Source organism: Panthera leo, chromosome D2 (assembly GCF_018350215.1).
Source record: "Panthera leo isolate Ple1 chromosome D2, P.leo_Ple1_pat1.1, whole genome shotgun sequence".
NCBI classification, from domain to species: Eukaryota; Metazoa; Chordata; class Mammalia; order Carnivora; family Felidae; genus Panthera; species Panthera leo.
The window spans coordinates 65,832,448-65,904,536 of NC_056689.1; positions in this window are offsets into that span (position 1 = coordinate 65,832,448).

A 72,089-nucleotide genomic window follows, 5' to 3' on the forward strand; every position below is an offset into this window, starting at 1 on the left:
AATATATAATATGCAGAAGGAAATAATCCAAATATACCACTAAAGAAAGAAAAATAAAGGATTAGATAAAATCTTCAGCAACAACCACAAAACAGGTAATAAAATGGCAATAAATACATATCTATCAAAAATTACTTTGAAGGTAAATGGACCACATGCTATCAGAAAAGGACACTGGGTGACAGAATAAAAAAAACAAGACCTATCTATATACTGCCTACAAGAGATTTATTTTATTTTATTTTATTTTTAATATTTCAAGTACATTTGCATATACTCCATTTTCCTTTTTTTTTTACATTTTTTTTAACATTTATTTATTTTTTGAGACAGAGAGAGACAGAGTATGAACGGAGGAGGGTCCGAGAGAGAGGGAGACACAGAATCTGAAACAGGCTCCAGGCTCTGAGCTGTCAGCACAGAGCCCGATGAGGGGCTCGAACTCACGGACAGCAAGGTCATGACCTGAGCTGAAGTCGGACACTTAACTGGGCCACCCAGGCGCCCCAAGAGATTTATTTTAGAACTAAACATACCTGAAGATTCGAAGTGAGGAATGGAAAAATATTTATCACACAAATGGATATCAAAAGAAAACCAGAGTACCAATACTTTATGAGGCAAAATAGACTTTAAAACAAAAACTGTAATTAGAAGGAAAAAAGAGGATACTATTTAATCATTAAGGGTACAATCCAAAAAGAAGACATAACAATTGTAACTATTTATTCACCCAACATGGAGCAACCAGATACACAAAATAATTACTAACAAACATAAAGGATCTAATTGATAGTAATACAATAAGAGTAGAGGAGTTTAACACCCCACTTATATCAATAGACGTGTCATCTAAACAGAAACTCAACAAAGGAACAATGTCTTTGAATGTCACACTGGACCAAATAGATTTAATAAATTCAGAATATTCCATTGTAAAACAGCAGAATACACATTTTTTTTGAAGTGCACACACAACATTATCCAAAAGGGATCACATAATAGGTAACAAAATAAGCCTCAACAACATTTAAAAATCTAAGTTATACCACGCATCCTTTCTGACCACAACAGTATGAAACTAGAAGTCAATCACAAGGAAAAATCTTGGAAAGAGCATAAATACATAGAGGTTAAATAACATGCTACTAAACAATGAGTCAACCAGGAAATAGAAGAAATAAAAATACATGAAAACAAGTGAAAATGAAAACACAACAGTTCAAAACCTTTGGGATGCAGCAAAAACAGTTCTAAGAAGGAAGTTTAGAGCAATACAGAACGACCTCAGGAATCAAGAAAAATGTCAAATAAACAACCTAACATTACACATAAGGAAGTTAGAAAAAGAACAACAAGCAAACCCTAATACCAGCAGAAGGAAGGAGATAATAAATATTAGAGCAGAAATAAATGATACAGAAATTGGGGTACCCGGGTGGCTCAGTCAGTTGAGCATCCGACTTCGACTCAGGTCATGATCTCACAGTTCATGAGTTCAAGCCCCCTGTGGGGCTCTGTGATGACAGTGCGGAGCCTAGAGCCTGCTTCCGATTCTGTGTCTCCCTCTCTCTGCCCCTCCCTGCTTATGCTCTGTGTCTCTCTCTGTAAAAATGAATACACGTTTAAAAAAAATGAAAAAAATTTAAAAAAAATCACAAATGAGAGAGGAGAAATAACAACCAATACCACAGAAATACAATTATAAGGGAATATTATGAAAAACTCAACACCAACAATTTGGACTACCTAGAAGAAATGGATAAATTCATAAAACATATAACCTACCAAAACTGAAACAGGAAGAAATAAAAAAAAATTTTGATCAGACGGATAACCAGCAATGGAATTGGATCAGCAATCAAAAACTCTCAAGAAACAAAAGTCCAGGACCATATGGCTTCACAAGGAAATTCTACCAAACATTTAAAGAAGAGTTGGAAGCAAACTTCCAAATTCAGCTTACGAGGCAAGCATTACCCTGATACCAAATCACATAAAAATATCACAAAAAAGAAAACTACCCGCCATATCCCTGATGGTCATTGATTCAAAAATTCTCAATAAAATACTGGCAAACCAAATCCAAAAATACATTTAAACAATCATTCACCACAGTAAGTGAGATTTATTTCTGGGTTGCAAATGTGGTTCAATATTTTCAAATCAGTGAACATGACACATCACATCAATAACAGAAAGGATAGGAACCATAGGATCATTTCAATAGACACAGAAAAACCATTTGACAGAGTACAACATCTATTTATGATAAAAACCCTCAATAAAGTAAGTTTAGAGAGAACATACCTCAACATAACAAAGGCATACATGAAAAACCAAGAGCTAATGTCATCTTTAATGGGGAAAACCAAAGCTTTTCCCCCAATGCCAGTAATAAGACAAGGATGTTCACTCTCACCACTTTTATTCAACATAGTACTGAAAGTCCTCACCACAGCAATCAGAGAACAAAATGAAATAAAAATTATCCAAATTGTTAAATAAAAAGTAAAACTTTCATTATTTTCAGATGACATATGACTCTATTTAGAGAACCCAAAAGACCCCACTAAAAAACTGCTAAGAACTGAAAAATAAATTCAGTAAAGCCACAGGATTAAAAATTCAGCATACAGCAATCTGTTCCATTTCAATACACGAATAATGAAACATTAGAAAGGGAAATTAAGAAAATCCTATTACACTTGCACCAAAAACAATGAGATTCATGACAAAATAGAAAATCTGAATAGACCAATTGGTAATGAAATTGAAATTGAATCAGTAATTAGGAAACAAAACAAAACAAAACTCAAATAAAAGTCCAGATGGCTTCATAGATAAAATCTACAAAACATTTTAAAAAGGGTTAATATGTATCCTCCTCAAATTATTCCAAAATAATAAAGAAGGACATTTCCCAAACTAGATGACACTGGGAAGAGAGAGAGAGAGAGAGAGAGAATGGCCAACATCCCTGATAAACTTATATGCAAAAATCCTCAAAAAATAATAGCAAACCAAATTCAACAATAAATCAGAATGACCAAGTGGGGTATATTCCAGGGATATAAGGATGGTTTAACACTCACAAATCAATCATGATACACCACATTAATAAAATAAAGGGTCGAAATCATATTATCTCAATAGATGCAGAAAAAAAGCATTTGACAAAATGTAACATCCATTCATGATAAAAACTTTCAACAAAGCGGGTTTAGAGGGACTATACCTCCACATAATAAAAGCCATACATGAAAAACCCACAACTAATATAATACTCAACAGTATACAGCTGAAAGCTTTTCCTCTGATAGCAGGTACAAGAGAAAGATGGCTACTCTCATCACTTATATTCAACATAGTATTGGAAGTCCTGGCCATAGCAATTAGATAAGAAATAAAAGGCATCCAAAATTGGAAACAAAGAACAAAACTGTCACTATTTACAGATGACATAAATTCTATCTATAGAAAACTTTAAAGACTATACAAAAAAAAAAAAAAAAGAACTAATTGAATTTAGTACAGTTGCAGGATACAAAACTAATGTAGATATGTGTTACATTTCTATACACTAATAAACTATCAGAAAGATCTTTAAAAAATCCCAGTTATATTGCATCACAAAGAATAAGGTATTTCTTATCTGTTCACTCATTTTTGGGTCTTAATTATGTGCATGCCATATCCCTGATCAAAGGTTACCAGTATATGAAATTTAACTGTATTTGCCTTACATTTTCTCTGCCTGCTCCTTTCCTTTGGTGTGAAAAATTTTACCAAGTGATAATGTGGTCAGTAGAGACTCAGCAAGAAAAAAAAAATTAAAAAGGAAGAAGATAAAGACCAAATATACTTAATCCTCAGGCAGGATACTTAAGTCCAGGATAACAGAATTAGCTCAGCACATGGTTCTAGAGGGTAACTGAATTGTGGTTTGTTGCAAAGCACTTTGGAGCTCTGCAGACCTAACTTTAAATCCTAGCTCAGCTACCTAATGACTCTGCAAACTTGGGCAAGTAAATTTTCTCTCTCTGGATCCCAAATTCTTTATTTGAAAATTATTTGTATAGGAATACCTGAGAGCTTTATAGGAAAATTTACTTGAGCAAGAGCTAAGAACTTTCAGTGGATTAATAAAAGCAACACAAATTGCAGCTCCATTTTCTTTCTTTTATTCTTGTTCTTCAAAGTCATGAGGAAAAGTCATATTGACTGTTTAGTCTCTAGCTCAGATATACCCAGTAAGGTACATGTGATGGCTGGTCTGGTACAGGGGCATAGGCACTATATGTTCATGAAACAGGTTTTTATCTATGAGAAAGTACCTACCTGGGAATTTTTACTCTATAAATCCCAGACTCATTATCCACAATGCTGAGCTAAACTGACCAATCAACATTAAGTGTCATCTTGGCTTTAGGAGTGGAGAAGTGCTTTGCTTCCATCGTCTATCCAGAGTATACTTGGTCATGTGCCAGATGCTCTCTTTAAAGTTCCCCAAACCCCAATGATCCTGAACATGAGTGCATGTATTGAGCTGCCATAATCACTAATGACCAAAGGCAAATAAGAGGAAAATGAGAGCATTAAAGAAACCTGACCCAATTTTGGATCCTGGCCAGATGTTCAAGGAGTGCCAACTGCTTTCAACACAGGTCACACCTGCTTAATTAACAGTAATAAGAGCTTTTGGAAGATCACAGGGAAATTAGTTACAGATAAATGATCTAGCAATTCTGTCTCAACCAGAAAAGGGACAGGATGCTATTTAATAACATGATCACAAGTGGAATTGCAGGTTAATGACCTTGCATTTTATAGTTTAATGGGGCACACACAGTACCAGGCTAAAAGCAAATGGGTTGTCAAATACAAATGTGTAGAGTGGCATTTTATAAATAAATTATTATAGTACTAATTGCAATTAAATTGCTGTATTTTAATATGGTCTAGTAATTAAGTCATGAGTGGCTTGCTGCCTGGTCCTTGCCTGAACTGGCACCAAAGAAAATCATTTGATTCAGCAAAGGTAGTTCTGAATAACTTTCAAACTTCTGTATAGGAGTAGAGGCATTTGGGATCCTAACTACCTAACTTAAAAAATGAGGATTGTTTCTTCCCCCCCACACCTTGGTTTTTTGATGGATATTTACAAAGGAAAATGCCACAATGAATTTGGTAAACTCAAACCCTGGAACCCTTCTTGCATCTCAAGAAATACCATAAATTGTTATTCTTCTTCTAAAATGAATTTTGCCCACTAAAGATTAGAGCCCTTCTCAGATCTAATTTCACCATCCAGAATTAGTGCTAGATGGATCCAGTACTAAAGAATTAGTACTAGAGTACTAATAAGGAATTAGTAATGGATGGATAACACCTTTGTTAGAAACCTCACAGCAGTTGTGAGCTCTGACTGTGTGTCATGGGATTCCTTTGGATCACTTGCCCCAGTCTGAACTCCCATTGCTCCTGTGTCAGCCATGTTATAGCACTGTTTTCCACATTTCAACTGTCCATTCCTTGTTCTTTCTTTTTAATATGAAATGTATTGTCAAACTGGTTTCCATACAACACCCAGTGCTCATCCCAACAGGTGCCCTCCTCAATACCCATCACCCTCCCACCCCCCATCAACCCTCAGTTTGTTCTCAGTTTTTAAGAATCTCTTACGGTTTGGTTCCCTCCTTCTCTTTTTTTTCCTTCCCCTCCCCCATGGTCTTCTGTTAAGTTTCTCAGGATCCACATAAGTGTGAAAACATATGGTATCTGTGTTTCTCTGTATGACTTATTTCACTTAGCATAACACTCTCCAGTTCCATCCACGTTGCTACAAAAGGCCATATTTCATTCTTTCTCACTGCCACATAGTATTCAATTGTGTATATAAATCACAATTTCTTTAACAGTGTGGAGGTTCCTCAAAAAATTAAAAATAGATCTACCCTATGACGCAGCAATAGCACTGCTAGGAATTCATCCATTCCTTGTTCTATTTGTGTGGTTTCCTGAGAGCAGGACCATGACCAGCATTTTCCTAAATCCTGAAATATACTAAGTCCTCAAAAATATTGGTTGGTTAAATGAGGGAAAGAAGAAAGAAAAGCTAACTCACAGCTCAATACAATCACTAAAAGCCAATCTGTAATGATTATGTAAATCAATTCTTATTTTAGTGTCTTCCAACTGCAAGGGTTTCTGTAGGTACAGAGATACATAAGTTAAAACCCTGCCTTCAAATTAAGTACAGTACATTTGCTAAAAAGTATATGCACATAAACATAAAATCATTTTTTGTAGGCACAGCATTGAGAAAAACATGAGCTCTCCAATCTTCACCATGATGACATGAGTTAAGTACTATTGTCCCCACTTCATATATGAGGAAACTGAGGCACAAAGAGATTATGAAACACCCAAGTTCTCTCTCCCATAAAATGATACATCAAGAGGCACTGGGATTCTCTCTCTCCTCCACTTGCTCTCCCTCTCTCATTCTCAAAATAAATAAAGAAGGAAGGAAAGAAAGGAGGAAATGCAGGAAGGAAGGCAGAAAAGAGAGAAAGAAGGAAACAAAGAAAGAAAATGGCACCGCTTTCTTCCCAAAGCCAAGTGGCTCCAGAGCCAGAACACTTAATTACCACAATATTTAACTTCAAAAATACTGTAGGCTTCAAGGAGCAAAGGTTATTGGTCTTTATGCATTGGGGAAACTGAAGACACTGTCAGAGCAGAAGTCAACACTATCTTGAAGGGTGACAGGAATCAGATGGAGAAAGAAAAGTTGACGTGTGAAGAGTGAAGAAAGTCAGGACTGGGGCAAAAGTGAACAGGGTGTGGCTGGAGCAAAGGACCATGGTGGAACACATGAAAAGCAAGACTACAGAGTTAAATTGTGGAGGACCTCACTATTCATAGTGAAGACACTTTCAGATATTCTTGACATCTGGTATTTGCAGCCGGAAACCTCTGGCCACCCAGCATATCTATGAGTGAGATTTCCTTACCAAACACCCATTGAAGCAGTAACATTTTGTTTCTCTCAAAGCCTGCCATGTGGTCTTTCAAGTAAGGTCCAAACAGCAACAGTAAATAGATAAATTCTCCCCTTTCTTTTTATACCCAGCCACACACGGTAATTTCCAGAGGGAAGACTGGCAGACACTGGAATCTGCTGGCTTTCGTCTTCATAAGGTTTCACTGGAAGTACTTCTTGATTTGCTAGTCCTTGGTATGTCAATGCCAAACTCCTATGACTGAGGCCCCAGGCCTTGGATAAGCAAGAAAGGGAAATTCTTGGGCATTCACCTCATTTATCAGTGTTATTTCCTATCTATTGTGGCCCACAAAGTTGGAAATAAAAGTCGTTTCATGAATCACTATTTTAATTACCAAGATGTTTTACTAAATTCAGGTAGTGAGTGACAGGGATGTTTTGAGACCTACCAGTTATGAGTGAGTTCCTGCTTGAAGAAAACAAGATGGGCCCTGTCTTGATGGTTGTCAGTGAAGTTGCTGTCTCTGGAAGGACTGGATTTCTGTATTAGTCTATGATCAGATTCTGCCTTGATGATACAGGCTTTAATCTGATGCAATCCCAATCCTTTGTGCTCAGCCTGACTCACTGAGGAGAACAACTCACTACAGAGCAGGCCCTGAACTTTAGGAAGCTACTGGACATATTTCACTTAGGGTCAACTTCTTCAGAAAAAATAAGGCAGGACAAGTGTTCTGTAGAGATGCTTGAAAGATGGGGTTATTTGGGAATCGTGGCTACAGGAATATTTTCGACTACTTCAAATTAATGTTACCACCAATTATACTAATTATAATAGCAAAGCTATTGTAACTATAATTATCACCATTATTTTTAGTATAATAATCTCTAGAAGAGAACTATGGCCATTGAGACTTCTGTCATGCTTTAGAACTATTAGTGTTCTTTGCTAAGCTGATTATCAGAGGACAATAAGTTTGACTTCAAAGTGATTGGAAAGTATTTGAGACGAACTTTAGGTACCTGCTACCTACGTACCTAGTGGGGTTTCCCCCTACCTATACCTCATACAGAGTTATTATTTTAACATGTAACCCCTCTTGGCTCACTACATCACCTTAATTAAATGAGGGAAAGATACCTGAGTTAGAGTGGACTGTCCACAAAATGACTATCTCTTGGCTTGGAAAGATATACAGAGATAACTGGAGTCACGGGTTGGGAATGTGAACCAACCAGAAAACACAGAAGAGAATTGCAGATGGTGGAGTTTTAAAGTCTTGTGATTTTGAGGTTGAGGCTGCTATTACCAGCCAATATAGACACAGAATTATGAAGGAGTAAAATCTAGGAAAAAAGCAGATGAGGAAGAATAGAGCAAAAAAGAACCTACGTGCAGAGGGTCTACTGAGGCAAGACAGAAAGAGGTGAGATTAAGAGAGCATCACATAGCAAAACTGCCCTTCTGGAGATTTATTTCTTCATCATCCTGAAGTCTTGTGTTTGGCTATTGTCAGATTGCCCTGAGAGCTCTTTGTAGCCATATAATGGCCCCTCATTCTACTACCTTTATTTGAGCTTGCTGGTCTTCCTTGTCACAAAAGTAGACCTAACTTGAAGAGAAACCCTAGGTTCACTCAGTAAGCAAACTGGAGTGGAGCCAGTTTGGAGAAGTCAACTAAACACACAATTGATTTTCCTAAATTTTTACTTTATACTGGTCACTGTTATGAGAATGATCCAGAAAAGCTATAAGGAAAAGTATCCGTAACACCTGGGAGATTCAGGAAGAAGCCATTTTGAATCTAGCTGCACTCAGGAAAAGACACAGTGCATCTTCCCCTCCACTTACTTACTATGTTATCCTGGGCTAGCTAGGCAACTTTTCTGAGCCTCAGTTTCTGTATCTGTGAAATGGAGATAGGAACATTCAATTTGGACAGGTTTGAGACAGACTAAATATAAATATATTTATATTTAAATATATTTATATTTATATAGATTCCAATATAATTCTTGTCATGAACTGGAAAAATTTAGCCCTTTATCTTGCTGGACAATTTGTGGAGTATAGACTAGTTTCACTTTCCATATTTTCCCTTAGCTCTGTGCTCTTGCATACAATACAACTATATAGGAGTCTTGAATATGTGATATTTAGTAAATGGTAATTATCATCATGTTGTGAGTGATGGTTATCAGGAAAACAACATATATTCATTTAAAGAAGCTGAAAATAACATTTTCCCTAGAGAAAGTCATATAAATGGCAATGTAGTTGAAGTGAAAATTAAAAAATATATCTAAAGGGTTTCAGCTAGCTAGGAAAATCAATCCAGTTCAGTGAGTTGTCAAAAGAACCAATTACAGCTCATTGGTTATAACAGAAAGTGGTTTACACTTACCTATTTCAGATTAATTTTTTTTTTAACTTGATAACTGATCAAATTTCACCCTAAGTACCAAATCAGAAGTAGGTTGACTTGGAATATCCCAGCTTTTCAAAGATATGCTACCATTCAAAAAACAGTTGATCTCTGTATGATGTGGAGTACATAATTCAAAATGACATGAAATGGGGGGAAAAGCCTTTTCTAATTTTATGAACCTAAAGGATAAATTTTGCTGACAGATTAATGGGTTATAACCTGCTGAAGTCCTTCTGTTGGAATGTTCAAATGTTGCCTTTGAAGACAAGACAATCATTTAATCTTAAGGCCCTTCAGATGATTTTTCCTTAGGATTTGATGAACTGTAAATCTGTCTGAAAGGAACCTATTCAATTTGACTCAAAGCTACAGGTGGTAATGGTCTGAGGACCTGAGTTGTAGCAGCTCTAAGAGCGACATAGACCTTCCCGAGTTGTGTTTTACATAGAGGACAGAAATCCTGCTGTAATGAAATAGTCCAAATTAGAAATAGGATGGAGGCATTATCTGCAATTTCTGATCCCCTTAGAGGGGTCCACCTTATAAAATTGTTAAGCAACTCAAGCCTCAGAACACAGTGACAACTGCTTAGTCACCCTGTGTTCTTTGTACAATAGTCAGAAGATGTGGAAATAAAAGAACTCAGAAGCATAATTCTCATTCTCAAAGCAAGGGAATATGACAGGTAAAAACAGTGCCTTAAGAAAACACTGAAAATTGGTTAAAAGGTATCATCCAAAAGACAAGTCAGAGGAAATGCTTTTATATCCAGGGTTGGCAGATCTCAAATCTGTATTTAAAAGTTTCAGAGTTAGCAAGTTCAGTAAAAAACTTCAATTTAGTTATTGACAGTAATGGGGTGGGAAAAATATAATTTTTCAAGTTCCACTAAATAGTTCCCTTAGTTTTTATTCTCTTTCCCTCTCTCTACTTCCTCTGCTTCCAACTTCTAAAAAAAATGTTTAGGCCCAATAAAGAAAAACAGGAATAAGATTCCTGTGACAAAAGTCCATAAAGGTTTAGCAAATCGCTTGACACTAAATTCTCAACAAAATGTTCCTCCCTTCTTGCTCACATAGCAAGAAGGTCTTTTTGAGAGGTTCCTATTGAGTGAGGTAGAAGATAAATGACTAACTCTGTCCACCGACCTGCGCCTGAGGAGTCTCTGATAGAAACCTATCCCCTCCATATGAAAGGACATTATTGTCTGGGTAGTAAGGAGAAATCCCAGCTAGCTCTATCTCAGGACCAGCCTTGTGTACACAGACAAAGAGTGATGCCTCCAGCTGGTTATTGTACATGTTCTGTACCAGGCAAAAGGTAGTGATTATCTAGAACTAAGCAGAACTAATTTTGAACTTCATAGGGCAAAGTACTTTTTCTGAACTATATATAAATATATACACACACACACACACACGCATACATATACATGTATATGTATATATATACATATATATTATAATATATATCTAATATAATATAAATATATAAAATATATAACTAAAATGGAGTGAAAATATCTAGAAGATTATGGGAAGATATTAGTGTAATGCCTGGTACTTAATACATACTTATTTAGAGGGAAAATATTAAGTTAGTAACATCTCTGTGTGCAGCAATAGTCCAGGACTCTTTCCTGTATAAGAGGAGTTTTTTCGGGAAAGTGGAGAGTCCACTGATGAAGAAGCAGAAGACTGGATACATGAAAAAGAGGCAGGGATTCCCAAGTACAAACTTTGCTAAATTTTGTAGATTTCCACAAGTCACCAAAAATGTGGTATCATTTAAGAATAATAACTAAAGAAAAGTTGGCCATTTGCCATATGTTCTATTCTCTCAAATGTGTGCTGAAATGAAAATACTGCAAAATCCCCTGTAATGCTCAGAATATGGGATTCCAAGAGCTACATGATGGATAAAAGAACTCAAAATTCCAAACTGGATAGAATAAAAATAAAAGATCCAGCCATAATTCTTGATAGCAAGAAACTAAGAAAAGGAAACAGGAAGAGGAAAAAACAAAACAAAACAAAACAAAACAAAACAAAAACACAAAGAAAACAAAACCATCTAATCCTAAGGGCGGTTTTCTGTCTTTTAGCTCAGTGCATCAAGGTAATCTGAATGTACTGAGAGCTATGAACAGCCTACGTATGTTTTTGTTTCCCAACACCTGCCTACAGTTCTCCAGACTATGAGACTCCAGAGATTCTACAAACACAAAAGTGAGTTAGTAGCTAGACTTCCTGACCTTGGAGTCAGACAGCCTGAGTTTGAACACCACACTGAACCCTTAGCAGCACTGTGACCTGGGGAGACATTCAACTTCTTTAAGCCCCAGCTTCTTTGTCTTAGAGAAGAACAATACTTGCTCACCTTGTAGGACATGAAGATTTTAATGGGATGGTGCAAATTAAATCCTAAGCCAAGGGCTAGATATAGGAAAAGTATAAAATTAGAGTTCTTTTTCAACTTTAATACTTATATAATTTATTATTATTATAATTGTTTCATCAACCTTACCTGCCTCATCAGGCAGCATGTAGAGATATAGTAAATAAGCATGTATTGGAGAATACTAAAAGAATGCCTTTAGCATAAACCAGACTCTACCCTTATTCACCCAGCTACACCTTCGGGTTTAGTTAGGTTAATGGAACCCTGGTGCCACAAAACAAAAAAACAACATCAATAACAACAAAATCTAATTCTGATAAAAAGACAGAGATTTGGAAAATAAGATTGAAATACTTATTTGTATCCAGAAAGATATTCCCTATCCTTTTGCCACACACACCCCCAACCCCTTGAAGGAACATCTGTAAATAAAATCCCCCTAGCAGTGGATCCAAAAAATAAACAGAAATCCTTTTCACTATCAGGAAAAAAAAAGAAAAGATTCCAGAGTATCTAAAATTGAACATCCGGGGGTGTCTGGGTGGCTCAGTCGGTTACGCGTCAGACTTGAGCTCAGGTCACGGTCTCACAGTTTGTGGGTTCGAGCCCTGCATCAGGCTGAATGCTTGACAGCTCAGACCCTGAAGCCTGTTTCAGATTCTCTCTCCCTCTCTCTCTGCCCCTCCCCCACTCATGCTGTATCAAAAATAAACATTAAAAAAATAAAATTAAACATCCCTTTCCTAGACATGAAATAATCCATTTCTCTAAGAATCTGTTGTTGTTTGTTTTTCAGGGAGGAGTGTTATTTCAAGGTCAAAATATGGTTGATTAGAATGCATATTGCTACTGAGTTCTTCATTTCTTTATTTTTATTGGACAGGTCTAGGAGATACCCATACATATATACATTCATACACAGTAATATAAAGTTATATTCAAAATTTTTAAATTCTAAACTACAAATTAGTAGGTACCTTAGTCCAATCCATATTTTCTCTTTTCTTATAATAACTTTGTACAAGCTTTGATCTAAATACTTTCTTTTGCTTGTTTTTATGTAGGATTAGTTTTGTTTTGTTTTTTTCTCCAGAGTTTTAACAAGCCTGGTTTAGGAAAGCTCTTCCAATTCCAGAGTTCCTTTTACTATTATTCTTGTTTGGTGTTTTAAAAAAGTGTGTGTGGGAGGGTGTTTTCCACAAGGTCCTGAAACAGAATCTGTTCACCTGTCTCACTGCATTCTGGACCTTTGCTTTCCTTTGTTTCTATTGTCCCTAACCTGCCCAATTTTGGATCTAAGAGTTTCCACTCTATGGGGAGCCCAGTCCTACGAGTCCTGTTGTGTTGATTTTGAGGAGGCTACAGGCCCTTTAGAACTTTCTATGGCATGCTTCTTACCCTCAATCAGTATTAGAGAGAGTGACACCCTTCCCACTTTTAGATGCTGTTGCTAAATAGACCTTCTGTTCCTTCCAGTCAATACCTGTTGAATATTTTAGGGTGCTTCTAGTCTCATATTAGTATTAATGGCAGTTCTGATGTTTCTTCTTCACACAGACACCAGTAGATGTTTATGATTACTAGTCATATATTACGTTCATCATTAGCTCTTGTATTTTGCAGTTTATGGCATAACTTTACCACCTACTTTGGCTATAAATGTTACCTATGAGTTTTGGTTTTGCTACTTAGCTTTTCTCTCTAATTTTACATGAGGATCCAGTGATATTGAAAAATGTCATTGCCAGATTTCCAGAATTCTTACCATTAGTCTTAAAGTCCCCACACAATCTCCTTTTTAACTAATTATTTTAATAAACTTTTTAAGTTTAGAATAGTTTACAATTTACAGAGGTTTGTAAAAATAGTTCAGAAAGTTCCCATATAAGCCTTTAAAAAACTTAATCATGACTTTGATGAGTTTGGATAATTGCAGACCATTGATACAGCTGTATACCATCCAAATCATGTGGTTTTCATCTTGCTAGCACTGTCTCTCTGGCACATTCTTCCTTCCCCTCTCACTTGCTCACTCTGATGAAACATGTTGCCATATTATAAAGTGTTCTATGGAGAGGTCCATAAGGCCACTGACCAACAGGTCCTGAGAAACTGAATCCTGCCAAGTAGGATGTAGATCATTCTCAGTTAAGCCTTGAACTGACTGGAAAATAAACAAGGAAACAAACAAACACCAGAGCTAAAGGACCAAGCTAAGCCACACCTAGATTTTTGACCCATAGAAAATATAAGATGACAAATATTTTTGTTTTAAGCCTCTACGTCTTGGAGGAAATTTGTTATGCAGTAATAGATAACAAACACATGGAGGGAACTCTGCTAACAACTGGAGATACTATAGTAATTGCCATGGCTGCACTTTCATGGCACTTGTGCTCAGAGCTGCTGATGATTCTATAGTAATTCATGGCCCAGGGATCCCCAGTTTTCTTCTATGGATGAATCCCTGCAATTCCCCACATCACAAAAAAAAAAAAAAAAAAAAAAAAAGAAAAGAAAAGCTAAATAAAAGGAAAGAGCATCTTCTCACCAGAAGCTTGCATTTTTCAAATAGGCTTGAGGAAAAGTTTAGACATACACTCACCGCATGTTTGACAACCTCCTCCTGGTTAATATTCATAGAAACTTGCAGGAATCCCTGTTAATACCTAGATTGGAAATCTCAGAGCCAGTACAGTAGCCATGGGGCCTGATTTGCATCCATGAATATGCAGCAGCACAAGCCCCTTGCTTTGGATTTCTGCCCTATGTCGGGTGTCAGTATTGTATGTATAGCTGTTGACTTTCCCTTCCTGAACTGAATGCCCAACTCAGGAAATAAAGTCAAAGCTGGAGAACAGCAGATAGCAGCACTTTTTCCATTTTTCTATTGCAAAAGGTCATATTGGCCTCACTAGTCCCTGAACTGTTTACTCTTGTAAATTCTGGAAAAGTTGCTATAACTTTGCAGCTTCATCTAGACTTAAAGTTTGAGAGATAATGAGTAAACTATTTAACCATAGTCATAGCTTTTCTAATTTGCTCAGAATCAAAAATAAAATACACAAATAAACAAAAATAAACAAACGGTGAAATATGTGATTATTTTTAAAAGATAAATCATTCCCTTCCAGAGATTCAAGAGAGAGATCAAGATTACTTGATCATTTCAAGTAATATTATTTTCATTTAATAGTTCATTTCAAAAGATTCTTATCTACATGATATTAAGAAGATTGTCTAGGGCCCATTTGCTTTTTTGTAAGACAGACTCATTTCTTAGAAGAGAGTATCAGTCAAAATGTATATATTGGAATCACCACTATCTTTTTCATTACCACTGTCTTCTTCCTCTTGGATTCCTTTGATGGGAATGCAGGATCTTTAAAATGTAATGGGTGCCTCCTTGGGGACAGAAGTAGGACTTAGGGCCTCAGGCTGGATTTGGTGCTGGCTAAGCTTCATCACCAGGAAATAAGGTATAATTTCCTCCCAGGTCCTTGCTTTCAGAGTGTCACTACCTTGGCTACTTTGCCAGTAGTCTGAAAGGTCAATTGGGCACTGTCTCAGTTCTTTGAGATGCTCAGAACTAAATTTACAGTCAATGGGACATTGCTTTAAAAATGTCAAAGGACCTTAAAAAAGACAGTGTGTCATTTGGTAAACAGGAGCATCGTTGCTGTCAGATTCAAGGAAAGAAGTAAAGATTCAATCTAAAAATGATCTGAAAAAGGCAACCTACTATCTTAGAGCACTCACTGTTCACAAATATTATCTCAAATTCAGTTATCTGCCCCAGGAGTTATTTGTTATTGTGCTTATTTCACAATCAAAGACACTGAGGCTCAGAAGGGTTAAGTGACTCGCTGGGGTCATGAAGGCAGTAAGTTGAAGATTCAAAATGCAAAGCCATGTGTGTTTGACTTTCATTTATGGGCTCTTTCCATCCCACTGTGGTGGTGGAAGAGATGTGCATCTTGTCGTTCGCTCCATCTCTAACTGACCGTCAGCATGACCTTGAGCTGTACATTCTGTTTGGCTGGGCTCTTCTGTTATGTGAGTAAATGAGTTGTTTAAAGTACAAAACTCCTGGGGTCTCTTCAAGTAATGAGATCCTCTCCCTGTGTCCCAAAAGGGTAATGTGGCCCAACAGAAGGGTGGAAACTGCAGCTGCAGTAGGGGCAGATGGAATAACCACAGAGGGAATAATTCTAGTTTTCTTTAAAAGAGCTTTTCACTCTAGAAAGAACAATGCGGAGGCTCACAAAAGTCTACTCCAAACTTGGCTGGCTTAGATTTGTCTTCAGGCATGAGAAATATGCTCTGTTTTAAGTGTGTATGAGATGGGAAGGGGTGGTCTCTTTAGGCATCATGTGATTGACAGGCCCATTCCCGTAGGAGTCTATGAGACTCTAGTTCTAATCTTAGAGCTCTGATTAGCAGCATCACTTGCTTAGACAAGCAGTTCCAACATCGCTGATGCTCAATTACTTCAACTTCACATGGCAACCATGGGCATCTGTTTCCCTATGTCCTCATTTGGATCTCATGAAGTTAAATGGTAAAAATCTGATGAAAAACTGTCTTTAAAGGATAATAGGACCTGAAATATGATTACAACTAGAAAATACTTACAATATAAGAACTTAAGAAGATGTCAGTGTCATCTATTTTAATAATTTACATGTTTTCATATCAATATTCTGTGTAATTTTTAAAATGCAAACATACCCCACAGAACACATACTATAATAAATGCACCTACATTAAAAAAATTTTTAATGTTTATTTATTAGAGAGAGAAAGAGCATGAGTTAGAGAGGGGAAGAGAGAGAGGATCTGAAGCAGGCTCTGAGCTGTCTTTGCAAAGCCAACATGTGGCTCAAACCCACAAATCATGAGATCATGACCTGAGCCAAAGTCAGATGCTCAACTGACTAAGCCATCCAGGCACCCCCTATATGCACCTACATTTAATAGTGTTTCTCAAATTTTGGCATGAAATACATGGGTAAGAATACATGGGTATTTTAAAATCAGAACCCTGGGCCCCACTTCAGATTTTCTTAATTAGAATCAGAATTTCATGGTACAGAGTTCATAAAAAAACTTTTTCAACCCATTCTCCAATTGGTTATTTGGTCTCCAATCCACATTTTAATAAATGCTACACTATCTCCTACTCTACATATTGAAATTGTCAGCTATAATCAGGTATTTTTGGTATTTCCAGTTAATCTGGGCCCTTAGAGAAGCTCTGATATGTCATGTTGGAAGATCCTGCCCTTGTGTTGGAATACAGGTTTGTCAGAAGCAGATTACAGAGATGGTGGTAGTAACTGATATTCATTTAGTTTCTAGACTACCAGATAGGTAAATGTGGTAAAGAATGGTAAGCTAATCCACAGTGTTTAGGAGTTCTCTCTCTCCTCTGATTTTCAGTAAGTGCAAAGTTATTTCTGCATCTGAAAATAAAGCTCAAAATAAATCTTAAAAAAATAAGCAAATAAAAATTTTAAAATAAAGTCTCAAGTAAGATCAATTCTCCTCCCTATCCCTACATTGATTCCTAACAATCATCACGGAGGCAAAGAATAACCTGAATGTATCTGCTCAGTTTCTAATACTTTCCCCAATGTGCTTTCATGGGCTTAACTCAGGGTAGGCACAGGAAGGGTAATGGTTCCATGTATAACAGGAGCAGCAGTCAAGCTAAATTACTCAGGGAACCCCAATACATGGCCTGGTAAAAGCTTCTTCTTGCAGAAGTCAACCAGGATTGGCCCCATAGGTAAGAACTGAACATTTGGCTTATAATAACTATTACTGTAGTCTCCAGAATATCAGATCTCCTCTAGAAGCAATAAGGAAATACAGTTGTTAAGAACAAAGACTCTAGAATTAGACTTGCTAGAACTGATTCTCAGCCTATTTGCTACTTGGGTGACCATGTACAAGTGATCTTGATCTATATAAAAGAGCCTTTGTAAATTGTAAGTTGAATGATTTTAATAGGAACAGTGGTTGACAACCCTTATTGATTTGTTTAGTTGAAATAAAGGGAGATGGTGACACCTTCAAGAGTTTTAAAGAGCACATTTCTTTTTTCCAAGATTAGCTGCCTTAAACCAGAGGTTTAAATGAAAAAGTTATGGCTCCATCATCCAATTATAGAATATCTGTATTCTAAATTTATATTTTATTCTGTTAACATATATCCAACAAAGTACATTCACTGACATGACAAGTTCCTTAAATGTGATTGGGCACTAAATGTATGACTAAAAACTTATACAGACAGAACATGCAATTTGCACCAACTCCTGTGTTAAGTAAACTAATCTAGGAAAAAAGATATCTCTTTGACATTAACTTATTAAATTTGTATCAACAACATCTATTGAGTAAATATCACCACCCATTTTTATAGGTGAGAAAATGAGGTTTAGAGAGAAAATAAATTCCCCAGTCATTTTCCTAATAGGTGTCAAATTGAATTTGAACATATAGTTATTTAACTCTCATGATATGCTTTATTTCATAAACATGAGCACAGGCACATACATATCTCCAAAGTGTTGCAGTTGAGAAGAAAAAAAAAGCACAGCTATCAAGCGCTATCTGCAGAGGGTTGATAAGGAGGTGATATCTGAATTATGTTTGGCAGTGCTAAATGATGATGCCTTCCTCTTCTCATTGCCACTAGAGCACAGCAAAGGGAAAGTTTTTTGATGATAAATGCAGGTTCTTGTTTAGCTCTGGGCACTGACATCAGCTTATCTGCTTTCTTGATCTAGGAGGGCTGGGCATGGAGGAGGGTCCCTCATGAGGATGACATCAATGTTAAATGAGCACATCCCAATTTACCACTGCCAAATACTCACTGGAGGCATGAGTCTGGTTGTGGTATCCTCTAGTAAAGAACTTTAAAAACTTCTGTACTTCAGATATTACAAATAAAAATTGCATAGTAATATTTTATTTTCATTTTTACTAGATATTGAAAAGATAATATCTGCTCCCTTTACATACACTTTAGTGTTTTTTTCCATTGTCATCTGACCTCCATAGTTTCTAATAAGAAGTCATGAATTTTTCAAGCCATCGTGTAGGTAATGAGTCATTTTTATCTGGCATGTTTCAAGATTTTCTTTGTGTGTATGTTTTTCAACAAATCAACTATTATGTTTGGGTTTCACTAAGCATTTAAATTTGTAAGTTTATGTTTCTAAATTTGTGAAGTTTTCACCCATTATTGCTTCAAATTGATTTTTTCTGTCTTTCTCTCACTCTTTTCCTCTAGAATTCAAATCACATATATGTTATTCAATTGGTTATTTTTTTATAGGACTTGAGTCTTTGACTTTATATCCTTCTATGTTCTTTTGACTGTATAATTTCTACTTATCTGCATTCCAGATTTTGACTCTTTCTTTTTTCATGTCTTTTCTGAAATTAGTCTTATCCTGCATGATTTTAATTTCCTTTCTTTTTAGTTTTTTAATTCATTTTATTGTTTTTATATAGTTTCTACTTGCTAACTTTCCTTTATTCCTTATTACAAAAATACTGTTTAATTTTATTGAGTATATTTATAATAAAGTGTTAGGAAATTTTTGCTCATTCCAACATCTCGATCATCTGGGGGTCACTCTCTGATGAGTGTCTTTTCTCTTGAGAAGGGGACACATTCTTCTCTTCATAAGTGGAATAATTTTGTTTTATATTCTACACATTGTGAAATGTTGTAAATGTGTTTATTCTTTTATATGCCTTTGAGTAGTGTGTGTGTGTGTGTGTGTGAATAATAGACAATAAATTGGTTGGACAGACACTCTAAATGAAATTTGGGAATCTCAAATCTCCAGTCAATTTTTTTTATCTTTAGCTTCTGTGTTTTCTACACAGTTGCATGTTTCTGCACTGGAAATCTAGGCAATAGTTTTTTGTTATTTCATTTCTCTGACTCTTGTCTCTGGGATTCTCCAGTCACTTTCTAATAGCTATGAGGTAAGGTTACCCCCAAACTCTTTCTCTACTGTTTCAGGCCAGATAAACCTTTTTTTTTTTTTTTTATTGAAGCTTTACCTTCTTTCCATCACACCAATTGTGACATACCCTTAGGTTAAAAGACAAAAAAAAATTAGAAAGTCACTCTATGCTGACACTTTCACTCAAGTGTTACCCTACTTTATAACCTGTCTTGTTGGGTTCACTTTCCAATATGTCTAGGTATTTTTATTAAATTTATACAGAGTTTATAGTTGTTATCTTCAGGAGATTCAGTCCATTTGGAGCTTACTAAATCACACCAGAAAAAAATGTTCTCAATTTTAAAAAATATATATTTTTACTTACATATTACCAGATATAAAATAATAACTCTGAGACAACTTGGCGAAATGTAAATTGTACCTGTCTTTCTCACTGGCTGAGGTAGACTTGAGAGCCCTAGATATATTTTTTTTTAAAAATGGGCCAGATGCCATCTATAATTCCAGGGACTCAGGAATACCTAATTCTCACAGAAAGGGTATTTCATTTGTGGCAAATGAAAATAAGTGAACTTGGATTCTCAGTTGCTAAATTAAAATGTCAACTTTGAATTTAGAGTTCAAAATATCTAAAGATGATTATGACCAATGTTAACCCCAGAATTCATGGATAAGACAGCACAATTATAAATTTTAGCCTGAAGAAACAAACAACTAAGGTTTAAAAGTTCTAGACAGAAATGTCAAACGTATTCCAGGAAGCCCTTCACTCTCTCTTCCTCACCTTCCTTTAATTAATATCATAATTAAATATTTGAGTTTAAACAAACTGCTTAGAACTTTATATTGGTAATTTATTCATAAGAGTTCTTAAAATTTGAATTTATATGATAGATTTTAAAAATATATTAGTAGCTAGATATTTTTCAAAGATTTACAAAAAGAAAAAGGCAGGGGAGAATTGTTGGTATCCAGGCATGCATTCTGTGTGCTCTTGAAAATCTCATGTTCCTCTCTTTCCGTCTAATTCCTAAGGCATTTTCTACAGCTAATAGGGATGGTCATGGTCATCTCAAGTTCTACACCTGAAGAAAGAAACATGATATTTGGCATAATCTTGCCCAGCTATATGATGTATAAAATTAATCAAATTTAACAACATAACAAAATCCCTAGTTGCATGTTGGCACTTTTAATACCATAATAGCTGAATCCTGTTTCCAGAAGAGGCTAAAGAGAAGAGTCAGTTACACTGGAAAACCTTCCCCCAACACATATATGTCCTTCCTCTCTCCTCTCTCGCTCCCATGTAAATGCCAATATTTAGAAACCTCTTTAAGGTAGAAGTCAACCTTATAGTAATGTCCAATTCCTGAGTAAGCACTGGTGCAGTTATCTGATTTCCAATATCTCAATTTGCACTGATTTTCACAAAACAGAACTCTAATCCTATTACTTCCCTCATCTATACAAACATGGTTAACATTTTCCCACTACCTCCAAAATCCTCAGGCAAGTCTCTTTATGATTTGCCTCCATGTTATCTTTCCAGGTTAATCTTTCTTTCTTATCATTTATAATAGCAAAACTTCATAAATTATTACACATTCATACAATGGAATATCATACCTTATTATTATTTTTTTAACGAAGAATTATTCATTATAGTGTTTTGGAGTTATCTTTAAGATACATTGTTAACTAAAAAAATAGAATCAATAAATACGTCTATAAAAGTGAGAGAAAAGAATGTCTGCTGAAGGATACAAAATCTAATCACAATGGTTTCCTCTAGGGAAGAAAACTGGATAGCTAGAACTGGAGGTAAGTAATAAAGGCAGAATATTTGCTTTAGTACGTACCTATTGAATCCTGCAAACTATGTAAGCATTATCTTGTAAGAAAACAAATATAGTCACATTTAATTAAATATAATTTCAAAAATTAAATTTAATATGAATCATTGTCTTCTTGAGTTACCATTTTAGAACTATGTGCTCTCAGCAGGTTGTAGGAGAAGATGGATTGAATTATAAGCTCAGAGAATGCTTGTGTGGTTTTCAGCCAGCCACAGACAGAAGGGACAACAATGGTGGACAGAAGATGATAGGAGTACCTTGATGAGCTGACAGGGGGGAAGTGCTTTCCTATAATTGAGAGGCATTAGGAAGCTACTCTACAGCCACACCCCTTTTGAATCATACTTCATGTAAAATAAGAAATAATGAAGATAAAGGCAGTGTTAACAATTAATTCAAACTATGGTTTTCAAGACAATTAGGCTCTCTTATAAAAAAAACTTATTTCAAATATGATTTAATTATGGTAGAATAACTAGTACAAAAGCTGTTGAGAATTTATATGTATTTAGTTATATTTGCACTAATGCCCTTTCACTAATAGGTTTTGAAGATACTTTTTAATTAATGCCTTGATCTTTGTCAATACGAGTGAAGCAAAAACACTTACATATAAAAAACACTTATTTATTTATTTATTTATTTATTTAATGTTTATTTATTTTTGAGAGAGACAGAGCATGAGTGGGGGAGGATCAGAGAGAGAGGGAGGCACAGAATCAGAAGCAGGCTCCAGGCTCCGAGCTGTCAGCACAGAGCCTGACCACGCGGGGCTCGAACTCACAAACTGTGAGGTCATGACCTGAGCCGAAGTCAGACACTTAACTGACTGAGCCACCCAGGCGCCCCAAAAAACAGTTTTTTATATGTAAGGAAATGGTATGCTGTCAAGTCTAAAAAAGAAGCAACACGTTTATCTGTCTAAGCTGTGCCAAAAATTTGACAAAATTCAGATCTCAGAAAACTTAAAGGATAGCCTCTGAATTTCACATCTGCTATCAGATCACATCAATAAATCAATTATGTCAGTGATTCAGAATATGGCTTAAGATTCACTCAAATACACCTGACACAGATTCAAGCCAGAGAGTCATTCAAAAGGAATAATTTGACCTCTCCCTAAAAATTCTTAAATAGAAGCATGAGACTGTTACTTTGTCTCGTACAGAATCACAATTGTCACATAATATAAATGGGTTTAAGTTTAAATACTTGCCCCATAGAAGGCCAGTTATTATGGTGAGGAAGACGGATGCCACTTGGATATAAAAATCAACTAACAAAGCACATAACTTATAAAATAATAATAGGAAAAATGTTTGTGAATGCACCATGAACTGAGTTTAGGGTTTCACAGAGATTATTTTATGGCTTATTTTATCCATAACAAAATCTTCATTTTTGATAGCATAAACACCCTGAAAATCCTTGGCCTCTTCAAACTGTCTTTACTAGACACAATAAAAAATTTCTCTACAAGGCCAACCCTCAGTTAATTTCTAGCAATGACAGAAACTCTTCATTCCCTTTTTATTTTGGAAAAAAGAAAATTATCACTATGCCCCATGAGAAGTACAGCCTATAAATGCCTGCTTGCCCTTTAGAAGATTCTACATTTTATGGAGTATATCCGAGGAGGGAAACCACTACAGGATCTCGGAGGAGAAAAAAGGGTAACACAATGGGATTCTCCCCCCTGAATTCTTAGAGTGACAGACAGGTCACAGTGGCTGTTGCCTACAATTACCCTTTAGAAACAACTGGTCAAACTATTCAAAACAGTATACTGACCCCTAAGAATTATATGCAGTTAACCGAACCTATTTCTAGGTAATGACCTCATGTTAACAGCAAATGGCACCCACGGCCCATGTTTTTCTTATTTATGATTTTACACCTTCACAGATCAGCCCATTGGTTTCGATGAGCTCACTGGGTTTCTCTATTTTTTGCTTTTTTCATAGCCCTTAGAATGAGTCAGAGATTTTCAAGTGATAGACTCCCTCCTCTTGCATGACTCATTAAATTAATAAGCAAAGGATAGTGAATCAAGATGAGAGACTGAACCCATGGATCTCAGTCATCTCTCCCAAAATCACATGCTGAAAAATAAAACTCTAAAAATGCTGGAAAACAAAGATTTCTAGAAATAGAAGAAAATAAGGAGTGTTGAAGGATATACAACAAAAGAAATCAGAATAGAAAAAGGAGAAATTGCAAAGGAAAACTACTCTGGGAGTGATCAAAGGACCAAGAATTGCCAAACCCTGAGGATATTAAGTATCATAAAAGAGAAAAACTTAATGAATGAAAAACAAAATGATTCCCAAAGAGAGACAACATAGAACAAATTGTCAAGGACATTAGAATAAATAAAATCACTACCATAAAAAGAGGTTATTGGTTGCAACCAATTAAATATGATGAGATCTTTTAACACATAGTTCTTATAATAATATGAAATAAGGGAATTAATTGATAAATGTTACTAAAATTTAGAAGAAAAATATGCAAAAGCGCAAAGTAAGATTGGCTGGTATTCAAAATTTGTATGTTAAAAGCCACCTGCAAATTAGTCTTGGAGCTGCTAAAAAGTCAAAGCAAATAATAAAATGTTAGCTACCAAAGTTACAGGTTCAAAACATAACAGAACAAACAACTGATAAGGAGAAATAGTATCAAGTCTCATAGTGGAACCCGAGAGAAAATTCTCCCATGGTTTTCATAAAAAGAAGTTGCTCATCAATATCCCTATAATAAAAGAAATAACTGTATTCATAGGAAGGTTTGTTAGCACATCCCTTATGTCAAACAGTATTTTTCAAAATATTTATCCTCCCTCTCTAATATCCAGGAACTTTGTAATTCTTGATTTTATGATAGTTGTTTAGAGGAAGATCCCAGTGGTTTCTCTGGGAAATGTACAGTGTAACAACCCTATTTACAAGCCTCACTGGCTCTGAGGTCAGCAAGCAAACGCTCCTTTGCCCTGGGCTTCCTATAGAACCCAATGATTTTTTTTTAACTGTCGCCATGGATTCCTGGTCAGAGATGATACCACTGAAAAAATAGAGAGTACTTGAAGTCTCTAATAGGAATAAATGCTATTTATGTAGAAGAGAGATGATAGAAATGGAGAGATGGAGCTATAAAGAGAAAGGTTAGTATTGCCGAAAATTAATCCTGGAGCACCTGCTTACCTAAGATTACTTAGACAATAGAAGGGATTGTTTTTAAAGTTGTGATAGTATGAAAAATATAATTAAGCTTATTATGATAAGTAATTTGCTATCAAATTATACATATTTTCTATGCAAATAAGAGGAAAATTAGGAAAAGAAAAAACACAAACCTGCTATGTGGTTTGAGTGTTGACAGCTTTTATAAAAAGTAAAATTAAATCATGACAATTTGATCTTACTTCTAGGGAGCTTCTGGTTAATAAAAAGAGAAAAAGTAAAAGATGCAGGCAAATTTTTTTATATTGGTTTCAGTCTCAAAAGCTGAGTTTCATAGACACCAGCTTTCCTAGTCTGCCCCCACCCCAAAGCCTTTTCGACAAGAAGAGAATTCAAAATTATATATATATATATATATATATATATATATATATATTCTACATTAATTTAATCACTGTATGTGGGCCCAGCTCCAGTGCATATTGGAGGCTCAACCAAATTGTCCCTACACAAGAAAGAGGAAGTCTTGCCTGGTCTAAAGAAAATAACTAGTCTAAAAGGCTGACCTCTGGTCATTGCTAATATTTTGACTCCCCATATATGGCCAACTCAGACAAGATTTAGTCTGGCTTTGATATTCATAAAGATTTAATCTAGAAATAACAGGAGGAACTCATTAGTAACAGGGAGGAAGTATCCTGGATCTGAATAATCAGTCCATTTGCAACAAAGCATTAGTTTGTGGCTAGACTTTCAGGAAGAGAATTCACTTCTGCAGAAGGAAGGGATGGTAAGGGCTACATAGCATGTCAAGGATCAGCCAAGTACACCAGGACTCAGAGCTAGACTTTGTTTTCAATAGGAAACCCAGGTCCAGGATAAAGAAACCAAAATAGGATATGGCAGGAAGACCAAACTCATATGGCAGGAAGCTGGAGTTAAGCTGGTTGATAGTCTAAAAACTAGTACACAAAAAGCAAAACTAATTCCAGACTTATGGCACCAAGACTCATCCTACACCTTATAATTTGGCGTGCTGGGAAATGGCTGGTAAATGTCCTATCCTGGACAAGAATGTCTCAGGAAGTAGGTAAGGCATGATCTAGAGGTAGAAAGACCTAATAACTGCAGCTGAGAGGAGATAGTAGAGTAAGGGCTACATGTCACTTCTCTATATAGCAGATACCCAGACCATGATAAGTCTGCAAGTATTTCAGAGACAAGAAGAAGGAGAAGGAGAAGGAGGAGGAGGAGAGGAGAGGAGGAGGAGGAGGAGGAGGAGGAGGAGGAGCAGGAGGAGCAGGAGGAGCAGGAGGAGGAGGAGGAGGAGGAGTAGGAGGAGGAGGAGGAGGAGGAGGAGGAGGAGAAGGAGAAGGAGGAGGAGGAGGAGGAGGAGGAGAAGGAGAAGGAGAAGGAGAAGGAGAAGGAGAAGGAGAAGGAGAAGGAGAAGGAGAAGGAGAAGGAGAAGGAGAAGGAGAAGGAGGAGGAGAAGAAATAGGGACGAAGCCAGGGAAGCCTGGGCTTATGACACTGCTCCTGAGTGAAGGAGGAAGAAGACTAGATGGAACTGACCTAGGAAGGTCCAGCAAGGTCATTTGTGAGTTCTTGAGCCAAGGTCAGCGTTCAGAGGTGTCTTGGATCTCATAGAAGCGGCTTGCCTTGTTATACTGCTGCATTCTATTATTGGCTTGAAGGAGTCCCTGAGAAGTGTGGCCTCAGCACAAACAGGGATGTACCTCAGAGAGCAGCAGCAATGGCCCTTGTCCAGTTATGTTCCCTGTAGTGGGAAGGCTGCAGGAAGCATTCTTATGGCTGTTCTAGGCTGAAACAACATAACTTTTTATTGTATGTTTTAAGCTCATTTAACAATACCTAAGCTTGCCTAACACCTACATAGCAACTTTGAATGACTATTGGGTAATATAGACCAATTATATATAATCTCTGTTTTTAAATGAAACAGACATAGAAAGTTTCCAAGTTAAGTTCACCCAGCTAAAAAGGGAGCAGGTTGGTATATTAGATGAAGCAGCCCAACTCTGAAGCCTGCTTGCCTAACCACTGTGCCTAAAAACTGTCCACCTTTATTTGTTGGGACACTATCTGCTGGGGATAGAAAAAAGAAACATCCCACAGGTCCAAATGCAGAATTATCCCTATTACTATTAATTATTTCCAATAAGGTTATGTCTAAGCTCTTAAATTTTAACAGAGATTTGTATATATTTCATGAATTGCAGGAATTGTTTTTCCTATAGATACTAAAGCATATTGGATAGAGGGAAAAAGTAGTCTTAGGTATGGGAGTTCAGGTAATAACTTGGATCAAAACCAAAGGTTTTGTCACCATCATATAAGATTATTATTATTTTCTGTTCATGAGCAGAAGAAAGTCCTACGAAGGAGGTGTAGGCAATAGTAGACAATACCAATGACTTTTAAGTCGAGAGATATAATAAAATATTATGTTTATTTTACTTGTTATGAAATAAACTAAGAAATATTGGACTATTGAACTCAGCGTTTAAGAGATGATTATGAGCTATAACCATTATTTCCCCCATGTATTATTCCCAGCAATACAGAATTTATTTCATTTTACTATAGGCTACTTTTTGGTATATTCAAACAAATCTGGGTTTGATGAATTATTTTGTAAGTGCTGGACAACCAAGCTGGTACCTCCACATACAAAGTGACTGTGATTTAAGTAAATGTATTTTTGATAAATGAGTTCTGCCTGAATGATTTATCAACTTAATGTGGCATTGCCCCACAATTGTGCAGCACTAGGCTGGTTTTGTATCTGAACCTTTTATTGGAGGCTGAGAAAATGAAGGAAAAGTATGTTATTTCAAATTGGAGGTTAGTAAAGAATTACTTTTGTGTAAGTTGACAGTGTGTGACTCAAGTAACAGAAAATAAAGAAAAAGCATTGAAAGCTCTACTTAAATCTGCATTTATAGAAATAATCTGTGATTGTTGAATCAAGTGAAAAAAAAATCCCATTAGATTTAACTGAGCTTACTTGACTCTAAACCAAAATGGGGCTGTCCTATCATCAACTTTTTTTCTCAGGGACCACTCTACTTATGTGTAGTCAGCTAAGCATTAAGAAGAGTTAAAAAATAAAAAGATGGTCCATATAATTTGAGTGGGTAGAAATGCTAAGGAGCATACTGAGCCTATCCTACAACCAGCTTCAGAAAGATGAAACTGTAGCAGTTTATAAGTTTTAAGATACCTCATTAACTCATAGGTCTCTGTGGCACATGAAATTTAATGAGGTTAACGTAAGAAACTCTTAAATCCAGAGAACAAACTAAGGGTTGATGGGGTATGGGGGAGAAGGGAAAGTGGGTGATGGGCATTGAGAAGGGCTCTTGTTGGGTTGAGCACTGGGTGTTGTATGGAAACCAATTGGACAATAAATTATATTAAAAAAAAGAAATAGTAGGTTAATTTTATCAATTTGGAACCATATCAGAACTTCATCAACATATATTATTACATAATTTTAGCCTATGTCAAATATAAACACAGCCAGACATTAGTTGAAGTGGTAAAAACAGATTTCATGCAGTAAAGTGCTAAGCTTCATAGATTAGTGCAGATGTGACTAGGTCTTTTAAAGGGGGGTAGACAAAAGAAGAGAGTGGGGGACAAGCAGGGACTCAAGGAGAGTCAGTTAAGTGAGAAGTTACAAAGGGTTGGTCACTGTATGTGTAGTTCTGCTGACTGGCAATTATCAATGTTAGGATCCTATCTGCCCACAGAGACTGGAAGACCAGGCCTTATCCTTCCTGATGATTCTATTTCAAAGGAATGACTCTGAGTTCCCTGAGACACTTCAGAGTTGTAGGAGATATGTGTACATCTCAAAGAGACACAAAAAGTATTCATAATCATAAGATCTTTCTTATTAATTTTTCTAAGAAAGTGAGATCAAGTAAGTTCTCCTGGCAGTGTTGAGATTTATCAGGCAAGCATTTTAATGGGAAGCCAGGAAATTCTAGGGATATGACCTATGCTGCTACAAGCCATTCTAGCATTTGGCCCTCTGTTAGTAAAGAAGTTTGGACAGAAACATTAGATGACATTATATGCCAAGTGTTCTGGAATTCACACACAGCCAAGGAAGTGATAGGCACAGGGTTCTTAAGGCAAAACACTAAGATCTGTTTGGAATCCTAAACATAAAACAATGCAAACTATAGGATACCTCTTTTAAATTTTTTTTAATATTTAATTTATTTTTGAGAAGGAGACACAGAACCTGAAGCAGGCTCCAGGCTCTGAGCTGTCAGCAAAAAGCCCAACCCCGGGCTCGGACTCACAAACTATGAGATCATGACCCGAGCCGGAGTTAGACGCTTAACCCACTGAGCCACCCAGGCACCCCATATTGTTTTATTTAATTAAATACATATTGAAAATATTTTGTCTGATACTATGCTAGTTACATGGGTTACAGTGGTAAATGATAAAGAACTGTTTCACGTACATATTGAATTTTAATCTACCGGGTGAAACTAGTATTAAAGCAATAATGGCACATATAATTAATAAATATTGTGCTTCTAAAAATAGAAACAAGTGGATATTATGTATCTCCCAATGGAAGTACACAAGACCAGTTATAATATATTTCTTGCCAAAAACTGAATGTGAATCTGAAAAAGACTCTAAAACTAAGCTTCTAAACTTCCCCTAAAGAAGAAGATAATACAGGAAAAGTGGTAACATATTAAACAACACCATGAGGATGAATTCAGCAATATCAGACTGCAGAGCACATTATGGGGTAAATAAACTAGATTTCTTTTAAAATTAATGACAAAAAGAGCATGGGGAACCATTATATTAAAAGATTCTTCATATGGAGATAGTATCTTGATTCTGAAACAAGGTGTGGGTAGGGGACTAAGTATGCATTTGATTCTACTAAGAAAATATTGACTATTCATAGTTCTGTATTTAAAAATAATTTTTGTAATATTTTCTAAGATACCTATAAATTAGAGGCTCATACACTTATTTATGAAATATCATATCTGGTATATACTGCAAGATATTCTGGGATAATTATGCCAATCTCTTCATAGTTCCAATGTGGATGAAGATAGACCATGAATGAGAGGGACTTGCAAAAAGAAGCTGATTATATAGGTGGGGATATAAAAGCCTTATTGAGGGTTTTGGGCATACTCATAAGAAATGGGAAGTTAACAAAAACTTTTAAGCAGAGAGCGACAAGGTTAGATTTAGCTTTGTGGAAAAAACACTCTCTTAAGAATGAATTGGAGGAAGGAAATGAAGAGGCTACTCAACTCTGTACTCAAGAGGTGAGTGATAACAGTGATATGGTAAACTGAATAGATTAAAAAGATACTTAGATGGTAAAATCATCTATATTTACAGTGCACTAGATACAGAAAACTGTCTAGAAAGAGAGACCAAGGATAACTCATATAATTCTAATTCACACAATCTAATGCTTGGGATCATTCACCAGACTGTTGAAGAATGTCTGAGGCATGTTTGAGAGGTATTGAGGTCAGTTCTGCACTTAAATTTGAGGTCTTTTTGTAACATCCAATGGGCTAAGTAATTAGTTTTGTGTAATAATCTATAACTTAGAAAAAGGGTTTGGATTGGAAATATGATCTTGAGTCTCAAGAAGATGAGAAAACAGAAAAAATTAATGAACATAAAGCAGGTCATGATTTAAGCTCTGATAAACACCAGGCTTTAAGGTCCAACTAAAGAACATTTCTTCTAGGAAAGGTGTAGGAGGTCCCTGAAGTCATTGAACATTCATTGTATAGAAAATATAAGCTGGGTAACATAAAAATCGTAATAAAAAAAAAATAGATGATGATGAATGAAAGAGACTAAATGAATTGAAATTCCAGAGAGATCCTTTCAAAGACAACCGAAAATTTCATGCTGATTTCTTCCCTGAAAGCATTTGCTGTTCCTGTGCTTGGACTGAAGATCAGGTCTGGCCTAAGCAAATATATAATACTGAGTGATGAGAAACCAGTAAATCTTTGGTCATCATGTGTGCCTAAGGTGATAATCTAGAGTCTTGAGAAATCTGTGTCAGCAACCAGTTTCCTCATTCCTCCACTGTGGGTCTGTGCATGGAACACTGTAGGACCACATGAAAAGCAGATCAAAATCTCATGTAATCTTACAAAACTTCATAGGAAAATTCTCACTACAAGAAAGATGTCTACTTCATATATGCATCTAATATTGCCATTGGGATAATTTACCAGTGTTGAAGCTACAGGAGTGTGCAAAATAAGAGTGAATGTCAAAAAGTTAGAAGAGCATAACAAACTCCTTCAGTCTTTCAAGAATGAGAAGATGGATATTTGTTAGGTTATCAGCCAAAACAATAGGAAGAATGTACACGAGAAACGCTGACCAGACATGTGCTGAATCTTAGTACAGTTGCAATATATCACACATTGATTAGGGAGAGTTGACCCTCATTTTACTTAAAGAAAGGAGAGGGGGACTATCTCTGAAGGGAAACATCACTGGAGCTGCTACACGTCTATTATTCATAATATCTGCCTTAAGTTTAAAAAAAAAAATTACTAAATACACAAAGAGGCAGAAAGCATGTGACATAAAAATGAAGGAAAAAACACACAATAGAAGTAGACTCACAGATGACTCAAATATTGGAATTAGCTTATGAGGAATTTAAAATAACTATGATTAATATGTTGAAGAAAATACAGGATGATTAGACCATATGGGTAAAATATGGCAGTTTTCAATGGAGAATCAATATCCACCAAGAATTAAATGACAATTTTAAAACTGAAGAAACAATTGGAAAATAAAATCCACTGGCTAGGTTCCATAGAAAATAGAATACAGGATAAGTAAACTTGAACTTTGATTAACATAAAATCTCCAAATTAAAACACAGAAATAAAAATAATGCAAAAATAATGGGAAAAAAGTGTAAGAAGCATTAGAACAAATGAATAAAAAGGCTACATCAGCATAGATTATACTGTAAATGAGAAGATACACAACAGTATGAAAAGCCTTGTGCCAATACAGTTGACACTATATAAAATGGCCAAATTTCTTACCAAAATTTATCAACATTGACAAATGAAGATTTTTTTTAAAAAAGGGAGTAATTCTGTGAAGGAACTTAAATTTATAATTAAAAAACTTAAAACATTGATCCTCTCTCTCTCTCTCTCTCTCTCTCTCCCCCCAACTTGTTCTCTCTCTCCCTCTCAAAGTAAATAAATAAACTTTTTAAAAATTAAGGGGCACCTGGGTGGTTCACTCAGTTAAGTGTCTGACTCTTGATTTCAGCTCAGGTTGTGATGCCACGGTTCCTGAGTTTGAGCCCCTTGTTGGGCTCTGTGCTGGCAGTGCAGAACCTGCTTCAGATTCTCTCTCTGTGTCTCTCTCCCACTTGTGCACCCTCTCTTTACTTTCTCCTTCTCGAAATAATTTTTTTTAAAAAAGCTTAAAACATCAACAGCAATAACAATAAAAGCAACAACAGCAAAACAAAAATACCTAGACAAGATGGATTCACAGGATAATTTTTACCAATATTTAAATAATTTTACACTTACTCTTTATAGAATAGAAAAAGCATATTTAAGTGATCTTTGAAATCAACACACTATTGACTTAAAAATCCTTCAATGTTATGAAAATGGAAATTGAAAACCAGTATCTTCCATAAATACACATGCAAAAATGCTAAATTAAACAATACCAATCAATAGTAAGCCATATGACATTATGATCAAGTAGTTTTTATTCCAGGTATTTGAGATTGTTTTCCCATTTGAAAAATCAACCAGTTTAACCATATTAAAAAAGCTAAATATAAAATGTATGACCATCACAGAAAATCCAAAAATATTATGTGGTGAAATTTAATACTCATTAATGTGAAAATTATATGAAAATATTAAGAATACAGAAAACTTCCTTCATATGATAAAGGGAAACTATAAAGTGCTCTAGAGCAAGCATCATATCCAATGGTAAATATTGAAAACTTCCTCTCAGACTGAAAACAATATAAGAAAATAAAAGAGAGATTTTTAAAAATAAGTCAGTTTTGTTCGTCACTGTCTGTCTGCAACATAGCACTGTGCCTGGCATTTAAGTTTTCAATATTTAATTCATCAATTAATGTTCATGCCTTACTTTCCTTGACCTTGGGATGACATGAAGAAGAAAGTATAGGAAAGACTTTTTCTCTATAAAAACACGACATGGAATCCTAGAAGCTGCCTAAGTTGCTTCAGAGTTTTTTTCACACATGAGATGACATCTAAAAAATCACAATAAAGAATTATGAGAAATCCCATGGGAGGAAGGGTCAAAGTAACTCTAACACACAGACCTTTCATATCCCTTGATGAGTGTAGCTGAAAATACACTTTTTAAAATAGTTTAAAAGTTCCATAGCAGGCATGAAGAAAAGAATTATATCAGAGAATAATTTTCCAAAGATGGTAGGCATCAATTTTCTTGCAACCAGAAAATAGGTGTGGAATTATCTCCATACTAACAGCTATTGAATTATTCCAGCATAATATTGTTAACAAAAGACATGTATCAGGCAGGAAAATGGTCTCTCCTAGAACTTATTTCAGTAAGACATTGACCTAACACTTCTCACATGTAATATAGAAGAGACTAGAGTACAGATTACAGTGTTGGTTGCCTAGAGCTCAAGAAAAAAAATAACTTTCTGTGACTGGTAATTACTCCAGTCTTCCTGGGGAAAGATCTCAAGTCTAATTTCATTTTATAACATAACATACATAATTTATGAGAGCCAGCTGACATTTTCATGTCTTTGATATCAGAAAAATTTTTCAAAAAATTTTGTTGTCTTTCACATTAATTTCAGCAACTAAATATAAGATGTTTTGATTTTAAGCTCTGTTTGCTAGCAGGAAATTTTGGTGATTCACTGCCTGGTTTTCTTCTCAAGGGAAATAAGTGCCCAACATAAATTATGAGAGATAGTGGTTAATTACTGTAGGATAAGGAGAGATGAGACATCTCACATAGCCTGGTTGGTCACCTGTGCCCACCAGATCCAGTATAAAGAATCCTCATACTGTGGTGGCTGGAATTTGTCAAGAGTTGACAGCCATGGCCTCCCCCTTGGTCGTTCTGTCTCCATTCTTGCTTATTGTAATCCATTATCCACTCAATAGCCAATGAGTTTTTAAAACAAATCAATTTTATTTGTAAAATAAAATACCACATTTGTTTTTACTTGTTCTTGTTCGTTTTTACTTTGATTTATTTACCACATTCCTTTTTTTAAAAAAATTTTTTTTAACGTTTTTTATTTTTGAGACAGAGAGAGAGAGACAAAGCATGAATGGGGGAGGGTCAGAGAGAGGGAGACACAGAATCTGAAACAGGCTCCAGGCTCTGAGCTGTCAGCACAGAGCCCGACACGAGGCTCGAACTCATGGACTGCGAGATCATGACCTGAGCCGAAGTCAGCCGCCCAACCTACTGAGCCACCCAGGCGCCCCCTACCACATTCCTTTTTACTCAGTAGTAAAAAAGAATGCACCATTGATAATATAGTGTGGATAATCTCCAGAGAATTATAATGAGTAAAAACATGCCAATGTAACCAAAATGTCTATGCTGTATGATTTTATTTTTATAACATTCTTGAAATGACAAAATTATAGAAATGGAAAACAGATTAGTGGTTGACAGGTTTTAAGAAAAAGGTGAAAGTGGGTGTGGTTATAAAAAAGCAATATGACAGACTCTTGTGGTGATGGAAATATCTGTACCTTCACTGTATCAAAGTCAATATCCTAGTATGGTTTTGCAAGATGTTACCATTTGAAAAATTGGGCAGGTGTACTTAAGATCTCTGTATTATTTCTTATGAATGTGAATATTCAATTAACTAAAAATAAAATGGCTAAAAAAATAAAATAGTACATTTAAATTTAAATGTAAAAAGAAACATGGGATGAAACTTACAAAAGGCAAGAATACAAAAATATCAACTAAAAGTTGGTATTTTATTTTACAAATAAAAGTCTATGGAGATGTCAATATCCTGAGTTTGTGTAAATATATAGGGTATTATGCATAGATTTGATTAAAAGGCATTACTACAGACATAAATATAATTTCGAACTACATGTCACCTGAAGGATGATGTCTCAGAGGTGTGTATCCTGTGGCTTCAGAGGAATGGAAGCTCATACAAGAGCTAGAAAATTAAGTTTCCTTTGTCCCTACATGAAGAAGTTACTACAGTGTTACTGAATGTGTGAATTAAAGATGGAACATATAAGATAGGGAGAGGTTCTAAGAGATTCTTAGCAAAATTGGAAAGTAGGTGGCACGTTAATCAGATAATACAAATTCCAATAAACACTACCATGTTAATGAATTTAATAAGGATTATAGTTTACATTTGAAATGTTTCATCTTTGTTACTCATGAATGTCTCTGAACTATAGGGGCTGGATTCCTCAGAGTTCCATTTCCATACAGGATGTGATCCCTTTTTGGATTTGTAACAGTTGGCCATCTTGAAATGATCACCTGTGAGGATATAAACTACTTTTTGGGGAAAATACATATGTGATTTACAAGTCATGTTGCAGCTATTCAACTCTCAGAAAACTTCAATTGCTGCAACTTCAAAACCAAACTTTTTGCCTCAGCACATCTTTGTTACCCTCGATCCTGTCATGGACGTGCTCACTTACGCTACATTTAAAAATTTCTCAGTGTCTCCCTAGATCAATGTAACAGAATAGAAAACCCAAAAATCAACCCCCATTATAAGGTCAATCAATCTTTAACAAAGCAGGAAATAATATCCATGAAAAAAAAAAAGGTCTCTTCAACAAATGGTGTTGGAAAAACTGGACAGCAACATGCAAAAGAATGAAACTTTCATACCCTACACACAAAAATAAATTCAAAATGGATCAAAGACCTAAATGTGAGACCTGAAACCATAAAAATCGTAGAAAAGAACACAGACAGCAACTTCTTTGACATTGGCTATAGCAACTTCTTTCTATGTATTTCTCCTTAGACAAGGGAAACAAAAGCAATAATTAACTATTGGGACTACATCAAAGAAAAAGCTTCTGCACAGCAAAGGAAGTAACAAAACTAAAAGGCATCTTACAGAATGATAGGAGATACTTGCAAGTATCCAAAATATATAAAGAACTTATAAAACTCAACATCATAAACCAAATAATCCAATTAAAAATGGGTGGAAGATATAAACAAACATTTCTCTTAAGAATACATCAAGAATGATTACAGAAAAGATGCTAATCGTCACTGATCATCAGGGAAATCCAAATCAAAACACACCTGTCAGTATGGCTAACATCAACAACACAAGAAACAATAGGTGTTTGTCAGAGATGTGGAAAAAGGGGAACAGTCTTCAACTGTAGCTGGGAATGCACACTGGTGCAGCCACTTTGTTGAACAGTATGGAAGTTCCTCAAAGAGTTAAAAAAAAAAATAGGACTACCCAATGATCCAGAATTATACTACTAAGTATTTACCCAAAGAATATAAGAATCCTAATTCAAAGGGATACATGCACCCTGATGTTTATATCAACATAATCTACAATAGCCAAATTACGGTAACAGCCCAACTGTCCAGTGACTAAGGAATGGATAAAGAAGAGGCTATACATGGAATATTACTCGGCCATAAAGGAGAATGAAATATTGACATTTGCAATGACATGGGTGAAACTAAATAGTATCATGCTAAGCAAAATAAGTCATTCAGAGAAAGACAAATACCCTGTGATTTCACTACTATGTGGAATTTAGCAAACAAAAGTTGGGGCACCTGTGTGGCGCAGTCAGTTAAGCGTCCAACTCTTGATTTTGGCTCAGGTAATCATCTCATGGTTCATGAGACTGAGCCCCACATTGGGCTCTGTGCTGAGCCTGCTTGGGATTCTCTCTCTCTGCACCCCCACCCCAAAATAAACATCAAAAGAAACAAAAGAGCCAAGGGGGTAAAAAAAAAAGAAAGGCAAATCAAAAACAGACTCTGAACTATAGAGAACACACTGATGGTTACCAGAAGGGAAGTGGGTAGATGTGTTAAACAGATGAAAAAAAAATTCTCAATATCTTAAGCACATTATCTATAAAATGGTAATAATAGTCACACTTGTTTTTTAGTGCTGTTGTGAATGAGAAGTAAAACATGTAAAGCTCTTAACAGAGCCTGAATTGGTAGAGCAAAATATAGATAGATGTTAATGTTCACTATCATGATCATCATTGATCATTCAAATTGGTTTCTTATCTCCCTGATAATTGACTTTTCTGGAGGAGAAGACCTTGATGCTTTAGGAAAGTAGCCCTAACATAGTCTTTCCTGACTGAGTTTCTTCAGCATAATCAGGATGTTTTCAAAGATGAAGCCAATCTTTCCACTTTATTTAAATGGTTGAAACACGGCCCAGAGCATAAACTGAAGCACATTCTACATGGACTGGATAAGAAAGTAGCTAAATGCACTCAAGGTGACTTGGTGTGAAAACCTGACAAATGTTAGTACTGAATTTTAACTGGTATCAGCACTCATAAACCCTCTGTCAGAAAATAAACTTATTGAAGAAACCAATCTGAAGGATTATTACTTAAGTTTGAGTTATATTTGAAATGATACTGGATTATGTTTACTACTTCTCTTCAGGGTCTTGACATAATTAATTCTTGAGAGTACTGAAATCCAAATTTCCTGTTAAGAAAACTTTTTTTTAGACTCCATATTTAGCATACTTTAAAATAGCTCTTCCCGCATTAATGAAGATTATCTATGTGTGTCTTTTCTTAAAAAAAAAAAAAAAAGCTGACTGCTATCCTACATAAATATTTATATCTAAGATTATCATGACATCTAACTGCAGCATACCCTTTGGGTTTCCATATTTCATTGGAGAAGACTTGGTTATATCTTTTCTTCCCATTCGTTTTTGTGATTCATTGATCCCTATGCTCTAGTTCTGCTTTAGCAGGATCTAGAAGGCAATTAGAAAAAAAGTCTGGAATGGATTTGTACTGAATTTGCTCCATAATTGACAATCTGTTTAGTAAATTTAGCTCCCTCTAATCTTTTTAATTTTACTGTATATATCAATCATATGGCCTCACTTACCTTAACCATCATAAGTGAGAGCACATGATATAAACAGGCCGATGAAGAGTATGCTATAACCATACCTTCCTGCAACACAGCATTCTGTTCAAAGATGACGTTAAAGTCATTTTGGGGAACTGACATAATAAACATAAATAATTTTACCCGAATGACACACTTAAACCAGAATCATTACTTTAAGGAGTCTAATCTCCAAGAATGCTATGGTTGCTATTGGATAAGGAGCCTCCCCTAGAAGGAAAATGAAAAACAGAGCCAAGAGATGCAAGAGACAAAGTCTGATGACATAATCTGAACTGTTGGACCTACTCATGCCTGAAGTTAAACCCACCTGTTGCTCACCCAATGCCAAATCTAGAAATGTGCCTTCTACTGCCACACATACATTCAATCATGTGTCAACTATACCTCTGAAATGTCTCTTGACTCTCTAGTTTTGTCCTCTTTCTCATTTCTACTTATCAATTCAGGCTCCTTTTGCTTCTCACCTAGTTAATTCAATAGTTCCAAATTTCCAATCTTTTCTCCCTCTTCCAAATCCATTCTCCAAACTTTTATAATCATCCTTCTGTATCACCAAGTGTGATTTAGTCATTGATGGTGCAGTGCTCCCCATTGCCCACTGCAGGGATTTTTTAAAGGTTGGGCCTTTTATTTGAGCTGTGGAGGGAGCAGACTCATTTTTTCTGCTGGATGTGAATCCAGGAGAAAATAGCCTTGGGCATGCCAGGCAGCCAATTTGTGGGTAAAGCGTTCCAGATATAGTTAACCCAGAGAAAATACTAAATGAGTTAACACTGAAAAGTGGAGAGGGAGAGAAAACAGACCCAGGAAACATGTTTTGAGCCCCCATATCCAGCTGTTCACAAACTCATCCTGAATACTATGACGGGGTTGGTCTGAGAAGGGGCTGTGGATTCTGATTTTTAAAAGCATACAGGTAATTTTCAAATAGGTGTTCTACAGATGACCCTTTAAAAACCATGACAGACTTTGCTGCCTGTGACTGACTACTGACTTGTACTTCACCATGCTGCCTCTTCTGTTAACTAAACATTTCATCTCACTGTTAGAGCCAAGTTAATCTGAATTGTGAAACTTCTGAACTAAACTCTACCACACAGTTTTACTGGGCCTGCATACCTGAATGTATGCCAGATACTTTGTGGAGTGTTTTAAAATGTTATCCTTGACACATCAGTTCTTGAAGAAGTGAGTTATATGTTATCTTACACAGGGAAGTGAATATAAATTTCTATCTCCTCTCTTTGAAATGATGACTTAAAATGCACTAACTTCATTTTAGGTACTAAATTTAAATCAACATCCAATGTTTTGTTTTTTAATTTCCTCTTTTAAATTTTTGATGAATATTTGAATATTTTCATATTCAAAAATATTCAAGAACTCCTTGAAATTTAATGTTTCCTGTAATATGTGTGTTATACTTCAGCTAAAAGTAATACAATCTGACATCAAAGTGTTAATCAGAGAAAAAAAGATGAAAAAAATGCACTAAAAAAGCAGAATTGTACAACTAAAATGAGCTCTCCAGTTATGAGCAGAAAGAAGATGAGAGTCCATGAATGACAGACTGATTTAGAGATAGAACAATCTGTGGACTACATAAGTTTTCATATATGGAGGAAATAAGAAAAGTTTGGGAAAGAAAGTGGATAAGAGAAATATCTGTGTGAAAGCAAATCTGTAGATAACAAGATCTGAGCTGTTACAGGAATGAAAGACCTAGGTTGAAAACCTAGGTTTTATCTCCCGTGAATTGTATTTTAACTTATACTTCTCAGATGAGCAGAAAATGTAGTTGGAGCAGAGGAATGACAACAGGCCAGGAGATATTCTGATCCCGCCATCTTTCTTTTATTTATTTTCTGAATAAGCTATGTTAGTATTTTGTGCTTCTCTGACCCCCCACTTTCCCTATAGAATTGCACTGTGTTGTTCTCTGACCATCATATATAAGATAAGCAATTAATCTACTGTGAGTTCAAATATCAACTGTGTACTTGTTACTGAGCAAATTATCACAGCCCTCTGAGACTTGGTTTCCTTATATGTAAAATAGATATGTTAAAAGCATCCTACTCACAAATTTATTTTGCGGATTAAATTAATGTTACTTAGTATGCAAACACATGTAAAACCATGACTTCCTTGGATTAATCATTCTAATAATATTGACCATTTGTATGAATTGGACATCCTGATAAGCTTTTAACTCTTGATGCTTCAAGTTTCAGCCTATTATAGTTTCTCCAGGCAATAAAAATGCTCTACTTCCTCACCAGGTTAATTACCTTAGGAAATGTCTTTACTCATTCCTCCTTCCTTTTATTCTCTATTTAGCTATTTCTCCTAGATTTATCATGGCTATCTTTCTCCTGATGGTGAATTTGAAGGCAATTATTCATTATTCGGCCCAATATGCCTAGAGAGGAGTTAAGGTCTTAAAAGAATTGATTTTACTCATCTACATTCTGAAATTAAAAAGTATATCGCCACCTCCCAGGAACAACTGCCAAGAAAACAGTAGTGACAAAGACTTGCATTTGTGATGTTGCTGTGCTGTTTATACCATTTTGAAGAGATTTACTTGATTAAAGAATAGAGCTGCTGAGCTTAGGCAAAAGAGGAAAGTAGCTGTAAGAAGTCATTGAGACTTCAAGACGTGATTTCATATGTATTGGTTGCATGAATTTTTTCTGTTCTCTGTGAGGTGGGGTAAGAAAAATAAATAAACTGTTAGGAATGTTTCAAGCAAAGTCTTTCTCTAAACTTCTCTAGCCATCTCAAAACTATGTTTTCTGCATGTGCCTGGGTGGCTCAGTCGGTTAACCTTCCGACTTCAGCTCAGGTCATGATCTTATGGTTCATGAGGTCAAGCACCATGTGGGGCACTGTGCTGACAGCTTCGGGCCTGGAACCTGCTTCAGATTCTGTGTCTCCCTCTCTCTCTGCCCCTATCCCACTCATGTCCTGTCTCTCACTCTCTCTCTCTCAAAAATAAATAAACATTAAAAAAAATTAAAAAATAAAAACCCTTTGTTTTATGGAAAAAATGTAGCTTTTTAAAGAACTCTTTATTCCCATAAGGGCCCATTTCTTCACAGGCTTTTCATAACCTTCTTCTGTCTGGAATAATAGTTGTTCTTTGGATTGGCGAGGCTGACATTTTGATCACTTTATCTCATTCTTGGAACTCCCATTTTTGTTCCTCATTAGGGCAGGGGAAAATAGACCCCCAACTTCATACAGCAGCTAATCAGAATCTGACCCCAGAATTGAGGACAAGCTCTCCCAGTGGGATACCTCTGTGACTCAACCTAAGATACGGAGCTCCTTGGAACTTGTTCTATTTTCTCAAGATATTTAACAATACATCGCTGTAACAATGAAGAGGAAGCAAACTGAACTATTCTTAGTATCGAGGAGGATACATTTAGGGTTAGGGAGTTTAGAATCAGTTTAGTTGCATCATTTTGTAATTTAGATTGATCCATTCTTCTCCATCATTCAATTTAAGCTGCAGTTTAACATAGGTTTAAAATTACTTATTAAAATATACTTCTAAAAACACTTTGATTGGCCAGGAATTAGCTTGAAAGTGTTATTTCATTGCTTTCTTTTTGCTTATTCAAGCTCTATGCTTGGAAGACAAGATATAGATTAGCAATCATACTTCCCCCAATGCTTGGGCAAAGAGGGATGGTAACAACTTAAAGTCAATCGAGGATATCAAATGTCACAGAGTAATGTATGAATAAAGTACTATAGTTTTAAAATATTTAGCTTATTTGTTGCTGGTGTGGTATGAATAAGGCATCTACTAATGTTCAGTCTGCATCATCCCTCAGAAGATGTACTAGAGAGACCAGGGCTTAACTATGGCGCTAATCACTTCAACTTAGCTCTTTGCTCCTTTACTGTATAATAGTAAAGATGAAAAGAATGAGAAGGTTTATAGACAAAAGTCAGTGTTTTTGTTGTTCTTCCAGTATAAAGGCCCAAGTAAAGAGAAGGAAAAAGATTTCAATACTAGCGAATTTAAAGATCCAAAGAATAACAACAGCCTCTTGTTTGAACCACTAACAAGTCATTAACAATTAAGTTTTTTGCACTGTGATAAGCACATTAAAATATCCAAAACTCCATTTTCAAAGAGTGTAAAATCAATAGGATAAGATAAGCTTATTGTGAAACAATTAGGATTTAGAAGAGGGTGCAATGACATTGAAGGTTGAGATTTTTAAAGGTATTTGGAAGGGGTTGCCTGCCAAAATTATGTTAAGTCAGGTAACTAAACTCATCTAAAGTGTGTGTGTGTGAAGTGTATGTATGTGAAGTGTGTGTATGTGTGTGTGTGTGTATTGTATTTTGATGAAAGATACATGTTAAAATGGCAAGTACTTAAACTAAATGTAATGCCAACTCCCAGACATCAATACACCTTAATTCTAATTCTGAAGAGGCCTCTGGAAAAGGGTAATTACTGTGTTAATTGCTATTTAGTAAAGATGAGCATGCGCTGTGCTTAGTACTAGGTCAATCTGGGTAAGGATAAGGATTCACAGATAGTTAACTATCCAACAAGAAAATCCTACACTTCCATTGTTCTGCACATTTGCCTAATGTGAGACAGTTCACCGGGAATGCTTACCACCATCTATCAAAATACTTTTTAATCTTTCAATGGCTAATTAAAATTCTTCTTTCTCCAGAAAATTTTCTCAAGTGTTAGTACTCTCTGTTGTTCATTCACTTTTCTGTGGTCATCTTGCTTCCCAAAACTGAGTCACATATTTAGAGACAAGGGACATTGTGTGGCACCGACAATGCTAAGTATTCATCAAACCATCTGATTTACCTCCTGGTTACTCATGAAGACTACAGTGGAGCACTGCTGACTAAGCGAGACAATATGACTAATTTTGGCCGGTGTAATATGGGTGGAAATGATCTATCATTTTCAAACTTGGCTTCAAGTTTCAAACCATGTCTTATTGTTCTGTCCGTTCTCTTTTTGTCATAGCCACGGAATCTCTGTTGTTAGGATGACCGTGAAGGAGCTGGATTTAGTTAATAGAGAAGATGCCAGGATTCCTTAGTTAATAAATGGAGAAGTGATTCCCAGAAGAAACACCCAAGCAGCAACTTCCACACTGGATTTTGAATGAGTGAAAAATAAACTATCATATAAACCTAGTGAAATTGGTTACTTGTTGTATTTTATGGAAACGAGAATTACCCTGAATATGTATAAATCACAAGGCTTACATTACATAGGTCTTACACTAGACATCTGGGGCTCAATAAAGAGAATTTTAATGGAGATTAAAATAGATAAGAAAATTCATAAGAAGCATGAAACTTAAAATGGCATAAATTATTACGCCATTATGCTTCTGTATTGGAAGAATAGACATACTAGAGAGTATACATATTAACACAAGCATAGTAAAGAAACTTAAAAACATATTATTAAAAATGTAATTAAAGAAAGTAGGTATTTTTAGACTACAGGCTGAAAGATTAGTGAAAGTTTAGAGAGGGGACACAGCATCTCTCTGTCTAGCTAGACCTAAGCCATTAATCAGGAATCACAGAAAATGATTTTTGGTTTGACATAAGCCTTTTTTTAAATTTCTTCCTGGAGGCAAAATTGACTATGTCAAAATGACCATACTACTCTAGTCCATAATGATTTTTCTATATTGGAAGCATTCAAGCATTAGGTCAGCATTGAATTATCAGGATGTTTTAGAGGGATTTAGGTTGGACCAAATGCCACCACCACCACCATTTTAGAAGCTGGGCTGGGGAATGTAACAATATTGAACATAAATTTTATGAGGAAAAAAAAAACACAGAAAAACTCTGCTACGATTTTTATCTTCATCTCTCAGTTCCCCGTCAGCCTTGTCCTTGTCCTACAGAAGTTGTAATAGTCATTCATAGTAATGGCAGTAACCTGTCTTGGTACATAACTATGGAAGAGAAGAAACAATTCTGTCAGGAATCTGTAAAATTACTGGTCTGAGAAATTCCCATGACCTACCTCCTGGGAAGATAAACAGTATTATGCATGGATGTTAGTATGTACATACTACCCTTTGGAGTAACATTTTCTTCTTTTCAGTTCTTTCTAATTCCACGGTGGTGCCGAGAAGTCTAGTACTACAATATATACACACTTGCTAATGCCTTCTCTCTTGGTCACTCAAAGTCATTTGTGGATGAAGCTGAAAACTCTCTTTTTCTGCAGCTCCTCATTTGTAACCCACTCCAAATCCACCCATGCAATGACTGGTACCCAGAATTAAGCACTGTACCCTATTGTCTTTCATTACTACCTGGTTATTTTCCATTTATCATCACTTACAAATTCTGACAAAGGTGTTTGTATTGCACAGTTACACCTATATCTCAAGTCTCAAGACTGACCTTTCTCTTTGTTAGAGGGGAAGAAAATATCATAGTCTGAGAGAGCACTGGTCTCGATCGCTTTCATTTCTGTTCTTGAGCCCTTTTCCTACTTGACTATTGTCTCTGCTTACAAAGGACAGATCCATTTTCAAAAACCATAATGTTAGTCTATTTCACATCTTTTTCTTCTCTGCTGACTTTATTCATTTGTATTTATCTTGTTATTTACAACAAAAGAAACCTCTGACTCTTCTAGAGGTGGCATACTCTGAGGGAGTGATTCATTTTGCTTCTTTGGAGCTCAACTACATTAATGTTATATTGACACAGCATAGGTTTTATCTAAATATGTCAGTGTATAATCTTTTAACGATTCCCTGCTTCTTTCAGGTCTGACTAATCTCAGAATGAACTAAGGGTCATAAAAGGAAAATGTCAATCTTTCCACTTTGACTACTACAAAATATGTATCATTGAGAAAATATACTCCTTGATAATTTATAATTGTTTTTAAATATAATAAATTGGAAAAAAAGGCTAACCAGAAGAGCAGCCAGGAGAACAATAAATTTATTTTTAAGTTATAACATTTATGTTGCTAACTGTCCCTCCTATTGCATTGTTAATTTAAACTAGCCTCTTTTGTTGACATGAGAGAGACTAGAGAAAGGCAATGGATTTGAATTTCAAGTTCTTTTTCATGAATCAAAAAAGAAAAAAAAAAGTCTTTCTTTAGCTACTAATTACAGTTACATTTCACAGTATAACCATGAACAGAAATATTTCCACATATATATGTACATATATTTTTTCTACTGTGAACATCATCAGTCTTTTTATGATTTGCCTTAAAAGAGAGTATAGTGATGTCATCATTAGAGTGGGTGGGAATATCTGTTCCTTAATAGCTCTCTAACTTTGGGAAACCACTTAGCATTTCTAAATCTCAATTTCCACATCTATAAATTTAGAGTAATACATTTGCTATGATGATTAAATGAGATTATACATGCTAAGTTTATTTGCAACTTATAACTCATGAATTTTGGGGTGCCTGGGTGTCTCAGTCCATTAGTCAAACTCTTGGTTTCAGCTCAGGTAATGATCTAAGGGTCCTGAGATCAAGCCCCGCTTGGGATTCTCTCTCTCCATCTCTGTCTGTGCCTCTCTTAAGTAAAGTAAATAAAATAAAATAAAATAAAATAATAAAAGAAAAGAAAAATAAAAGAAAAAAATTTAAAACTCAGGAAATTGTGTCTTCCACCGGCAAGTAAGGGGAGCCATCAAAGAATGTTATTCAAGATGGTGACATAATGAGAGCTTTGCTTTAGGAAAATTGATCTGGAAGTTAGTTCAAAGTTAAAATTAAGAGGAAGGTGTTGAGAGATAGGAAAATCCTGCATCTCGTGTGGGTTAACTGGGGATGAAAGAACAGGTATAAATGTGAGAAAATGGTTAAGGTAAAACCATAGCAATTCATGACTGATGGAATATGGAGACCTCAAAAGTTAAAATTCCTACTGGGAACACTGGAGTAGATACAATTAATAGAAAAAGTTTCAGTTAAAAAATTTAGGAAGTGCTCACTAGGTTGGCATTTAAAAAAGATAAGAAATGCAGGGAATTAATCAGAATGACCTAAGTAGGAGTACAAGATAATATCATTAAGCAAGATCCTACAAGTCCAGTGGAAAGAAGTCAAGCAAAATACAACCTAAAAAGTATGTGTTCAGGAGGGCAATATACATCTCGAAAGGCAATTATTACATTATTATATTTATTCAATGTATATTCAATTATAGTCTCTACAGGGGATTTTGTGGAAATTCACAAATCAATTATAAAATGTTTAGAGAAGTACACAAACAACTCCATGAGCATTTTTAAAATGAAAATTAGAGAAATAAGACCAAATTTGGAGGATTGATATCAAAATGCCCATTGAGGTAAAATAACCAAGTGGGAAAAGAAATCCTTTCCACAAATCGTGCTGAAATAACTAGATATTCATATGGGAAAAAAAATAAACCTTGACCACTGCCTCACGCCTTACACAAAAATTAATTTGAGGTGGATTATATGACGTGGGAAACAAAGGCAGAAGGAAATGTAGATAAAATTCAATTTCCTTATAACCTGCAGCCCATTGACAAATACTTGAGGCAGTCAGAGTCTGACATTCTGCCAGGAACTCCCTACCTACTCAGTGTTAATGCTTTACCAGAAAAAAACAACCTTAGCTTCACAATAGCTAGGCCTCCAGTATCCTAAGAGTCTTCTTTAGCACATGAAAATCCTTTTTGAAGCTTCCCCTTGGCTTTACCTCCTCCAACTCCCAAGTATATTATCATTTACTCCTCACAATACCTGGGCAGCTCCTTCTGTCCAAAGGTCCTGTCCCCATACTTTAATAAAATAATCTTACGCACTGAAGATATCTCGACAATTTTTTCTTGGCCATCAGCTCTAGACCCCCACCACTACTCCAAAATTGCATCATTATAGACCTAAATTTAAAGGCTAAAACCATAAATCTTTTAAGAATAAACACAGCAGGGAGCACCTGGGTGGCTCAGTCCTTTGGGCCTCTGACTTCAGCTTGGGTCATGATCTCACAGTTGTGAGTTCAATCCCCAGGATGGGCTCTGCTGACAGCTTGGAGCCGGGAGCCTGCTTCGGATTCTGTGTCTCTATCTCTGCCCCTCCCCTGCTCATGCCTCTGTCCTTCTCTTTCTCTCAAAAGTAAATAAACACTAAAAAATAATAATAATAATAATAAAAGAATAAACACGGCAGACCATCTTCATTACTTGTTGGTAAAAAGTTCTTAAAAAGCCCACAGAAAGCAATACATAAAAATAGTTATCAAAAAAATGTGACCCTCAAAAAATTATTAACAAAATGAATATTTAAGAATGTAGAGGAAATTTTCAGAGAAATGTGGTAGAAAAGTAAATTTGCAATTACAGTACATAGACTAAATGATAAAATAGTGGTATTCACGATGGTTGGGGTAGTATAATAGGGAAAGATTGGATAAAATAGGCAGAGAGGGAAAGGTTAGGACCTGAAGTCCCTGGATGGGGAAAAACACATATTTTAGAACAATGCTGGGAGGGACTGACCACAGCAAACTCCCTGGGGAGTAAGATTCCTCTTAAGAATGTAACTGACAGAGAGGGAAGATGGTGGCGTAGGAGGACTCTGGGCTCACCGCGCGTCCTGCTGATCACTTAGATTCCACCTACACCTGCCTAAATAACCCAGAAAACCGCCAGAGGATTAGCAGAACGGAGTCTCCGAGCCAAGCGCAGACGAGAGGCCCACGGAAGAGGGTAGGAAGGGCGGCGAGGCGGTGCGCGCTCCACGGACTGGCGGGAGGGAGCCGGGGCGGAGGGGTGGCTCGCCGGCCAAGCAGAGCCCCCGAGTCTGGCTGGCAAAAGCCGAGGGGCCGGACGGACTGTGTTCCGACAGCAAGCGCGACTTAGCGTCTGGGAGGTCATAACTTAACAGCTCTGCTCAGAAAGCGGGAAGGCTGGAGGACAAAGGGAGGGACAGCTGCTGAGCCCCCGGACAACAGAGCTCAGTTTGGTGGGGGAACAAAGGTGCTCGACAGCGCCATCTCCCCCGCCCATCCCCCAGCCAAAATCCCAAAGGGAACCAGTTCCTGCCAGGGAACTTGCTTGCTCCGCGCAAACATCCAACTCTGTGCTTCTGCGGAGCCAAACCTCCGGCAGCAGATCTGACTCCCTCCTGCTGCCACAGGGCCCCTCCTGAAATGGATCACCTAAGGAGAAGCGAGCTAAGCCTGCCCCTCCTGCCCCCGTGCACCTTGCCTACCCACCCCAGCTAATACGCCAGATCCCCAGCACCACAAGCCTGGCAGTGTGCAAGTAGCCCAGACGGGCCACGCCACCCCACAGTGAATCCCGCCCCTAGGAGAGGGGAAGAGAAGGCACACACCAGTCTCACTGTGGCCCCAGAGGTGGGCTGGTGGCAGACATCAGGTCGGACTGCGGCCCCGCCCACCAATTCCAGTTATACACCACAGCACAGGGGAAGTGCCCTGCAGGTCCTCACCACTCCAGGGACTATCCAAAACGACCAAACGGAAGAATTCCCCTCAGAAGAATCTCCAGGAAATAACAACAGCTAATGAACTGATCAAAAAGGATTTAAATAATACAACAGAAAGTGAATTTAGAATAATAGTCATAAAATTAATCGCTGGGCTTGAAAACAGTATAGAGCACAGCAGAGAATCTCTTGCTACAGAGATCAAGGGACTAAGGAACAGTCACGAGGAGCTGAAAAGCGCTTTAAACGAAATGCAAAACAAAATGGAAACCACGATGGCTCGGATTGAAGAGGCAGAGGAGAGAACAGGTGAACTAGAAGATAAAGTTATGGAAAAAGAGGAAGCTGAGAGAAAGAGAGATAAAAAAAATCTAGGAGTATGAGGGGAAAATTAGAGAACTAAGTGATACACTAAAAAGAAATAATATACGCATAATTGGTATCCCAGAGGAGGAAGATAGAGGGAAAGGTGCTGAAGGGGTACTTGAAGAAATTATAGCTGAGAACTTCCCTGAACTGGGGAAGGAAAAAGGCATTGAAACCCAAGAGGCACAGAGAACTCCTTTCAGACGTAACTTGAATCGATCTTCTGCATGACATATCATAGTGAAACTGGCAAAATACAAGGATAAAGAGAAAATTCTGAAAGCAGCAAGGGATAAACGTGCCCTCACATATAAAGGGAGACCTATAAGTCTTGTGACTGATCTCTCTTTTGAAACTTGGCAGGCCAGAAAGGATAGGCACGAGATCTTCAGTGTGCTAAACAGAAAAAATATGCAGCCGAGAATCCTTTATCCAGCAAGTCTGTCACTTAGAATAGAAGGAGAGATCAAGGTCTTCCCAAACAAACAAAAACTGAAGGAATTTGTCACCACGAAACCAGCCCTACAAGAGATCCTAAGGGGGATCCTGTGAGACAAAGTACCAGAGACATCACTACAAGCATAAAACATACAGACATCACAATGACTCTAAACCCGTATCTTTCTATAATAACACTGAATGTAAATGGATTAAATGCACCAACCAAAAGACATAGGGTATCAGAATGGATAAAAAAACAAGACCCATCTATTTGCTGTCTACCAGAGACTCATTTTAGATCTGAGGACACCTTTAGATTGAGAGTGAGGAGATGGAGAACTATTTATCATGCTACTGGAAGCCAAAAGAAAGTTGGAGTAGCCATACTTATATCAGACAAACTAGACTTTAAATTAAAGGCTATAACAAGAGATGAAGAAGGGCATTATATAATAAGTACAGGTCTATCCATCAGGAAGAGCTAACAATTATTAATGTCTATGTGCCGAATACCGGAGCCCCCAGATATATAAAACAATTACTCATAAACATAAGCAACCTTATTGATAAGAATGTGGTCATTGCAGGGGACTTTAACACCCCACTTACAGAAATGGATAGATCATGTAGACACACGGTCAATAAAGAAACAAGGGCCCTGAATGATACATTGGATCAGATGGACTTGACAGATATATTTAGAACTCTGCATCCCAAAGCAACAGAATATACTTTCTTCTCGAGTGCACATGGAACATTCTCCAAGATAGATCACATACTGGGTCACAAAACAGCCCTTCATAAGTTTACAAGAATTGAAATTATACCATGCATACTTTCAGACCACAATGCTATGAAGCTTGAAATCAACCACAGGAAAAAGTCTGGAAAACCTCCAAAAGCGTGGAGGTTAAAGAACACCCTACTAACAAATGAGTGGGTCAACCAGGCAATTAGAGAAGAAATTAAAAAATATATGGAAACAAACGAAAATGAAAATACAACAATCCAAACGCTTTGGGATGCAGCGAAGGCAGTCCTGAGAGGAAAATACATTGCAATCCAGGCCTATCTCAAGAAACAAGAAAAATCCCAAATACAAAATCTAACAGCACACCTAAAGGAAATAGAAGCAGAACAGCAAAGGCAGCCTAAACCCAGCAGAAGAAGAGAAATCATAAAGATCAGAGCAGAAATAAACAATATAGAATCTAAAAAAACTGTAGAGCAGATCAACGAAACCAAGAGTTGTTTTTTGAAAAAATAAACAAAATTGACAAACCTCTAGCCAGGCTTCTCAAAAAGAAAAGGGAGATGACCCAAATAGATAAAATCATGAATGAAAATGGAATGATTACAACCAATCCCTCAGAGATACAAACAATTATCAGGGAATACTATGAAAAATTATATGCCAACAAATTGGACAACCTGGAAGAAATGGACAAATTCCTAAACACCCACACTCTTCCAAAACTCAATCAGGAGCAAATAGAAAGCTTGAACAGACCCATAACCAGCGAAGAAATTGAATCAGTTATCAAAAATCTCCCAACAAATAAGAGTCCAGGACCAGATGGGTTCCCAGGGGAGTTCTACCAGACGTTTAAAGCAGAGATAATACCTATCCTTCTCAAGCTATTCCAAGAAATAGAAAGGGAAGGAAAACTTCCAGACTCATTCTATGAAGCCAGTATTACTTTGATTCCTAAACCAGATAGAGACCCAGTAAAAAAAGAGAACTACAGGCCAATATCACTGATGAATATGGATGCAAAAATTCTCAATAAGATACTAGCAAATCGAATTCAACGGCATATAAAAAGAATTATTCACCATGATCAAGTGGGATTCATTCCTGGGATGCAGGGCTGGTTCAACATTCGCAAAACAATCAACGTGATACATCACATTAACAACAACAACAAAAAGAACCATAGGATCCTGTCAATCGATGCAGAAAAGGCCTTAGACAAAATCCAGCACCCTTTCTTAATAAAAACCCTTGAGAAAGTCGGGATAGAAGGAACATACTTAAAGATCATAAAAGCCATTTATGAAAAGCCCACAGCTAACATCATCCTCAACGGGGAAAAACTGAGAGGTTTTTCCCTGAGATCAGGAACACGACAGGGATGCCCACTCTCACCGCTGTTGTTTAACATAGTGCTGGAAGTTCTAGCATCAGCAATCAGACAACAAAAGGAAATCAAAGGCATCAAAATTGGCGAAGATGAAGTCAAGCTTTTGCTTTTTGCAGATGACATGATATTATACATGGAAAATCCAACAGACTCCACCAAAAGTCTGCTAGAACTGATACATGAATTCAGCAAAGTTGCAGGATACAAAATCAATGTGCAGAAATCAGTTGCATTCTTATACACTAACAATGAAGCAACAGAAAGACAAATAAAGAGACTGATCCCATTCACAATTGCACCAAGAAGCATAAAATACCTAGGAATAAATCTAACCAAAGATGTAAAAGATCTGTATGCTGAAAACTATAGAAAGCTTATGAAGGAAATTGAAGAAGACATAAAGAAATGGAAAGACATTCCCTGCTCATGGATTGGAAGAATAAATATTGTCAAAATGTCAATACTACCCAAAGCTATCTACACATTCAATGCAATCCCAATCAAAATTGCACCAGCATTCTTCTCGAAACTAGAACAAGCAATCCTAAAATTCATATGGAACCACAAAAGGCCCCGAATAGCCAAAGTAATTTTGAAGAAGAAGACCAAAGCAGGAGGCATCACAATCCCAGACTTTAGCCTCTACTACAAAGCTGTCATCATCAAGACAGCATGGTATTGGCATAAAAACAGACACATAGACCAATGGAATAGAATAGAAACCCCAGAACTAGACCCACAAATGTATGGCCAGCTCATCTTTGACAAAGCAGAAAAGAACATCCAATGGAAAAAAGACAGTCTCTTTAACAAATGGTGCTGGGAGAACTGGACAGCAACATGCAGAAGGTTGAATCTAGACCACTTTCTCACACCATTCACAAAAATAAACTCAAAATGGATAAAGGACCTGAATGTGAGACAGGAAACCATCAAAACCTTAGAGGAGAAAGCAGGAAAAGACCTCTCTGACCTCAGCCGTAGCAATCTCTTACTCGGCACATCCCCAAAGGCAAGGGAACTAAAAGCAAAAATGAATTACTGGGACCTTATGAAGATAAAAAGCTTCTGCACAGCAAAGGAAACAACCAACAAAACTAAAAGGCAACCAACGGAATGGGAAAAGATATTTGCAAATGACATATCGGACAAAGTACTAGTATCCAAAATCTATAAAGAGCTCACCAAACTCCACACCCGAAAAACAAATAACCCAGTGAAGAAATGGGCAGAAAACATGAATAGACACTTCTCTAAAGAAGACATCCAGATGGCCAACAGGCACATGAAAAGATGTTCAACGTCGCTCCTTATCAGGGAAATACAAATCAAAACCACACTCAGATATCACCTCACGCCAGTCAGAGTGGCCAAAATGAAGAAATCAGGAGACTATAGATGCTGGAGAGGATGTGGAGAAATGGGAACCCTCTTGCACTGTTGGTGGGAATGCAAATTGGTGCAGCCGCTCTGGAAAGCAGTGTGGAGGTTCCTCAGAAAATTAAAAATAGAGCTACCCTATGACCCAGCAATAGCACTGCTAGGAATTTATCCAAGGGATACAGGAGTACTGATGCATAGGGGCACTTGTACCCCAATGTTTATAGCAGCACTCTCAACAATAGCCAAATTATGGAAAGAGCCTAAATGTCCATCAACTGATGAATGGATAAAGAAATTGTGGTTTATATACACAATGGAATACTACGTGGCAATGAGAAAGAATGAAATATGGCCTTTTGTAGCAACGTGGATGGAACTGGAGAGTGTGATGCTAAGTGAAATAAGCCATACAGAGAAAGACAGATACCATATGTGTTCACTCTTATGTGGATCCTGAGAAACTTAACAGAAACCCATGGGGGAGGGGAAGGAAAAAAAAAAAAAAAAAAAAGAGGCTAGAGTGGGAGAGAGCCAAAGCATAAGAGACTGTTAAAAACTGAGAACAAACTGAGGGTTGATTGGGGGTGGGAGGGAGGGGAGGGTGGGTGATGGGTATTGAGGAGGGCACCTTTTGGGATGATGGGATGAGCACTGGGTGTTGTATGGAAACCAATTTGACAATAAATTTCATATATTAAAAAAATAAATAAATAAATAAATAAATAAATAAATAAATAAATAAAATCCAAAAAAAAAAAAAAAAAAAGAATGTAACTGACTGTAACTGACACAACCTACTCCCCCTCAGGTTCCCCTCAGGAATTTGACAATGAAAATACTTAACTAAAAAAAGAAAACCATAAAAGTTAACATTACCCAAGAGACAGTATGACCATTGTCTGACTCCTCACATGATGGAGATGAGCCAATCAGGAATGGACAACCTGGCATCTAGAGGTATCCAGCCAGTAAGGGTAGAACCTAAGAACGAACAAAATGAGAAGGAAAGGGGGCCAACCAAAACCCTATAAAACAAAGTCCCTTGCCTGTAGTCCACAGGCATTCACTTTTGAATGCCCCCTCTCTGCAAAGAGAGCTTTCACACTATTCTTACTTTCTGAGTATATACTCCAATAAACTTTTGCCTGCTGCTAATTTTATTTTGTGTCCACCTCTTCATTCTTTGAAGTGACTTGACAAGGAACCCTGGGTATTGAGGTGTAAAAAAAAATCCTGCAACTGTAGCACTTTCATTCAAATGGAACTCTGGCTTCAAATACCCAGGTGTCAGTGTCTGAGTTAAGGGATTTTCATTTAGCTCAGCATGGCTGAAGCTTAGTGTGTCAGTAGGCAAGTTGTAAGAAATGAGACTGTGTGGGCATGCAGGACTTGTTGACTTATAAATAAGTAAGACCTTCTGATGGGAGATGAGGATTTTTTTAAAGATTTTAAATAAGTGAGTCATGTGACTTTATTCGCATTTTAGAAACATCACTCTACAGCAATGTAAAGAGCTATACTGACTGAAGGGTATGAGACAGCAGGGAAATGATTTTAGAGACTTTCAGTCATCTATGTAAGGCTTAATAAAGAGCCACACAACGTTATTTACAGTATGAACAAAGAAAGGGAGGGGGTAGATATTAGAAGGAAATAGTATCAGTAGAAATTTTAGGATTCTGTTGGCCAGTGGTTATGGGAAGAGCCTAGAGTCACTTTTTTTTTTTCAATGTTTGTTTATTTTGAAGGAGAGTGAGTGAATAGGGGAGAGGCAGAGAAAAAGGGAGACAGGATCTGAAGCAGGGTCCGAGCTGTCAGCACAGAGCCTGACGCAGTGCTTGAACTCATGAGCTGTGAGATCATGACCTGAGCTGAAGTCGGACACTTAACCGATTGAGCCACCCAGGCACTCCTAGAGTCACTTTCTGAGCAGATAATACTGTTGTTAACTAAGAGTCATTCAGAGAGGTAAAAGCATGGTTAGGGTACAGCCAGGATAAATTGTCTCAAGGTGAAAGCAAGCACATAATTAAAATGGAAGCCCGTGGTATTTAAGTTGGTGTGAATAAATTCAACAGTGGCCAGGGGAGACACAGGGACTACTGGTCAATGTGGCTGAGAGAGAAGATCCAGTAGAAATCAGGAAGTAGAAATGGTAAAGGGCAAGAAATTTATTGAAGACATTTCTTTCTTTTTTTTCTTTTAACGAAAAAAGAAGAGAGGAGGGAAAAAAGAACATGGGAGATAAGCTGTCTCTCTCCCCTTTACCACACTACACTACACTACTATATAATAAAATAGCTAATCTCTTGCTATTATTTTATTCTAAATATTGAATTTGAAAATACTTAGCTTAGTTAAGTTTCATGGGTCAAGGCTTGAAACAATTACTTTATATCTATACCACATTCTTAACTCAGTCATCATTTTACCAGAGTACTCTCTTAGTCAAAAGGAGAGCAGAGGGGCGCCTGGGTGGCGCAGTCGGTTAAGCGTCCGACTTCAGCCAGGTCACGATCTCGCGGTCCGTGAGTTCGAGCCCCACGTCAGGCTCTGGGCTGATGGCTCGGAGCCTGGAGCCTGTTTCCGATTCTGTGTCTCCCTCTCTCTCTGCCCCTCCCCCCCTTCATGCTCTGTCTCTCTCTGTCCCAAAAATAAATAAAAAACGTTGAAAAAAAAAATTAAAAAAAAAAAAAAAAAGGAGAGCAGAAAAGAGTATATTTCCTCTAAAACTTTCAAGGATGCCAGTCTTTTAATATAAGCTAAGTTCATTCATCTAGTGACATCACCATCTGTCTTTTAGTAATTTTTCTGTTCAATTCAGAAGACAAATATTCACCCATGTATGTACAAGTAATGATTGAGCACAGAATCAAATGCTCAATTGGGTAGAAGAGATTCTCCTTCCATGGAAACTCTCCTGAGTCCTAAATTATGTGTATAATTTTGATAAGAAATCCTAAGTAATAAGTATTCCAAATAAGGAAATGGACATTTTCATAGTCTGATTAATAGAGTCCAAATTAATTCACTAATTTAGATTCTACAGATCAATTATCAACAGTGATGATTAAGAGTTGTCTAAAGGATAAGCCATAGGAAATGACAAAGTAAAAACCTTCACTATGAAAAATGCTAACACTACTTGTCCCTTATGAGCCACAGTCTATAAAGTCAGGATCAACTTTCTTACATACCAACTGAACACCTAACAATTTCCCCACAATTTCCACTTTCTCCTTCAAGTCACTATAAAATTTTCTTCTCAAATGAGACATCCATTTCTACAAAATGTTAAATTTGCCAATAGATTTAAGTGCAAAGCAAAAGCTCTTCTAATCTTTAATCTAATTAATTGTGTTTACTAAGCAAATAAAATTTATGGGCTTTATTTCAAGCATTTTATAAAATTAAGCACCTCATCCTGAGAAAACAAACAATGAAAAATACAGTTTCAGTAAATTCTTGATTGAGTGATTTGCAAATTCACTTATATGTTGTAAAAAATAAAGCTTTGTTAGACTAAGACAAAAATATAATTAGCAACCACTTCATAAAGTATGACAATGTTTATGCATTAGAAACAAATTAAAGTTTCTTTTAGGAAATAACGTTTTCTTAATGGACTTCACCTTGATATTTGACATCTTTCATAAGCAGGAAAGAATTGTTGACGAAAAAGCACAAAGCTGTGTTATCCTAAGATTTTCACTACTCTAAGAAAAATGTGCTTGCCTTTGAATATTTGCTCTCACTGTTTCCCTCGACCACACATTGATGATAGCATAAAGCATAGGGAATTTCACACACTTCCAGTAGGCAGGCTCCCACAATTTTTATCTTGTTTTTTTTTTTTTTTGGTTAATATTTCATTTATGGAAAGAACAAGAGATAATGAAAATAATCAAGTAGCCCCCCAAAATAAATAAATAAATCAAGTAGCCTGTATTAATGAGATTACCTTCCATTCTAAGTTTCATGATGGTAGTGAAGAAAGCAAGTGATATACTAAGTGAAATGGCAAAAATCCCTCCAGCAGAGGCAGATACTATGTCTCGTTCACAGCGGCCATGAAATGAGTCTGAAACTAAGTAAGAATCAATCACAGTCATTTTGAAGTTTTAGGTACTTTATTCTTTCTCTTGGGAGAAATATTTTTAAAGATCCCTATTATTATTAGAAAAAAATCAACTGGCAAACCAAGTTAAAGTGCCAAATTCTGTTTGTCTCTTCTGTGCTAAACACTGAGATAGCTATTTTGTATATTTTATATCAAGGACTCACCATAATCTTGTGTAGAGTTACCATTATTATTCCCCAATAATAAAGGGAAAGAAACCTTAACAGATATCAATTTTCCTACTATATATAATATATAAATGTCAAAAACATGACTTAGAATTCATGGTTTTAAGAGACTCCCTATTTTAATTATAAATCAGTTTTAGCCTTGAGATTGAATAGTCCCATACTCAACTCTTCTCATTTCTCCCTCCCTCCTTACTCATTGCTTCAATTGATTCTTATTTTTTAAGAATCTACCTCAACCATGGTATTTTAAGCTCCATTAAATTCCCCTCTGCCTTCCTTATGCCACTTCTAACTGCTTACTGCTCACTGGCCTCCTATATCACAAACAGATGCCCAAACACATCAAATTAGTTGTTTACCAATTAGCTGTGCTTTTCTCATACACTTCTGATGCTCCAAATTTCTTGCTTCCAAATCAGACAAACTCCTACTTATTCTTCAGGATGTTGCTCAACTATTTTCTCTATGAAGACTCACAAACATCATGCTTATGGAAATGCTCCTTTTTCTCCTTTTCTGTGTTTTTACTGCACTGGATATATAGTTCTCTGGTGGCAAGTGTCAAATAGAATACTTTGTTTATTCTTGTTTGGAAATTGGTCAGTAGATCACAGAAGAGAAATTGATCACAGAGCAGGATTTAGAGACAGTAATCATTGCGAACTATTCTGCCACTAGAAACTAAATGTTTCTATTACAAGACTTGAATCTTTATAGATATTTAGAAGGCACTGATGGATAGAGATGGAGGATTTTCCTAGTTAATCTCTAATTACAACAGCCTTCTTTACCCTCTCACTTCACCATTTTCCCAGTTAGCAGTGAGGCCAACAATTGAAACCAAATAATGAATCTTCATAGCCCTCAGAAGTGAAGACCTAAAACCATACAGGCAAAGGGAAAGGGGGGAATTTTTAGATGCTCCCTAACAAAAATGTGTGGCCTAGAACAGAACCTAAGTATTTTATTAACTTTATGGATATTTTATGTTTTTAATTTTCCCTGTACTAGTTTAACTGCCTGCCTCAGGATAGCTGGTGAGAGGCATGCTGTGTCCCTTTAACAAAGCCAAACTGAAACTTAAGAAGCCGTTGAAATAGACACTGAACCGCACATGACTGCTAAGTATCTACTAGTTTATGATTGAAAAAAAAAATAGTTAATTCAATAATATTGAGTATGGGAGCCCTAATAGATGAGACCACAACATTAATATTATGAGGTGCTGTTCAGTCTTCCCAGTTTCAAAAACAGATCAAATTGAGCTTACAATTGTCAAAATAGTGAGCATAATCACCCCTTCTCTAATAGGTCTTATATAACGGAAGCCCAATTTGTAAAGTCCCTTTTTTAGTTTATATTGTACTGTACTGATTACTTTAACCAAGAGTACAAGACCATGGGTAAAATTGTGTAAAACAAATTACATGACACATTTTAAATGTAATTTTAATTTATTACTCATTGGGTGAGAGTGGTCATGCACATTTGAGATCTTTTAAGGAAATATGTACTATTACTATGGGGAAATTAGTCAAGACTATAGTTATGGGTGAAGGTAGGATATATCTTTTTTATGTTTGTTAACACTCCTAAGAGTATACAAAGTATTTTGTTAATATTCAATTTAAATTTTGTGATCCCTAGATATAATAATAATGTGAACTGTAATACTGATTAAGCCATTAAAAATTGCCATTTGGTGCATTTCAGCATAATTTCAAGTTAATTCAGAACCTAGGTTGCAGACAATATGTATTTGTAATTATCTAATTACTCTATGTTTGTTTTTATGGTTTTTTATTAAATTTTTTAAGGTTTATTTATTTCTTAGAGAAAGAGAGAGAGAGAGAGACAGAGTGTGAGTGAGGGAGGGGCAGAGATAGAGAGTGAGACACAGGATCTGAAGCAGGCTCCAGGCTCCAAGCTATCATCACAGAGCCTGTTGTAGGACTTAAATTCACAAACCATGAGACCATGACCTGAGCTGAAGTTGGGTCGGATGCTCAACCAACAGAGCTACCAAGGTGTCCGTTTATGATTGTTTTCTTAAAGTTCTAGTTAGTGAAAAAACAAGCTTAGAGCCTATAAAATGTTCTAATTACTCTTGAAAAAATTCAAACATTGAATAACTTGGAGATGTCCTTTAATAAATTTACAGTGTGTTTGTGGAACACGGACACATATGTTAAACAACACTGACATTTACAAAGCAAGGATTGGCCAGTTCTAAATAAGTCAGTATAAATTGAACACATAAAGAAGCCACTTAATTTTTTAATGTTATCTTTGAAAATACACTTTATTGCCTTTTTATTCTACTCAAAGTTGTAAAGATCTTCAAGGAGGCCTCTTATAAAACAACCTGTATCAGAGACACATGTATCAATGATAATTCATTGCCGCTCCTATTTTATTTGTTCAGCATGTGATCATTAAAATCAAACTCTTGTTAAAATAAAGTTCTACCATTCTTCATCCTAGGCTGCGTCTCACTTTCAGGTAAGAGATTCATGAAAAAAATGTCACCATACTTAGTGACACCTTGGAATGTAATGTGCTATGTAATGTAAGCATACAACAATTAAATGGGAGTCAACCCTGTAATATCAATGGATATTCATGAACTCATAAGCCAAGGTAATGAAGGGACTATTACTATAATGAATAGTACATATTAGGGTATAATTACGAAAGCAGGAGCTTAGACCTTGATGGGTTTTTAATGAAGGGTAGGATGCTTTTATAATATAGAATTATTTATCTCAAAAGCTCATTAGCAATCCCATTCTCTAGTGTAACAAAATTTATCCAAGGAAGAAATGTGGTAGGTCTAGTTAAAATTTATTTCCCAGAGTAGAAATCGGAGGATTTGTAATTTTTCCATAAATTGCTCTAGTATTCTTAACCAATATTTTTTCCCAATGATAATTTGCCATTTTCTTATGGGGCCCTAAAAGATTAACATTTACTCAGGCCTCAAAAGATAGGGGGAGTCAGAATAACACTAATAATACTTAAGGCAATTTGTTATGTTTCTGTGTTTAGCTTAACAATTAACTAGATGTGGTCTATTGTCCCGAGGATTTCAGAAAAGTCATCAAGTAGACTAAGAGAACTCTGGGCCTCTTGATTTTGACTTGGTGCCCCAAATAATCAAAGTGATACTGGAACTCAAAATTTCATATTTCAGGAAATACTTACAAAATAGTGGAATAAGAACCTGTGAAAAATCTGATGCTCCATAAAATCAATAAGAACTTAGGTCAAAATCTCTGAAATGATATTTTTGAGAATTATGAAAATTAATATATGCTTGTAAGAACCTGAGTAGCATTTATTTTTTTAATAAAAGGCTAAATTTGACTGAAAACAACAAATTTGTTGTATATGAATTGGCCCCATTCCCAATCAGGCCTTTTCAGTTTTGCTGTAGCCTTAAAAAAAAAGCAGCCTTAAAATTATGAAAACTGTGAGGAGGTTAAGAAGATAAGAAGATGGTGGTGGCAGAATAGGAGGACGCTAGACTCACTATATCCTGTGAATACAACTGGGTATCAAATCACCAAAAATACCCTAGAAATTGACGTGAAGACTGGCAGAATAAACTCCACAACTCAAAGTAGAGAAGAGGCCACATCGAAGAAGGTAGAAAACAGAGAGACATGGTTTAGGAGAGAAACAGATTGTGGTCACTGAAGTGGAGAGGGAGCTACAGTTGCTAGAAACAGACTGGTACACAGGAGAGAAAAAAAAAAAAATAGGGAAAAGGAGTCCCTATAGCAATTGGTTTGGAAAGCAAGAGGGGACAAACTTTGTGACTTCTGGCAACCAGTGGGTTTTAAAGCCTAGAGTTTTAAAGGTCAACAGGCGTGGCTGCAATAGAGCCCAGAGAACATTATGCTATTGAGGAGACAGAGAGAGGAGCACACAGGGGATCACACAAGGAAAACACTTCCCCAAAGCCATTGACTGGGTAAAAAAGAGGGGCAGATTTTTTGAATTTTTACAACCACTGGGTTCCAAGAATGGAGTTTCAGAAGTCCACTGAATGGCAGGTGTGGAGCCCACTGAGTGCTGCACTGCTCCTGTGGAGAAGTAAGGCAGATAGCCCAGGGAGAAGAAGGCATGATCTGAGGATCCCCTGGGATGCAGTGGGAGAGATGCCCCCTTCTTGGAGCACATCTGAGAGAGGTGGCATTTGCTGTCCAGGGACAAAGGAGCTAGTGGGCGCTATTTGTCTCTCCCACCCCTCAGCACAAACTAACTTCAGGAAGCAGCACAGAACTAACAGTGGTGGTATAAAATGCTTATACCAAGCCTCACCCCCCTGCCCTCTGCAGGTGCTCCTTTCCTTGGGCAAGCGTGCCTGAGAACCAGCACAGTGGGCCCCTCCCCCAGAAGACCAGCACAAACCTCCTCCAAACGCACCATATCACTGACTATAGACTTCTGCAGAGATTCAGCTGTAGTAAATATAGGATCTGGCCTCTTACACAAGCCGACCAGAGCACACTTAGTTAAAACTCCCCACATTCTCGCCAGGGTCCAATCACTCCCCACTGTAGGTGAGGAGAAATTCTGCAGAGGACTGACCTGAGATTAAGAGTCACCAAAACATAGCAGCAGAGTGCATATAGCATACATGAGACACATTTGCTGAAGTGCCAGGCCCTGGACAGTATATGACCTCTTCTTTATAAAGCCATTACTCTCAGGAGCAAGAAACATAGTAGGCTTTCCTAACACAAAGAAGAAGACAGAATTCTCGACAAAATGCCACAACAGAGAAATTAATCCCAAACAAAAGAACACGAAAAGGTCATGGCCAGAGATCTAATTGAAACATAAGTAAGGATTATACTTGAACCAGAATTTAAAACAACAATCATAAAGGTACTATCTGGGCTTGAGAAAAGCATAGAAGACACTGGAGAGTCCCTTACCAAAGAGATAAAAGACTTAAAAGCTAGTCAGACTGAAATAAAAAAAAAATGCTATAAATGAGATGCAAAACCTACTGGGAGTAAAGACTGCAAGGATGGAAGAAACAGAGGATCAAATAAGTGATACAGAAGATATATTTATGGAAAATAATGAGGCTGAAAAGAGGGAAAATATTGGATCACATAGACTTAGAGAACTAAGTAGCTCCATAAAGTGTAATAACATTCATATCATAGGAGTTACAGAAGAAGAGAGAGAAAAAGGGGCACAAGGTTTATTTGGAGAAGTTATATCCAGAAGGCACAGAGAACTCCCATCAAAATCAACAAAATCAGGCCAACAACTAGACATATCATAGTTAAATTTGTAAAATATAAAGAAAAAAATCCTAAAGCAAGAGAAAAGAAATCCCTAACTTACAAAAGAAAACAAATAAAGTTATCAGCAGATCTCTCCACAGAAACTTGGCTGGGAAGAAGGGTGTGGCATGATATACTCAATGTGCTGAATGGGAAAAGTGTGCAACCAAGAGTATCTAGCAAGACTGTCGTTAGAATAGAAGGAAAGATAGAGTTTCCAAGACAAACACAAGTTAAAGAAGTTCCTGACCACTAAACCAGCTCTGCAAGAAATATTAAAGTACTCTTTGAGTGGGAAAGAAGTACCAAAAGTGACAAAAAGTAAAAAGGAACAGAGAAAATCTCCAGAAACAATGAACTAACAGGTAACACGATGGCACTAAACTCTTATCTATCAGTAATCGCTCTGAATGCAAATGGAATAAATGCTCCAGTCAAAAGACATTGGGTACTAGAATGGATGAAAATAATAATAATAATAAGACTCATCTATATGCTACAAGAGACTCTTTTTGGACCTAAAGACATCAGCAGATTGACAGTGAGGAAATGGAGAACAATTTATCATGCTAATGGACATCAAAAGAGAGCTGGAGTAGCCATACTTATATCAGACTAGATTTTAAACCAAAGACTGTAACAAAAGAAGCACACTATATCATAATAAATGGGTCTATCCACCAAGAAGATCTAACGATTGTAAATATTTATGCCCCAACTTGAAAACACCCAAATATATAAATCAATTAATAACAAACATAACAAACATAAAGGAACTTATTGATAATAATAACAGTAGGGGATGTTAACATCCCACTTACATCAATGTAGAGATCACCTAAGCAGAAAATCAACAAGGAAACAATGGTTTTGAAGGAGATACTGGGCCAGATGGACTTAAAAGACATATTCAGAATGTTTCAACATAAAGCAAAAGAATACACATTCTTTTCAAGTGCACATAGGATATTCTCCAAAATAGATCACATACTGGGTCACAAATCAGGCCTCAAATGTACAAAAAGACTGAAATAATACAATGCATGTCTTCAGACCACAATGCTATGAAACTTGAAGTCAGCTATAAAAAAAAAATCTGGAAGGACCACAAATACATGGTGGTTAAAGAACATTCTACTACAGAATGAATGGTTCAACCAGGAAATTAAAGAAGAAATTAAAAAAACAAACAAACATGGAAACAAATGATAAAGAAAACACAATGGTCCAAAACCTTTGGGATGCAACCAAAGTGTTGATAAGAGGGAAGTAGATAGCAACACAAGCCTTTATGAAGAAACAAGAAAATTCTCACATATACAAACTAACCTTACACCTAAAGGAACTAGAAAAAGAACAAATGAAGCCTAAACCCAGTAGAAGAAGGGAAGTAATAAAGATTAGAGCAGAAATAAATGATATGGAAGTGCACAAAGAAAAAAAAAATAACAGTAAAACAGATCCATGAAACCAGGAAATGGTTCTTTGAAAGAATAAAACTGATAAACCCCTAGCTGGACTTATCAAAAAGAAAATAGACTGAGATAAATAAAATCATGAAGGAAAGAGGAAAGATCACAACCAACACCAAAAAAATACAATAATTATAAGAGAATACTATGAAAAATAATATGCCATCAAATTGGGAAATATGGGAGAAATGGATAAATTCCTAGAAACATAAACTATCAAAACTGAAACAGGAAGAAACAGAAAACTTGAACAGACCATTAACCAGTGAATAAATTGAATGAGTAATCAAAAATCTTCTAACAAACAAAAGTCCAGGACCAAATGGCTTCCCAGTGGAATTCTACCAAACATTCAAAGGAGAGTTAATACTTACTCTTCTCAAACTGTTCCAAAAAATAGAAATGGAAGTAAAATGTCCAAATTCATTCTATTAGGCCAACATTACCTCAATCCTAAAACCAAATACTGCACTAAAAAAGAGCATTACAGGCCAATACCCCTGATCAACGTGGATGCAAAAGTCCTTAACAAAATACTAGTATATAAAATCCAGCAGTACATTAAAAGAATCATTCACCATGATCAATTTAGAGTTATTCATGGTCTGCAAGGGAGGTTCAATATTCACAAATCAATCAACATGATACACCACATTAATAAAAGAAGGATAAGAACATTATGATACTCTCAACAGATACAGAAAAGCATTTGACAAAGTACAGCATCCATTCTTGATAAAAAGTCTCAACAAACTAGGGATAGAGGGAACATATCTCAACATCATCAAGTCTATATACACAAGATCCACAGCTAGTAACATCCTCAATGGGGAAAAACTTAGAGCTTTTCCTCTATGGTCAGGAAAAAGACAGGGATATCCGCTCTCACCACTGTTATTTAACATAGTACTACAAGTCCTAGCCTCAGCAATCATACAACCAAAAAGAAATAAAAGGAATCCGAATCAGCAAGATAGAAGTCAAACTTTCACTATTCACAGATGACATGATACTCTATGTAGAAACCTGAAAGACTCCACCAAACAATTGCTATCACTGAAACACAAATTCAATAAAGTTTCAAGATACACAATCAATGTACAGAAATCAGTTGCATTTCTATACACCAATAATGAAGCAGCAGAAAGAGAAATAAAGGAATTGATTCCATTTACAATGTACCCAAAACCATAAAACACCTAGGAATAAACCTAACCCCAAACTACATATTTACCCAAAGGATACAAAGATATTGATTCAAAGGGACACACATCCCCCGATGTTTATAGCAGCATTAACAATATAGAAAAAGTCCAATTGTCCATAGACTGATGAATGGATAAAGAGGTTGTGGAGTATATATGCAGTGGAATATTACTCAGCCATAAAAAAATGAAATCTTGCCACTTGCAACAATATGGATGGAGCTAGAAAGTAAAATGCTAAGCAAAATAAGTCAGAGAAAGACAAATACCATATAATTTCACTCATATTTTTATGAATTTTATGGAATTTAGAAAACAAAACAGATGAACGTGGGGAGAAAAGAGGCAAACCATCAAGCAGACTCTTAACTGTAGAGAACAGACTGAGGTTTACTGATGGGGAGGTCAGTGGGGGGATTGGTTAAATAGGTGATGGGTATTAAGGAGGGCGTTTGATGTGATGAGCACTGCGTGTTCCATCTAAGTGATGAAACACAAAATTCTACTGAATGTAGTATTACCCTTTATGTTAACCAACTGGAATTTAACAACTTAAAAAATTTAAAAAAAAGAAAAAAGAAAAGTATAAACACTTGCTTAAAAAGCAGTGTCTACTGCTAGGAATTTACCCAAGGGATACAGGAGTACTGATGCATAGGGGCACTTGTACCCCAATGTTTATAGCAGCACTCTCAACAATAGCCAAATTATGGAAAGAGCCTAAATGTCCATCAACTGATGAATGGATAAAAAAATTGTGGTTTATATACACAATGGAATACTACGTGGCAATGAGAAAGAATGAAATATGGCCTTTTGTAGCAACGTGGATGGAACTGGAGAGTGTGATGCTAAGTGAAATAAGCCATACAGAGAAAGACAGATACCATATGGTTTCACTCTTATGTGGATCCTGAGAAACTTAACAGAAACCCATGGGGGAGGGGAAGAAAAAAAAAAAAAAAGAGGTTAGAGTGGGAGAGAGCCAAAGCATAAGAGACTGTTAAAAACTGAAAACAAACTGAGGGTTGATGGGGGGTGGGAGGGAGGGGAGGGTGGGTGATGGGTATTGAGGAGGGCACCTTTTGGGATGAGCACTGGGTGTTGTATGGAAACCAATTTGACAATAAATTTCATATATTAAAAAAAAAAAGAAAAAATCCATATGCAGTTGAATTATTTTGAAGAGTTTATGATACTATTATGTCAACAGTACCATAAATATTTTAATTAAAAATAACAATGGTGTTAAAAAAAAATTTTAAAAAATAAAAAAAAATAAAAAGCAGTGTCTAATACTCAGGTAAGGATTTGGTTTTATTCAAAATGAGAAACAGCCAGCTATACTTCCACAAAAAGGCAAAAGCAGTTAATGGTAGAGTATAGAATGCATACCTCTTAACACCTGTGTAATCTTTGGGAAATTATATATAATCTTTGAGCCTCAATTTCCCTATTGTTAAATGAAAGCTATCATAGCACTTACTTATTTAAGATGTTGAGAAAGATTATTATTTTCAAGCATATAAATGTTTAAATCAAAATAAATTGTCAATAAGTGCTCACTCTTACTATTATTTCAGTTTGGGGAGGACTGTAATCCAACTTCCCTGGATAGAGAAATGATATATATTGCTCTTCTACATTGTTGCTTATCCTTAAAATCATAAGCAAAGTGTGGGATAGCTATATCTCTTCTATGCAGTCTTAAAAAGCCCATGTAAATAAGAGGTCAAATATAAAAATAAAAGGACTTACTCCTATGTAAACAAAAGCAAGCAGATAAATATATCTTTCAAATAGACACACACACACACACACACACACACACACACACACACACAGAATACACTAAAAAATCATTCACCCTGATCAAGTGGGATTTATTCCTGGGTTGCAATAATTTACAAATTATAGTTCCTGGTAGTTCAATAATTTACAAATCAATCAACCTGATATATCTCATCAATAAAATAAAGGATAAGAGCCATATAATCATTTTAATAGATGCAGAAAAAGCATTTGACAAAGTACAACATCCATTCATGATAAAAAAAAAAAAACCCTGAACAAAGTAGGTTTAGGGGAAACATACCTCAACATAATAAAGGCCATGTATGAAAAACTCACAGCTAATATCTCCTTAATGGGGAAAAACTGAGAGCTTTCCCCTAATGTCAGGAACAAGACAAGAATGTCCACTTTCACTGCTTTTATTCAACATAGTACTAGAAGTCCTAACCATACTAATCAGACAACAAAAAAGAAATAAAATGCATCCAAATTACTAAGAAAGAAGTAAAATTTCACTATTTGCAGATGACATGATACTATATGTATGTGTATGTGTATGTATGTATATATATATACATATATATATAGGAAACCCAAAAAATTCCACCAAAAAACTGCAAGAACTGAAAAATGAATTCAGTCAAGTGACAAGATGCAAAATCAACATACAGAACTCTGTTGCACTTATATACACCAATAATGAAGTAGCAGAAAGAGAAATTAAGAAAATAATCCCATTTACAATCGTACCAAATATAAGAAGATACCTAGGAATAAACCTAACCAAAGAACAAGAAGATTGTACTCTGCAAACTACAAAACACTGAAGAAATAAATTGAAGATGATGCAAAGAAATGGAAAGACACTCCATGCTCATAGATTGAAAGGACAAATATTGTTAAAATGCCTATACTACCCAAAGCAGTCAAGAACCCACTATTATATGGTCAATTAATCTTCAGCAAAGCAGAAAAGAATATCAAAGAGGAAAAGGTCTCTTTTACAACTGGTGTTGGGAGAGTTGAAAGCTACATGCAAAATGAATGAAATTGGACCACTTTCTTACTCCACACAAAAAAATCTATTCAAAATGGATTAAGGACTTAAATGTGAGACTTAAAACTATAAAAATCCTAGAAGAGAACACAGGCAGTAACTTCTTTGACATTGGCTGTAGCAACTTCTTTCAAGATATGTCTCCTGAAATAAGGGAAACAAAAGCAAACATAAACTATACTACATCAAAAAAAAACATTCTGCACAGTGAAGGAAATAATCAAAAATATTAAAACTTAACCTATGGGATGGGAGAAGATATTTGCAAATGACATATCTGATCAAAGGTTAGTATCCAAAAAATATAAAGAACTTATAAAACTCAACACTAGAAAACCAAATAATACAATTGAAAATGGGCGTAAGACATGAAAAGATATTTCTCCAAAGAAAACATACAAATGACCAACACACACATGAAAAGATGCTCAACATCACTTACCATCAGGGTAATGCAAATCAAAACTACAATGAGATATTACCTCACATCTGTCAAAATGGCTAAAATCAACAACACAAGAAACAACAGGTATTGGTGAGGATGTATAGGAAAAGGAACCCTCTTGCACTGAAAGAGCTCCATTCATAAGATTTTTCATTATTTGACATTGCTCAGAGCTCACTCAGTGAAAAAAGGCCTATAGCCAGAATTGTAATTAAAAAAAAAAAAAAAGATTGAATTTTAACATCATAGCTGCTTTACATGGTGATATAAGTTGGGCCAAATAATTGATTTGTCAAAAAACTTAAAGATATGGGAAATCAGATGTTAATAGGATATTTTAAAAGCTTCTCCACGTTTCTTGCAATCTTGAAGGCCACATGCGTGGGTTGAGGTATGCACATACCTGGGATAAACTGAGAAAGCCCTATCTCTCATTTCTTTCTGAGTTGAGGCTCTGCACAAGCAGGGGGTTAAGGCTAAGACAGCATTATAAATTGCTGGAGCAGTGAAGGCATGTCCTGACATTGCACACGAGCACTTGAGAAACGTTAGAAGAATTCCTGTTTAAGTAATTCAAGGGATTTTCTTTCCAACAATTAGCTGACTACTAAGGATACTGATCAGAGGCTTAAGCAATAACACACAGAAGGAAATACATACTTTATGTCACTAATCCATGAAATACCCCAAGCAAAAAATTAGCAAAAATAGAAGCAAAAGAAGCAACAGCCAATTCTGAAGGGGGAGGGTCTGATATCCACTATTGCCACATTATATAACTTAAAATGTCCAGCTTCAAAAGAAAATTACAAGACATGTAAATAAACAGAAAAGTGTAATGACAACACAGCATGGATAAAAGAAGTCAATAGAAACTGTGGCTGAGGAAACCCAGATATTGGACTTTAAATAAAAAAAAAAAAAAGGCTTTGAATTGGCTATTATAAATATATTTAAAGAACTAAAGAAAATCATGTCTATGTACATAATATATTTGAACCAAGTCTTACAAAATAGACAAGGTAAATAAAAAGAAATTGTTTTTAAATGAAGAAAATAGAAATTTTGGATTTTATAATACAATAACTAAAATTAAAAATTCACCATTAGGAATCTATGGCAGCTTTGATTTGGTACAAGAAAAGAAACAAGGTTGAAGACAAGTCAGTTGAGATCATGCAGTCCAAGGAATAGAGTGAGAAAAATGAAAACAGCCTCAAATATCTGTGCAAAGACATCAAGTATACCAACATAGTCAATGGGAGCCCTAGGAGAGGAGAGACACAATGGGAAAGAAGAATATTTGGATAAATAATGAGTAAAAATTTCTGAACTTTGATAAAAAAAAAAACATTAGTCCACATCTTCAACAAGTTTAGCAAACTACAAGTAGGATAAACTCAAGGATATCCACATGTACATACATTATAAACAAACTGTACAAAGACAAAGGAAGAATATTGAAAGCAAGTGACAAAAGAAAACATAGGTAAATTGAACTTCACCAAACTTAAAAAGTTTGTGTATCCACCCACAAAATGGGAGAAAATATTTACAATCACGTATTTGATAAGGGACTTAAATTCAAAATATATAGAAAAGCCTTACAATTCATAATTAACAAAACAATGAATTTAACAATGGACAAAATAGCTAGTCATTCCTCCAAATAAGATATACAAAAAATCAATAGTCACATAAAAGATGCTCAACATTGTTAACCATTAAGAAAATGTAAATGAAAATCATAATAAAATATTTCACACTCACTAGGATGACTAAAATTAAAAACACCAATAATAACAAGTACTGCCAGAATATGGATTAGTTAAAACCCTCATAACAAATGCATAAATAAATACGTGCATACATACATACACACGTATGCCTCATACATTGCTGGTGGGATTCTAAAATAGCACAACCACTTTGGAACACTCTTTAACAGTACCTCAAAATGTTATGTGCAGAGTTTGCATTTTTTAATACAATTTATTGTCAAGTTGGCTAACATACAGTGTATACAGTGTGCTCTTGGTTTTGGGGGTAGATTCCCATGGTTCATCGCTTACATACAACACCTGGTGCTCATCCCATCAAGTGCCCTCCTCAATGCCCATTTTCCCTTTCCCCCACCCCCCCATCTACCCTCAGTTTGCTCTCTGTATTTAAGAGTCTCTTATAGTTTGCCTCCCTCCCTCTTAGAGTTTGCATTTAATTTAGCGAGTCTACTCCTAGTTACATTTCTAAAAGAAATAAAAACATATTTACCTTAAAAACATCTATGCACAAATATTCATAACAGAATTATTCATAATAGCCAAAAAGGGTTTAACATACCTTTAACACATGTGAAAATAATCAGTTACAAAAGACCATACACTTTATGATTCTATGTATATGAAGTTTCCAGTAAAGACAAACACAAAGAGACAGAAAGTAGGTGAATATTTGTAAAGGATAGTGGATGGGGGAAATGGAAAGTTTCTTTAATGGGTTAGAGTTATTTTAATGTTTCTTTCTTGGAGTGAGTAAAGTGTTATAAAATTAGATAGTGATGGTGAAGACACAACTCTGTGAATATAGTAAAAATAACTAAAATGTGCATTTTAACATGGTAAACTCTATGATAGGTGAATTGTATCTCAATAAAACTGTTAAAAAATAAAAGTCTAATAGACCATTCATTTAGCTTGGCTAGGAATTTTTTTTTAACTCTCTGATGTTACAGAAAAAAAAAATTATATAGAATAAATTAGAGAAAAATAGCATAAGATGTTGCCAAGAAGAAAATAACAATGTTCTTGATAGGACTCCAAATGGTCACTGATGTCTCAGTGAATGCACTGTCTATGCCTCTGCTGCAGAACTCTGCTATCTTCCAACCCTTCCGTAAAACTTACAGGTAGAATTGGATTTTACAATTTCATTTGAGGGGACATCTATTCTTTATGTTAAGTATATCAACTCCTGCTATTGATGTTTCTTTTTTTGTTTGTTTTATTTAACTTCCAGTTGGTTAACATAGAGTGTAGTCTTGGCTTTCATAATAGAACCCAGTGATTCATCTCTTACATATCACACCCAGTGTTCATCCTGGAAACTGCCCTCCTTAATGCCCATCACCCATTTAACCCATTTCCCCACCCAACACCCCTCCAGAAACCTTCAGTTTGTTCTCTGATTTAAGAGTCTCTTACAGTTTGCCTCCCTCTGTGTTTTTTTTTTTTACATTTTTAAAATTTTTATTTTTGAAAGAGAGAGCACATGCACAGGAGGGGCTCCCTCTGTTTGTATCTTATTATTCCTTCCTTTCTCCTATGTGCTATTGAGTTTCTCAAAGTCCACATATCAGTGAAATCATAGGATATCTGTCTTTCTCTGACTTATTTCGCTTAGCATAATACCCTCTAGTTCCATCCATGTTGTTGCAAATGGCAAGATTCCATTCTTATGGATTGCCAAGTAATATTCCATTGTATATATATGTACCACATCTTCTTTATCCATTCCTCAGTCGATGGACATTTGGGCTCTTTCCATACTTTGGCTA